Source organism: Neoarius graeffei, chromosome 20 (assembly GCF_027579695.1).
Source record: "Neoarius graeffei isolate fNeoGra1 chromosome 20, fNeoGra1.pri, whole genome shotgun sequence".
NCBI classification, from domain to species: domain Eukaryota; kingdom Metazoa; phylum Chordata; class Actinopteri; order Siluriformes; family Ariidae; genus Neoarius; species Neoarius graeffei.
The window spans coordinates 34,567,998-34,640,086 of record NC_083588.1 but is presented as its reverse complement, the minus strand read 5'-3'; the positions used below and the strand labels follow the sequence as shown (position 1 = coordinate 34,640,086).

The following is a 72,089-nucleotide window of genomic DNA, read 5'->3' as shown; positions in this document are numbered from 1 at the left end:
GATCACAAATGTATTACCTCTCCACACTGCAGTGTATGTCCTCCTTTTCCAGTCACCTTGGATAAAAATGTCTGCTAAATGTAATGTAATGTCAATGATTCATAGAGTCAGCACAAGTAACTACAGTACACCCATTCTTTTCCATTTTAAAATGTTTTAGAGCTTGTGCCCCAAGACAATCAAAGAATCTCAGAGGAGACAATGATTAGTTAGTTAACGTTAGTAAAGCATCCTAAATTTTCAGTGAGTTTAGTTTGAGTGAGTCAGTGTACATCTGAGGCTAAGGGTGTGAGAATGAGTGAAAGTATGACCATTTCCTTAAATTTTTTATTGGAAAATTAGTGAGAAATTAAAACAAAATTCTCAACAAAACTAGTACTGGTACTGTGTAACAAAAATCATTTTCTTTTCATTTCATTCATGTCATTTTTCACATAAAAATGCTTTTCATGTGCATTTTAAGACATGAAACTCAAAGTCCAAGCTAACAGATGATCTGTGTACTTTTAGAATCAATGGTTTTCCTTCTGAAGTTAGGCACTGTCCCAACATACAACATGACATGCCTTTAACACAATACAATGTGACTTGAGTATGTTTGTGTGTGTGAGAGAGACCAACTAACTGACAAAAAATTCCGGAAATATCTGTTCTCCACTACTGAGAGAGGGATGTTGCACCCAATGACCAAATCTGTTAGTACTGAATTTGTGATGGCTTTTTGTTGTGGGTGGGTAGCATTGTACTGTCTATCTTTTGCAGTAAGGAATCCAGAAATGGACGGCTGCTCTGTCTCACTTGGGATGATCTTGTTCTTCAGATATTCTGCAAATCTAAACAAGAAAAAAAAAATGTAAAATTAGTAGGCCTACTTGTTTTCTGTTTTTAATCATGTAGACATTAACATGTTTTTATCATTTTCAATATCAAAGTCTGAGTTCATTTAATCTGAACATATTTGTTTATACACAGTATAATGTTTAATACAAGCCAGCCAGGATGTTCCCTTAAGCAGTTTAGCTAGACCACAATGCATTCACTAAACACTCGCTAAAATACCGGTAGCCTCAGTAAACACAGAACGTTGTGACGATGTAGCCAGAATCAGAGTCCTCTAGGGCTCTGGCCAGAATGTGAGAATGAAGCCCTGGCAACATTCTAGAGAGCCGTATAATAAAGTAGAATAAACAGTTGTTGTGAATTTCAGAATGTTCAGCGGAATCCTCCAGATCCAAGTTGTGTGCTTTTGGCGAATTTGGTTTCTCGCCAGAGACTAATAAATGCACTGGTAAAGCCACGCTATGTAGAGGCATTGTGTGCCCTGTCGTTTGGGTAAGACTGTGGGATAATGCTTCGCGTTGGAGTAAGCTACACTCCAATCTATAGGGATGTACTGCGCTATAAAACGTCAGCTGAGCTTACATTTTACATAGCCCAAATGGCCCATTATTCACATTGCCTACATGACACCAGAGAGAGGAAGAGAATAGAATTGAATGTCTCTGATGACGCGTAATCCCAGCACTAATAACACACATCGCACAGCGTCCACGACTTGGTGCAGTACGTAGCAAACAGTTAAACGCCTGGTTTAACTTGCATTGCTAGTCATCTCGTCTCAGTGGTTTAAATGCCTTTCATGACAAGCACTGACTTTCCCATTGCAAAGAGCGAACTTCTGTTTTACATACTTAGTTTGCAGCCTGGGTAACTGTTTATTTGATTCACGTTTTATCCTTTGCTGTCTGGTTCTTATCATAAGTCTGTGTCGTTCTGACCAGAGCCTTTATAACAATCTTGTAAACATTCTCTGCTCTGACCAAATCACCACCTTCTGGCTATGCCTTCCCAATGTGTGTTAACTGGTAGCCTAGCCCACATAATCTAACACTAGACTGAACACAAAAGCAATCCAATAAAAAAATCTACTTCACTATTTTATATTCAGCAAAGCAAAACAAATCCTTGACAGCGTTAATATATTAACACATTCCACTTCTAGCCACCAACTAGCCTGTACAGATTCTTGCTAGCTGTAGCCTAGCTTTGTTACTGACTTGTCCTTATGCAGCCTCAGGTGACGAGCGAAGTTTGATGTGGTTGACTGGCTGTCCGAAATTGTGGCTCCACATGTTCTGCACGTAGCAATGCGTTTGCCATCTGTATTGGAGTATTCTTTAAATCCAAAGGAAATTACGCGGGGAATCATGTTTTTATCCGTCCGTTCATCATTCAGCGTCATCAATGTTCAGCATCCTCGCCCATCACCGTTTGGTTTTTCATTTGAACCAGTTGAAGTGCTTGAGTGACACCTAGTGCTAGTGGATTGAGCTGCCGTAGCCTAGGACAAGGAGCTACACCGCATTCAAATAATAACGAGTGTACTTGGATTCAAAATCGAGGGGGGGGAAAAAAGAATATTTATACCTGATACGCCAAGTCATTGCAAGCTAAAACTGTCAAGTCCAAGTCAAGTCTCGAGTCAACAGCATGCAAGTCCGAGTCGAGTTGCAAGTCATTCCTCATCTAGGGATTTCAAGTCTCAAGTCATCAAAATGGTGACTCGAGTCTGACTCCAGTCCAAGTCACATGACTCGAGTCCACATGTCTGGAACAGCCAGTGAACCGCAGCGTTCTTCCGCTGACGTCACAACATGGCCGCGAGCCACGGACCCAGTTTTCTTGCGCTGTGCAATTAAAAGTTGGATATTCGCGTAACAACAGCTTCTTTTCACGTAATTATAACAGAAATCTAACATGTTTGCCATGTTGTATAGTTTATTTAAGAAATTGCATAGAGTCATGTTCGTGTCATCAGCACTTTAAAATCAACATCTATACACAACGGCGCTACCTGGCAGCCTGCCATTAAACCTTTGCAAAATCTTTTGTCCTGTTGCTTTTTTGGTGTGTCTGGCTAAGTTTTGGCTGAGCTGAAGTCCCAGCTCTAATAGTAATGATTCGCCACTGATATATAGTAAAGAAGCCAAGGGATTATGGATGTGTATCTCATCTCATCTCCTCTAGCCGCTTTATCCTGTTCTACAGGGTCGCAGGCAAGCTGGAGCCTATCCCAGCTGACTACGGGCGAAAGGCAGGGTACACCCTGGACAAGTCGCCAGGTCATCACAGGGCTGACACATAGACACAGACAACCATTCACACTCACGGTCAATTTAGAGTCATCAGTTAACCTAACCTGCATGTCTTTGGACTGTGGGGGAAACCGAAGCACCTGGAGGAAACCCACGAGGACAACATGCAAACTCCACACAGAAAAGCCCTTGCCGGCCATGGGGCTCGAACCCGGACCTTCTTGCTGTGAGGCGACAGCGCTAATCACTACACCACCATGCCGCCCCGGGTGTGTATATATGAAAAAATATTGTCACTTAAAGCATTTCATTGCAGAAAAGGACAACTGGTCAAAATAAAAAAGATCGTTTTCAGACCTTGAATAATGCATAGAAATCAAGATCATATTCAATATTAAACAACACAATGCAAATGTTTGCAATTAGGATGAGTTCAGAAATCAATATTTGGTGGAATAGCCCTGACATTTAATCATAGCTTTCATGCATCTTGGCATGCTCTCCATCAGTCTTTCACGTTGTTCTTGGGTGACTTTATGCCACTTCTGGCAAAAAAAAAATCAATCAGCATAACTTTGTTTGATGGCTTATGACCATCCATATTCCTCTTGATCACATTTCAGAAATTTTCAATGGGGTTCATGTCTGGAGATTGGGCTGGTCATCACAGGGTCTTGATCTTGTGATCCTCCATCCACACCTTCATTGACCTGGCTGTGTGGTATGGAGAATTGTCCTGCTGGAAAACCCAATCCTCAGAGTGAGGGAACATTGTCAGAGCAGAAGGAAGCAAGTTTTCTTCCAGGATAACCTTGTACATGATTTGATTCATGTGTCCTTCACAAACAAAAATCTGCCCCATTCCAGCCTTGCTGAAGCACCCCCAAATCATCACTGATCCTCCACTAAATTTCACAGTGGGTGAGAGACCTTGTGGCTTGTAGGGCTCTCCAGGTTTTCATCTAACCATTAGATGACCAGGTGATGGGAAAAGCTGAAAATTAGACTCCTCAGAGATGATGATCTAACTCCAGTCCTCCACGGTCCCATCCTTGTGGTTTTTGGCAAACCTCAGCCTGGCTCTTCTTTGCTTCTCATTGACGAAGTGCTTTCTTCTAGCTTTGCATGACTTCAGCCCCGCCCGGAGGAGCCTGTTTCGAACCATCCTTGCCATGCACTTAACCCCAGCTGCCATTTGCCATTCTTTTTGTAGGTCACTTGATGTCATCCTGCAGTTGTTGGGTGACATTTGAAGAAGTTGATGATCATCCTGATCAGTGGAGAGTCGTTTTTGTTCTCTGCCAGTCTGTAACTTTGTTGTCCCCAGTGTCTGCTGCTTGACCTTGTTCTTATGAACTGCTGTCTTTGAAATTTTGAGGATGGAAGCAACCTGACACTCACTGTATCCCTCTGCCATTAAATTGAGAATTGAACACTTCTTTTTCTCACTCAAAACTTTTCTTTTTAATTATTTTGGCATGAATAGATATTTTTGCATTCCAATTAAATTTAAGGTATTACTAGCACTGTTTTTGCCATCCAAACTGGTCCTATTGCAAAAGGATAGTAATGACCACAGTAGTGGTTTTTTATACTTTTCCTCATTAAATAAGATTTGGTTCAGGTGATCACCTAATCAGTACTTCATTAAGTAAAATGTGGTGTGCTTGTGTTGGAATTCCAGCACAGACACTGGAATTAAATGACTACTAGACATAGAGCTGCTGATTTAAGAACAAACTGAAGTGGTTTCTTAACAGAGCCTATAAGTATTGGTAATGGGGTGAAGTAGGGCAATATACAGTACTAGCCCTTGCTCTGTTTTCAGTTTATTTTGCTGTAGCCATTGCTTCTGTTTTTCAAGACTGAAACCAAGGTGTCTATCTACATGTTAGGACTTCAGGAAAACTTTTCAATCTATGTTGTTTCGATGCCAAAATCAAAAGTTTTGATTGTCTGGTTAGAGAACTTCTATATGCTGATGATGTAAATCTTGTTGGTCACTCAGAGGAGGATATGCAATTTTTCATAAACAGGTTTTCCAATGCTTGCTCTGTTTTTGGACTTACAATAAGTTTGAAAAAGACCAAAGTTATGTTCACTCCAGCACTAGGCCAATCTTGTTCTGAACCAAACATATATGTGGGTGAGACCAGGCTCAGTGTTGCTGACACCTTTATCTATCTTGGCTCAATGATATTGAGAGATGGCTCCTTTGATGCAGAAATTCATCATTGAATAGAGAAAGCTACGTCGACTTTTGGCAAGCTTGAGAACAGGGTATGGGCTGACCGTGGAATCATATTGAAGGTCAAACTTAGTGTATATGAGTCATGTGTTCTTTCCTCTCTGAGTGGTTGTGGCAGTGGGGGCGTGGTCAAGCGTCAGTCTGTGACCGGAGGGCGGAGTCAGGGAAGGTAAGTGGCAGAATCACTACACCTGATGTGAATTAACCTGTTTGTGTGTCTTCCCACCAACCACGCCCTATATAAGGAGAGAGAGAGAGAGCAGAGGAAGTGAGCTCTCTCCCGCACCAGATGACTTGTGTGTGTGTGTATGTGTGTGGCTGGGAGAGTGAATGTTAGTACTGAAAAGTGCAAATAAAAAGAGTTTTTGGAACTCAGTTCTGGCCTGCCGTCCTTCTGTGCTCCACCTACCCGCTCTGACTTCTACAGTGGTGCAGTGGTTAGCTCTATCGCCTCACAGCAAGAAGGTTCCAGGTTCAAATATCATGGCCGATGGGGGCCTTTCTGTGTGGAGTTTGCATGTTCTCCCTGTGTCTGTGTGGGTTTCCTCTGGGTTCTCTGGTTTCCTCCCACAGTTCAAAGACATGCAGATTAGGTAAAAACACCCAGCCACTGGGGTTGCACAAGACAGTGCATACTTAGTGTTGGTCCCAAGCCTGGATAGATTGGGGACTGTGTCAGAAAGAGCATCCAGTGTAAAACCTATGCCAAATCAAATATGTGCAGATTGATATGATCCGCTGTGGTGACCCCTAACGGGAGCAGCTGGAAGAAGGTCTTTCCTCTCTCCTCTACTCATCCAAAAACCTGGACAACCTATCAGTCAGTGTGTTTACATGCACATAGAGAGAATCGAATTTCTGCCGTTGCTCGACTGAAATCGAAGTTCAAAATGACATGTATACACCTTAATTCGGCTGAAATTGAACCGAACTTGATTTCTTGGACTCGAGCTACACGACCTAGATTATGCGATTTCTGCCGAGCTACTTAGTGCATGTATACCCTATCGAGCTAGTAGTCGAGCTACTTACTGCCCCTTCCGGAAGTGACGAGTGACGAGACCACAAGCGGGAAACACAACAGCCTCGGTCGGCATGACAATAGTAGTAGCGAGCAGCAGAAGAGGTCAGGAGGAACAAACAAAGAAGAGAAAATGGTGAGCAGAAACGTGCACTTCTGGGGCAATGAGGAGACAGAGTTCATGCTCATTCAGCTTAAGGAGTTGAATATATTAAAATTCATGGACGGGAGAAAAACGCGCAATGGAGAACGCGGAGCTGATAACTTTGTTTACACTCTTGAATAGCTCTTCTTCATGACGACAACCGGAAGTGTACCAACACGATGGGGCGTGTAGCACCACCTGTGGCTCGGGTGCACAATGCACCTCACACAATAGCTCGATTTCATTGTGTGCATGTACGATTGGATTTCTCTGGCACCCTGCTGGGACCTTCAGCTCAATTACCGACAGCAGCTCAATTTGGATGTGCATGTAAACATAGTCATTGTCATATTCAGATGCATGAAAGTTTTCACCAGAATTGCCTCAAAATAATTATTGGAATCAATTTAGACTATTTTACATCTAATACTGTTGTTCTTGAGAAAGCTGTCATTTCAAGCATTGAAAAACGCATCATACTGAGCCAGCTGTGTTGGTCAGGCCAGGTTGTCAGGATGGAAGATTCTAGGTTACCCAAACAACTTCTCTATGGAGAACTCATCTTGAGCAAACGTTCACAGCATATACCCAAAAAGAGGTATAAAGATTAAATCAAATCCAACCTCAAAATGATCAAGGTTGATGAATCCATGTGGGAGGCATTAGCATGTGAAAGGGCTGTATGGCTGGACACCATCAAAAAAAGGGTGCAATTTGTTTGAGCATAAAAGAGTTGAACATGTTCAAGTCAAGTGAGCTATATGGAAGCAGGATCAACTCACTCTTCCAGATGACTTTACATACAGTTTTATTTGTGATGTGTGTAGTCGGGTGTTCTTATTGAAAGCTGGGCTTGCCAGTTACATTAGGTCCCCTGAGTGCAAACAAGATCAAGCTGCTTATAGTGGTCTCCTCCCCCAAAGACCTTTGGAGAACACATGCCCTGTATGTGGCAAGGTCTGTAAGGCATCTGGCAGCCTAAAAAGACATTTCAAGGTACATAAAGACTCTCCCACAGAATTTGCTTGCAATCTTGTTCAGAAATGTCATATTTGTGGAAAGTCCTGCAAGTCTGAACCTGAGTTTAAAAGTAATCTCTGTGCACACGGCCGCATGACAGAAAACGATAGCTAGATGTAATTTTCAAGAGATGGCTATCTTCTGCCAAGAAGCAGCAAACACACACGTCTCATCATCTGTAGCCACTTTATCCTGTTCAACAGGGTTGCAGGCAAGCTGGAGCCTATCCCAGCTGACTATGGGTGAAAGGCGGGGTACACCCTGAACAAGTCGCCAGGTCATCACAGGGCTGACACATAGACAACCATTCACACTCACGGTGAATTTAGAGTCACCAGTTAACCTAACCTGCATGTCTTTGGACTGTGGGGGAAACCGGAGCACCCGGAGGAAACCCACGTGGACAACATGCAAACTCCACACAGAAAGGCCCTCGCCGACCACGGGGCTCAAACCCGGACCTTCTTGCTGTGAGGCAACAGCGCTAACCACTACACCACCGTGCCGCCCCACACACACACGTCTAATTGAAAAAAATTTGAATACCATGAAAAAGTTAAATTTTTCATAATTTAATTAAAAAAAGTAAACTTTCACATATTCTGTATTCATTACATGCAAAGTGAAATATTTCAAGCCTTTTTTTTATTTTGATGATTATACCTTATAGCTCATGAAAATCAGAAATCCAGTATCTCAACTTATTAGGATATTTCCTAAGAGCAATCAAATTTTATATTTATAAACCACACAAAAAAAAAACCAACCTGTAACATGAACTGTCCCAACTCTTCCCATCTGGCCATTTTGGGAAATATAAACAAATAAATAAATAAATAAATAAATAAAGCCTTAAATGTTTTTCCCCCATAATTTAAGTTTAAGTTGGTGTCTCTCATCAGGTTTTGCAGAACCACACAACTGTGTGTCATCAGCATAACAGTGGAAACTAATACAATGTTTATGAATAATATCACCCAGAGGTAACATATATAAAGAAAAAAGCAGTGGACCCAAGACAGAACCTTGCGGAACACCAAACTTTACCTCAGTATGTCTAGAAAAATCACCATTTACATCAACATACCAATAGCCTGGGTGCGATTTGCTGGGGGGGATGGGGGGGATCATCCCCCCCCCCCTGTTTTTTATCTCTGCTGAAAAAAAATCCTCGGGGACAACCCCGTCAATAAAACAAACAAACCAAAAAAAAAAGTTGACATGACAGGCATGTTGTGACACAGTTTTCTATGGTCTACATTGCACTCACTTTCAAAATGACCCGAAGTGGTAGCTTTGATGTTCACGAACGTCCCCAGCAAATAGATACATTGTAGATAATAACAATATCTTTGCGTTCTATCGCAGGGATGCAAACAGCGCGCCTTTTGGCGGATGCCGCTTTTTTCACGGCCGATTTTTTTTTAGGGGGGGCGTTGGAGTGTCTGATTATAGTTTCAAAGTAAATTCTGTATTAAAATTACTAAATAAGCAAATCCGTTACAGTCCATGAAACAGGAAGTATAAGGATGAGAAAAAAAAACAGTTTAAATCGGAAAGCTGCGCACAATGTGAACTGCGCCATCAGATCAAACTGTTCATTTAGTATTCATGTATTTTAGTGATTTTCGAGTCACTGTCCATTTAATCCGGAGGGAGAGAAACATCACAGCAACGCGACAAGCAATGCGAACTTTGTTGTGTTAGTGTTCGTGTATTTAGTCAGAGAGATAGGAAGATGAATTTACTATCTCTGGTTTAGTGTTCGTTTTCATTTAGTGTTATTCATTTGATATCATCGGATGTTATTGAGCTGTTAGCCTATTGTTACCTTAATTTTGTGACGTTTCATGATTAAAAAAAAAAAAACATCCCCCCTTCTGGTTTTTTGACAAATCACACCCTGCCAATAGCTATCAGTTAAATAAGAGCTGAGCCAGGAGAGGGCCGTTCCCTTAACTCCCACAACATTTTCTAGTCTATCCAGAAGAATGGAATGATCAATAGTATCAAATGCTGTACGAAGGTCAAGCAACACAAGCAGCGAGACACAGCCCTGATCAGACACCAACAGTAGGTCATTTACTACTTTAACCAGAGCTGTCTCTGTGCTACGATGAGGTCTAAATCCTGATTGATACATTTCATGGATGTTATTCCTATGTAAATATGAGCATAACTGCTGTGCCACAGCTTTTTAAAGGATCTTGGAGATGAAGGGGAGGTTTGATATTGGACAGCTGACAGGGATCAAGGTCAGGTTTTTTAATCAGGGGTTTGATAACTGCTAGTTTAATTAATAATACTATATATGGTAACTCTGCCTTTCGCCCGTAGTCAGCTGGGATAGGCTCCAGCTTGCCTGCAACCCTGTAGAACAGGATAAAACGGCTAGAGATAATGAGATGAAATGAGATATACGGTAACTCTAGGCTACATACTTTAATTCCTAACAAATTCTGAATTCACCAGCGTACGTTACATTATAGAATGGAGGCAGACTGTGAAGTAGAAAATACAAGTTTTGATTGGATAAAAATATTGAACTGCACAGACCTTACTGCAGTGTCCAGCTTCATGGCTCCAAAGGAAGTAGGTTACTCTCAGGGCCAACATCTAACTTCTGATGTCATCTAAAACCTGATTGGTTGAAATTAATTGATGGGAATATAAACTGTCCCAAATCTCCTCGCTCTCCCCTACTGTACATGTGTTCCTAATAAAGTGTAATTTTGTACTGAATCCATTGGGCTTTTGGTTGTCTAAACTTTCAACCAATAGAACACATTAGGTTTAAGTTCACATTGAAATATATTGTGTTTAAATATATATATATATATATATATATATATATATATATATAAAACCAGTCAAAAGTTTGGAAACACCTGCAAATTCAATGTTTTTATTTTATTCTTTTTTTCCTACATTGTAGAACAATACTGAACTCATCAAAACTATGAAATAACATATGGAACATATGGAATTATATGGTAAACAAAAAAGTGTTTAAAAAAACAACGTTTCATCTTTTAGATTCTTCAAAGTCGTCACTATTTACCTTGATAACAGCTTTGCACACTACTGGCATTATCTGAACCAGCTTCATGAGGTAGTCACCTGGAATGCTTCTCAATTAACAGGTGTCTTGTCAAAAATGGAATTTCTTGCCTTCTTAATGCATTTGACACCATCAACCAGTAAAGAGTAAATAATAAAAATACAGTAAATAGCCCTGTTCGACAACTGTAGTAATCCATATTATGTCAAGAACCACTTAACTAAGTAAAGAGAAATAACAGTCCGTCATTACTTTAAGACACGACACGAAGTGTCTTTTAGTTAATTAAAATAAAGAAAAAACATTGAATTTGAAGGTGTTTCCAAACTTTTGACTGGTACTGTAATCTCGTCACCTGTTCTCGATAGAAACCTATTCTCAATAGGATTTGCATAATTGCGTTTCTCACGAGACCGCGCGCGTTTTTGACAGAGGAAAAGCCCTACAGAGTTTCGTCTGCTGTTGTGCTATCTTGTGCCAAAAGTAAAGAAAATGTTACGAATTAAGGTAAGAGATACGTTTAAATAACAATATGAATGCCTTACCTCACTATCTCAGCCTATGGTAACTTTTTCCCAGTCACAAATCAGTGAATAAACACACAAATAGCCATCGCTTTTCATTTGTATTGATAACAACAGGAAGTTGGCGGCACGGTGGTGTAGTGGTTAGCGCTGTCGCCTCACAGCAAGAAGGTCTGGGTTCGAGCCCCGTGGCCGGCGAGGGCCTTTCTGTATGGAGTTTGCATGTTCTCCCCGTGTCCGTGTGGGTTTCCTCCGGGTGCTCCGGTTTCCCCCACAGTCCAAAGACATGCAGGTTAGGTTAACTGGTGACTCTAAATTGACCGTAGGTGTGAATGTGAGCGTGAATGGTTGTCTGTGTCTATATGTCAGCCCTGTGATGACTTGGCGACTTGTCCAGGGTGTACCCCGCCTTTCGCCCGTAGTCAGCTGGGATAGGCTCCAGCTTGCCTGCAACCCTGTAGAACAGGATAAAGCGGCTAGAGATAATGAGATGAGATGAGACAACAGGAAGTTTACGTGTTGAGCTCAAAATAGCACGTGACGTAATGGGGATACCTGGCATAATTTTTTAACTACGGAAGCGCATATCTGCCATTGTTTTTATCATTTTTTATTGAAAGTGATCAATCATGTTGTTACAGCTTAAGCAGCCCAACAGGCTAGCCAAGCTGAGAGCCTGGAGCCCCGAATAGAAATGGCATGTCCCTAACCAGCTATCCTACTTCTATCATAATGGAAATCCAATAATGACATCATATATCGGGGTGTTTCCACTTCACGAGGGGAGCGTGTCTTATTGATTTGCGTCCGTGAAGCGTAAAATGTAAAACTTGTCACCCAAATCGTCGAAATTCGGTAGAAAACTTGCAAATTCACTCAATAATAATGGGAATTGGTAGGAAATACGGATATATTGAAACACATTGCCCATAAATTAACTGATATATCGACTGTCCTCATATGACTAATTTGTATATCATCAGAAGATCTTTGTAGGCTAGTATAGGACCAAAACTACTTCCGGTTTGAAGACGTTGATCAGTTTCCACTAATAAACAAAAACACTGAGGAGAAACGACAAAACACGGAGTATTAGTGTGTGGCAAAATAAGCCCTGTACTGTTTTTCTCAGCGGTGTTGAGGATGTCTGAAGCCCGGTGCTGTTAGGAACATTGCTGTGTGTAAAGAGCACGATTCAGGCGCGCGCGTCTGGGCCGCTGAATATAAAAGCGCCGGAACTCGTGCAGCTGCAGCTTAGTGGAGAGCGCGCGCGGCTGGAGCACGAGCGCAGCGGGAAGACCTACAGATCGGTTTGGCTCGCGCTGTTTGAGAGGAGTCTCTTCCCCGAAAATGCGGATCACATCAGAGAGAAAAACTCTCCGTTTATTTCTGAATACCATTTTCTCAGGAAGCTGGACTTTATATAACGGACTGAAGCAAAGTGGACACTGATTCTTTTCTTGCAGAACGAAGACGTTGATGTTGTTTTGGGGTTGTTGAGTTTCCAAGTCTTTCAGGTGCGATGAAGCTGTGCATGACCTGACAAATACCTCAAATGGTAGGTTATGTAAAACTAACTTAATCCATTACATCTGTCTGATCATAGGACTATAGGATAAGTTATGTTCATTCACTTATGCCAAATGAGAAAAGGCTTAACCGGTTAAAAGACTACACTTCACACATCTGTCTTACAGGAACAAATATTTATACTACATCAAAAAAAAAAAACTTTGGAGAAACCCAGTTACAGATTCACTCATTCTCACATAAGGTCTAGGCAATAAAATCCCCCAAATTACTCTAATTCTAATAGATTATTGGACTATTAATCATAACAGCCCATATGTATTCATGGTGTGGGATGTTAATGTTGGTTAACTACCTAAATATGCTCATAGCTGCTGGTAATAACAGATTTAACAAAACAGACTTCTGTTTGTTTGCAAAGACAGAGCAAGCATACGGATCTGTTCTTGTAACTGTAATTTCAGAGAGTCCAGAGTGTGATCTGCTACAAGACAGTGAGGTGTTGAAACTCCTTCTGCATTTTTGACCGATGGCACAATAGTATGTACGGGAAGTCAGAAGAGAGTCTGAAATAAAGCTGAAAACTCATATTTTCAAAAACAGGCTTGAAAATAACAAGTGGTAGACAAAAAACTGTGCACTTTTTTACAGCATTGTAAGTTAAGCGACAAAAATGTAACTTGAAATGTTTTAAGGGTCATTGGCAAAAAGGCCTATGTTTATGGAATATTTTCCTCAATAGAGCATAAGCTTTAATCTCCACCCACCCCACTTCCAGCAAATAATAAAAGCTATTTGTGTCTGACCCCTTGCTACCCACCCACCCACTATTAAAGTAGCTGTGAAGCTTTCCTTTAGGAAATTAATTTAGGGAGCCCCAAAGTTACCTTAAATGGCTATGTTTTAGTGAATTACACTCTTCCAACAAAGACAAGTACGTCTCACTTGCACTTAAAAATGTACCCTTTTATATCAGTCCTGTGAAAATATTTAAATTTCATGCTTTTATTGACCATTTTAAATAAGTTTTATTCAGATCATTTAATGTTTTGGGGTAAGGAGAAATATAATCACTAAGGAAAATAACTTTGCTTTTAGATATAGGTGATCATTTATGAACATAAAAAAAAGCAATCCAGCATTAAAATGATTTAGTGTTCTGTAGTTGTCTCCTACTTAGGAATACTCTTGCGCATAGAATATATAAATTCTGAACTAAATTACAGCATCATTTTTTGGTTAATTTTATATATTTGTGCACATGCATTTTTTTTTTCAAAGCAGATTCAGATACAGTTTTCACCAAAGAATGAATGTATGACAATATATAGTAATATTGGTATGTGTGTTAAAAAGTTATATAATCTAAATATCTAATTTACTGAAGCACTTAATTTCAGACTCTGCTGTTGGGATTGTGTGTTGATCTTCTGTCCTTTTTTCCTTTTGCTCCCTAGCTGTGTTTTTCCATGAGATTCATCTGTTCGCTGTTATTGTGGAGATGTTATCTCTGCATCATAACTTCTCGGGGCCCAGTACCATATCACCCCTCTCCAATCAGACCCAGACTCCTAGCACAACAGCTCCATCACCCAACCCTGCTGTCGCTGGCCTTTCCATGACCCTGGGTGTCCTGTCCAACATCGTAGCACTTTTCATATTGGCCAAGGCATATGCCCGACTGCGCAGACGCTCAAAGGCCACTTTCCTTCTCTTCGCCAGCTCACTGGTGGCCACAGACTTGGCTGGTCATATCATCAGTGGTGCTGTGGTGCTACACTTGTACTCAAACAATGTGCAGGTGAATTCTTCCACCCATGCTGATCCCACCTGCCAGTTCTTGGGTGGCAGCATGGTCTTCTTTGGCCTGTGCCCACTTTTTTTGGGCAGCGCCATGGCAGCTGAGCGCTGCCTGGGTGTCACGCAGCCACTTCTCCATGCTCGTCTTGTCTCAACGACTCGCACCAAAATGGCCTTGGTGATAATCTGGATGGTAGCACTTGCTGTGGCTTTGCTGCCTGCTGTTGGAATGGGAAAATACACCTATCAGTACCCAGGGACCTGGTGTTTTATGAGTGTATTAGGGAAAATTGTACACACTGATGTAGCTTTCGTGGTGTTATTCTTAGCACTTGGATTGGGCTCACTGACCATGTCCTTCTTGTGCAACACGATTAGTGGCATTACCCTGGTGCATGCACGCCTACGCAGAAAAAAATGCCGCCATAGGACAGCAAAATCGCTTGACATAGAAATGGTGACGCAGCTCCTAGGAATCATGATTACTTCCTGTATTTGCTGGAGCCCCCTGCTGGTAAGTCTGAGTAGCTCAGGAAGTGTATATAATCCATAATCACAGCAACCTACATTGTATTCAGTATTTGCATTTAAAAATTGTTTATACTTAAAACCAGAAAATGATTTTCATTCAGAGTGAATCTAAGAAGTGTATTTAGGCAGGACAACTAATATAAAATTGTACCACACAAAATGTTCTAATATTTTGACCTAGTTCTGTGTGTGGGTGGGGTTTTTTTGTTTTGTTTTTTTGGGCCCTGCCCGTTTACATAAGACCTGGCCTACAGTACTGTGCAAAAGTCTTAGGCACCCTATTTTTTTTCATACAAACTTTGTTATAGATTTCTATTTTATGACTTCTACATTATCAAGTCAGTACTACATTTGTTTTCCAACACAAAATTAAATGTTACAGAAAAAAAAGTTTGCATCTGAGCGGCATATTGCATAAGAATCCACTTTTCAGATTAAAAAAGAAAATATAATGAAGGCTGCTGGGTTTTGCTGCAAAATTAAGAAGCAAGTGTGACAAAGTGTCCAGAAGAACTGTGGCTGGTTCTGCAAGATGTTCAGTAAAACCTACAGTTCATTTCCTTATAAAACTGCACTCACTGTACCTGAGACTACTTTTTAAAAAAAAAAAAAAGCAAAGGGTCATCTCACACCAAATATTGACTTTGTTTCATTTATAATGGCTTACTGTTTTTTATAGTATTTTTTAATGTTGAAACATTTCATTTCATTATTTTTAAGCCATTTTTGGTCTACAGCATTTCTTTACATGTGCCTAAGACTTTTGAAGAGTACTGTATTACATCATTATCCATCATTACATCTTTAGAAGGACTTGTGATTTCTGTTTGCAATGCAGTTGTCTTTAGTCTCTTTGACTTAACTTTTATGCTGGCACTGAAGCTAGAACCAACTGTATTCTTGCTCTGCCATGGCCAGAGAAATATCCTCATAGAGAGCCTGAATTTCTACTGTATACCCATCTTAAAGGTTTTTTTTTAATGGTTTTATTACCTCCCTTAAAGACTAATACTATATTTCATTTTGACTCTATTGACTGCCCTCCATGATTCATGTGTACCATTTGAGCACCAAATAATGAATTTTGACAATAAATAAATGTCAATAATAATAATAATAAGAACTTCTAAATTAAAAGGATATTTGGATGTGAGCAGAAGTCATATGACCAGGTATCTTATGTTCCAGCTTTTGAACCTCCCTGGAATGTGGGCCATACCAGATACTACATATGAGATATAAAAAGAATAATAATTTTTAAAAAATCTGATCCAAGTAGTTTACACATACAACAATATTGGATATTTGTCAGAAGTTAGTGGAAGAAAATTGGAATTGGTTTGCAATGTACTGTAAATGCAGCCTTGGATACTTAAATTCTGAACTATATCAGAATGTCATGTCTGTGCTCGACACCATAAAAATAGATTCTAATAAATGGGCAGTGTGAAATAACAGGAGGTTCACTTGGCAGCCCACTTCTGAAACCAAGTAACCTGAAACTTGTGTTTTAAATATAACTAGTCGTCTTGATTTATATGAATCTTTATCTGGAAACGTGGTCACCCAATTTATCCAAGGGGCCTGGAGTGTGAAACTGGCAAGTGAAATAAACAGTTTAAAAACAAGTACACACAAGACTGATATCATTGTGATGATAAATATGTACTTCCAGGCAGCATTGTGGCACAGTGCAGATTGCCTATGCCAAGTTGTCCCTCGGTGTGAATGTGTGTGTGTGTGTGTGTGGTGCTCCTGATGGCCTGGCATCCCATCCAGAGTTAGTTCTCCTGCCTTGTGCTCAGTGTTAAAGGAAAAGGCAACTTTTGTACAAAACCAGGTGTGTAATAGGAGAAAAACATATACGTAATCAATTCCGTTAATTATTTCCATTATATATCAAACATGGAAAAATATTTTTAACTTTGAAATCATGAATTGACACAGAGGAGTCGAAGTTGGAGGAGTCAGCCATTTTGAGATTGTGGGCAACTATAAACCAATCAGAATCTTTCGTTAATGCGCCTCCCTCTGATCTGTGACGTCACTGGGCCCATGAAAACAGTGTTTACAAGCAGATCACTGTGATTAGGAGTCCCGGCGGGTGGCGTGTATTCGATTCGTTTATATCCCGACCTTGTCAGCTGTCAGATTTATGTTCATGGACCCGGTAAGCTGGTAAATAATTTTTTTTTTTTTCTTTACCAAATTCTAACAGAAAACGAGAGCGCCCGAAAGGGAAAACCGAGCCGAGCCACTTCACGCATGCGCAGTAGGCTTGGTAGGACAAATCCAAATGGGAGTCATTCAGGATTCAGCCATGTTTTTGCTCCGTGTTTTTACTCAACCAAAGTTATACAGTATTATGAGCTTTAAGTTGCATAAATAAAACCATTTGGTGAAACTTTGAAGAAGCGATTGTACTGGTTTTTTACCTTATTACCATGAAGCACTGAAGAGTTCTTTTCAGTGGTGGGCCGCATGACGTCACGCAGTAGATCAATATGGCAGAACGCATCTTCGCTGAGCTCAGCGCAAGCCCATATTATTAAAAGTTAAAAGATACTGTTATGCGGTCTGTTCTTTCTCTATAAATTCCATGATCGATTACTTTATATATTTATCTATCTATTTGTGGTGATTTTGTACAAAAGTTGCCTTTTCCTTTAATGGGATCGGCTCCTGTTCCTCTCTGACCCTGACTAAGATTAAATGATTACTGAAGCTGAACAAATGAATTAATATCTAGTTCCAGTTACTGACTGAGTACAACACATTCTGGTGGAATGCATGTCCTTCATCATGGAGTGTGTGCATAGAATCCTATGTAGGATGTGCCAGACCACGACATCTGGCTTGATTTATATGTTTATTGTATAAAATGCTTGGTTGTATTGCAATAATTGTACTGATGAATGGAATGTTTTATTCATAATCACCTACATATCAGAGGCTAAACTTGTAAATATTACTGATATTAAATTATTTGTAGGCTTTTGTCACCAAGTCTATTCAAACCGGAAAGTGGGAAGTTGCCTTGGGAGAGTCTTTACATATCTTGCTGCTCCAATACCACCAAATTGCTCATTTTGGTGTGGAGTGGGTCATCGGTCGGTTTCTCTCTCTCTAACACACCTTCCTGATCTAGGGTAAACAACAAGACTTTTTAAATGAATGAAAGTCTGTGCTAGAGCAGTGAAAACACTAGAATGTGCACTGAAGGGTTATTTCAGGACCAGGTTCAAGAAATACTGACTCATAAGGTCCCCCACCCCCAAATTGCCTTTTAAGACCTTGGTAGGTCTTTAAAATAATTATTGTTGCAGTCATTTCTAGGAACAAAATTGGTTAATTTGTTATGACTTTAGAGTAAATACATTTTTTATACTGTTTTAGACTCAAATTAATCCTTGTTTTTATTAAGGGCCAAATGACCTACTTACACTATATGGCCATAAGATATTTGGACACTCATACGTGAATTTTCCCCAAACTGTTGCCACAAAGTTAGCAGTGCACAATTGTATAGGATGTTTAATTTGAAAATTTAGTGGAAAGTCTTCTCGAAGGATTGAAGGTTATTATATTACCACTGAGGGAACTAAATCTGGAATGGGATGTTCAGTAGGCACATATGGGTGTAATGGTCAGGTGTCTATAAACATTTGGCCATGTAGTGTACTTGTTTTTCTTTTTTAAAATCATAATTGGAACAAAAAGGTTTTTTTTTTTTTCAACTTAATGGTATATACACTCACCATCCACTCTATTAGGAATGTGTACATTCATACAATTATCCAATCAGCCAGTCACACAGGGAAAACACTGAAGACTGGAAAAACACCAGATGCCACTGAACCTGGTGCCCACTGTATCTACAGATTCCATGCTCACCATGGCTGGTTATTTGAGTTACTCTAGCCTTCCTGTCAGCTCAAACCAATCAGACTATTCTCCTCTGTCAATAAAGCATTTCCACCAGTATATTCTGTGTACCATATTATGTACCAACTACCAGAATAGTTTACCATTCTGTATAAACTATAGAGACTGCTATATGTGAAAATCCCAGGAGAGCAGCAGTTTCTGAAATATTCATACCAGCCTGTCTGGAACCAAGCATCATCCCACGGTCACTAAGCTTACTTTGGGTGCTTGTTTTGTTTTGTTCACCACCACTTTGCTCAATGTGAACATTAACTTAAGCTCTTGACTACAAAGTTTATGTACAGACAGTTTTGAAACTGAAGCATTTAAAATGGCTGGTCTCTGCAAATCTGGAACAAAAAGGTTTTTGTAGTTGCTAACTCCTTCTGTTCATTATCACACTGGTATCTAGCTAGATATCTACCATCAGGATCCTTAAGTAGGGTTGGGAGATTTGTGTCAGTTTCTACACTAAACCTGTTATAATCACTAATACTTTAGTAGTATTGGGTATACTTAAAAACTTTCTACAATTGTGTTAAAGAGATTGGGTCAAAAATGCATCCATTGCTATTCTACTGTCAAATAACCTGAACATGGGCTTTATCATTAAACTTTATCTGGGCCAAACAAACTACAGATGAGTATCTGTCATTTGTCTTTGTGGCTTTCCAACACAACCTAATGAGCACTACTATGTTCTGTGTGTTGCAGATCTTCGTCTTGATGGCAGTCACAAATAATAAACACTGCCTGGAGGAAGGCTGTAAAATGTACTATAAGAACCTGATGGTGATGGGGGTACGTCTGGCTTCATATAATCAGATCCTGGACCCATGGGTTTACATCTTGCTGCGACGAGCAGTCCTCAGAAAGATCTATCAGCTCACCACTGGCCGCACTGATATGAGAGGGAGCACTTTCCGCCGCTGGGAGATCAGCTCCTTCCAGAGCTCTGAGAAAAACACCATCAAACGAATCTAACAGAGAGGCTGGGGGGAAAAGAGGTGTAGACAGCATCTGGATAATTTTCCTGTGCTCTGTAGTGTTTTGCAGTATATGTCCATCCATCCATCATCTGTAGCCGCTTATCCTGTCCTACAGGGTCGCAGGCAAGCTGGAGCCTATCCCAGCTAACTATGGGCGAGAGGCAGGGTACACCCTGGACAAGTCGCCAGGTCATTGCAGGGCTGACACACAGATACAGACAACCATTCACACCTATGGTCAATTTAGAGCCACCAATTAGTCTAACCTGCATGTCTTTGGATTGTGGGGGGAAACCGGAGCACCTGGAGGAAACTCACGCGAACACGGGGAGAGCATGCAAACTCCACACAGAAAGGCCCTCGTCGGCTGCTGGGCTCAAACCCAGGACCTTCTTGCTGTGAGGCGACAGTGCTAACCACTACACCACCCCTATTTTGCAGTGTATGTACTATGTGTTATTAATCAAGGAAGATGAAGAGTATAGAGAAGCTGAGGGCAGTGGTCGCCGAGTAGTTTTTTTTCTAAGGACTGGGTGATTTTCAGAGTTCACATCACAGAACTGCCAATAATTTAATTTTAATTTCATTTTGGGTTAAATCTAAATGGTAATCCAAGTTGTGCCAGCAGTTTGGTCTCATACTGGTTCCTCACCCTAATGACTTTTCAATCCCTTTATGAACAAGGCCAATATTGGTCTCAACAAATGTGAATAATTTTGATTTTATAGACCTGGATTCGTACGATTCCCTACATTATTGGCTAGTGTGGGGGGAAAAGAACATGTCGAGGGACACTGAATAGCTACTAACAGCATAATGGTGGAGGTTTGCAGAATACCTGCCTTAAAGATACTTAATGTAAAGTTAATATCATACAGTCTTAATAAAATTCATGACTGAATGATTGACACTTGACTGGAACTGGGGCATCTAAAGGATAAACCAGTCCAAACTCTTTCTTAATCCACAGATATTTGCATTTTTACCACATACTTCCATTCACGTGGAGATCAGAAAGCGGAACAGAACGTTCATGCTACATTGGAAGTTGCTTGTGTCTTATGAAGATCTAAATATTGTAAATATTCCATTTGTGACTCAAAGTAATGGCAGAGCTTTTACTTGAATTGTATTCATAGTGAGAGGTTCTTATATCTGTATTTATTGCCTGTTTTGTTTCCCTAATTATGTGACCTGAAATGTAACCTAAATTGTATAAAATCTATTGAATGTAATATATTGCATCATGTTCCTCTTTTTTTTTTTTTAATGCATCAGTATTGAATGTACTAATCACACATGCACAAGCATAAGATAATCTTTCCAGGCAGTAAAATGAATGGAAAATACTTTGATAGTGATAAGTTCTGCAGTTACCCAATGTGGTCTATATTCTGATTTTTTTTAAACCTCTCGTACAATGGCATGAATAAGTACGTAATATGTTATAGACAAATGTCAAATCTGAAACACTGTAAATTTAACCATTTATGTACATCTAAATTCCTTACCTCCTGAATATGAAAAAGGCCTATTAGAAGAATTCTAGGTACAGCTTTTTGAAAGTAGATACAACAGATACTCTGTTTTTGGCTCTAGGGGCTGAATCCACTAGACCCTGACGAGTATATATGTTATTTACCAGCTGGGAGGTCCGTATCGTGAAGTACTGTGACTGAGGTCTTGAAAGTACTGACCGAGGCCCTCTGGGCCGAGGTCAGTATTAAGGCCGAGGTCATAGTATTTCACCATACGGACCGACCTTAAGCTGGTAAATAATATATTAATTTTTTTCTTTACCAAATTCTAACAGAAAACGAGAGCACCCGAAAGGGAAAACCAAGCCAAGCCGCCATTTTGAATCCTCATTCACGGCTGTAATGCAAATTCCTTTCTCCTCAGTATACAAGTGCACTTCCATGGCAGGAAAAAAACTACATTTTGCTGCCTATGTAGTCCCATATTTATACAAAATTGAGTCATTCAGGATTCAGCCATATTTTTGCTTGGCGTTAGCAAGTTATAGGTTTTTAGCTTTCTCCTGAAATGTTTTCTTTTATTTTGTCTTCCTTAGGGTAGTAAAACTTGCTTTCGCTGTGAACACTGTCGTTATCGCCATCCATGCTGTAAAATTAATGCTATTTTGAATACTCATTCACGGCTGTAATACAAATGGCTTCCTCCTCGGTATACAAGTGCACTTCCATGGCAGGAAAAAAAAACTACATTTTGCCACCTATGTAGTCCCCTATTTATACAAATAGGAGTCATTCAGGATTCAGCTATGTTTTTGCTCGGCGTTAGCAAGTTACAGGTTTTTAGCTTTCTCCTGAAATTTTTTATTTTATTTCTTCTTCCTCAGGGTCGTAAAACTCGCTTTCGCTGTGAAGACTATCATTATCGCTATCCATGCTGTAAAATTAATGCTATTCTCCTGAGAAATGCTGGCAAAAATTTATAAGATTTTTGATAATCTTATAAAAAAAAAAGATAAATGTTGACAAAAATTGCTACCATGTTTGTTGGTGTGAATGAGCAAGTCGTCAGAGGTCCGTAACCGGGGTCCATAACGTAGGATACGGACCCGCTCACCAGCCAATCAGAGCGCAGGATTTGGACCACCAAAAAAAATAAAAAGCAGTTATGGAAGAGGAAAATGTTTTGCTCATTGAGGCACCTGTGACCAAACAATGTGAAACATATTAGATCGAATCAAGCTGTGTTTACTAACCTTGACGCTGGCTTAAACATTTTTAAGTACAATTTTAACAATATAAAATTCTGTCTGGTTATGAATAGTTCATGGAGATGCTTCATTATGCTGCACTGCCCCCTATTGTCTATTTGTAGCTTAAAATTAACTGGGGCCCATATTCAGAAATAACACACAATGGGACAAACATCCATCCATCATTCATAACCACTTATCCTGTGCAGGGTCATGGGCAAGCTGGAGCCTATCCCAGCTGACTATGGGCGAGAGGTGGGGTACACCCTGGACAAGTTGCCAGATCATCGCAGGGCTAATACATAGAGACAAACAACCATTCACACCTACGGTCAATTTAGAGCCACCAATTAGCCTAACCTAACCTGCATGCCTTTGGACTGTGGGGGAAACCCACACAGAGAACATGCAAACTCCACACAGAAAGGCCCCCGTCGGCTGCTGGGCTCGAACCCAGAACTGCTATGAGGCAGCAGTAGTAACCACTACATCACCGTGCCACCCAGAGGACAAACAAAAATTTGAAAATAGATACTATTGTTTTATATTATCTCTCATTGGAAAGTCAAAGCACAAGAGACATGGCACACAAGGCTGAGAATGTTTTTAATTTTATATACTTCTCCAGTCAGATTTTATCAGGCACCAGATTCTACAGCCTGCATCTTCACAAGGTCAGAAAAACATGACTACTGAATATAGAAACAAACTGTCTTAGAAGCTCATAAAAATGATAAATCGGTCTAGATATCCCAAGAGTTCATTTTTAATAAGATTGTAACCAGTAATAAGACTGCATGAAATGTAGGCTATAAAATGTCTCTGATGGATCTCTCAGTGATATCTAGCAGACACGTGTCATGATGTTTAAAAGCATCTTTCAGATCTCCTAAAGATGTTTACCAGACATTCATCATGGACGCATACTGATCTACATACTCCTGCCACCAACATTTTATTAAAGATGTCTTTGCTGGGTATACCATATAATGGCTTATAGCAAACAAAAAGTATGTAAAAATACTGTATTGTAAATATGGTTTAGAACAACATCCTATCTGGGGCCAAAACAGATTTCTGAGATCCTTCATACAGCTCTCCTCCATGTGACTTAATAGGATTCAGATGGATTGGCTTCTTCACTGTTGCAGCTGTGTCAGTTACAGTCAGAAGTTTATATACACGGACATAGATATCATGGCAGTAGTGGGCTTTCAATGATTTCTTTGAACTGTTATTTGTCTGTGTGGCAGAATGATCATACAACTTTCTTTTTTTTTAATTAAAACAAGAACTTGATGCACAAGTTTTAATTTATTTTGGGTTTTATGAAATCAACACGGCCAAAATTATAAATACAGCACATCTAACATTTGGTTTTCCTTCTTCTTGGAAGTCCTTCAAAGACCCCAAACAACCAGCAACTCCCCCCCAAAAAAAAAAAAAAATCCAGATTTTTAACAACCTGGACATTTCAGCTGAACCTTTCACTATTGATGAATTACTCAAGGTAATGAAACAAACTAAAAGCAACAAATCTCCGAGCCTAGATCACATTCATGCAGTAATATAGAAACACCCAATATTCTATGCGCTATTCCTGAACGTCTGCAACCTCACCTCTGCGACTTCACTCCTCCCTTCAAATGGCTAGAATCGGGCAAAGAAAGGAGACCTCATGAGCCCATCCTATTACAGAGTATATGTGTATATCCTCAGGTCCCTCAGCCTTCACATCTCTATCTGGAAAGAACATCAAGCGAACTGATGACTTCAAGTACTTGGGCTCCTTTATCATGGACTCTTATAAGGACTTCTGGATGCCCCAAGTGGAGTTAGCAATCCCCCAGCTCTGGCATTAAAGACCTCACAGCAGGGTGAGTGGGTGATGACTTGGCAGCATAATCATAGAGCCAAAGCTACTGCTGGGGCTCGACCACAGGAGCGCCACTCCAGTCCGCCTCACATGCTTGCTCTGCTCAGTGATGCACCCACTGAGAAACCTGAAAGAGCTTTGATTATAGATTAGATCATATGGCATGTGAAATTAGCTAGGCCTTTAGGGGCATCAGCAGCTTTAGTCAGGTGTATACCAGGAGCCAAAAATGACAGGTAATCTTAGGGTCCTAGGCAAGCACAGGTTCTCAAAGATAGTTATCCATGTAGGAGCTAATGATATACACCTTTCTCAGTCTGAGGCTACAAAAAGTAACTTTGGAGAGGTGTTTAAATTAGCGAAAGCGATGTCCGATGCTATAGTATGCTCTGGCCCTATCCCAATGTAGCGTGGCGCTGTCGCTTACAGCAGGTTATGGTCACTGAACTGCTGGCTGTCCAGATGGTGCTCTGAAAACAATGTGGACTTTCTAGATAATTGGACTAATTTTGAGGGCAACACTGACCTGTTAGAGGAAGGTGCTGATCTCATTTCTTGCAGCATAGCTCAGTGTCTCAGAACAGGCCTAGTTAACTTGGCCAAGGCCAGGGAGCAGATGAACAGATGATAACTACCAAAAGTGCCTGGTTAAGGTGTGTATAATTTTGACCCCGTGTTGATTTCAGAAAACCCAAAATAAATTAAAACTTCAAATTCTTTTTTTTTCTCCCATTAAAAGATATTGCCATGACATTCAAGTCCATGGTGAGTGTATGCAAACTTCTGACTGCAACTATATATTGCTGATATACAATTAATAGTAACTGAAAATATAACCATTAAATCGAACAGCAGATTCTAGCATAACACTGATGCCAAGACCCCAAACATAAAACCTAATATGACTTAACTGTTAACTTACTCCCCGAGTCAGTCATTGATGTGTGATGCTCAGTCCAAAGTGACATTCAGCTCTTTCCCACCTGGATATTGTCAGTGCTGGTACAGAGGCGGTTTTGCCACGGTGTCTTGAGAACCAACCTGCATTTTAAGAGGTTGTCTTTTTTTTTTTTTTAAACTTTGTGACATAAGGACATACACATTACAATAAAGTTGGTGCAAGGTGTTATAATCCACCCATCCCCTTTGCAAGTATATCCCTGCTAGGCATTTTTTCCCCTTCCTCTTGAAAAATTTATATTCTTTGTTATATTTATCTACTATTAAAAATGTAAATTACCATTTTTTTAAATAGCAATTTTGTAAAACTTTATTACAAAACAGTTTATATTACAAGGGGCCCCAGCTAAGCCACTCAGAAATAAATCTATGGGTTCATTGCACAAAGACTTGTATTACGTACTGCTCCTGTCCCCCCCTTCACTCGCAATGGCCATATTTTACACAGTTGATGTCTACAAGAGCTCTTCAAGTTGAATGACGACTTTCACCAAATATACTTGCAAAGCCCTTATAAGCAAGCTGAATTAAAAGCTTCAAACTGTATGCTCAACACCTACAAAAGGTTAGAATACATTCTACGGACAATAGTGTGAACAACTGACCATAACACCCATATACGGGCTATTGGACAGAAGTCCTTTCTTGTTCATGTTTAAGCTTTTGTCACCTCCCCATACCATTGTCATGTTCACTTTTCCTAATAAAGGAACAGCTATTAGTTGTAGGTCAAAAAGCACGACAAAGGAAATAGACTGATAATAGTTGGAACAGGTCAAGAGTATTATATTAAGAACACAAAAGCCAGACAAGTCCAGTGACTTCACAATTTCTTTCCTTCCAATATGATCACCACTTACAACATACAGTGACACACATTGTTCCTAAAAATAGAATTTCCCCCCAGAAAAAACAAACAGCAACTGTAAACTGAATCTACACTGCACATCTTTCACAACGTCAATAAAAGAATTACAATAACTGTCTACAATGACAGGGAAATTAACATTGATATTCAAAGACATTCTAAGGAGGGGGCTAAAACGGAAACTTAAAACTTTTTGTTTAAAAAAAAAAAAAAGGGGGAGGGGGGAAATGGGTGTGCTAGTTTTCAACGATCACCTAACCAGCTGAGAAATGTAATAGAAAAGCCGATTTAAACCGAGGTCTCAAACATGCATGATTGTGGTGGCTCTCTCCCCACAGGAAGTAGTCTGGGAATGCATTTATATTTAAAAAAAAAAAAAAAGCAAGCACATACCAAACAGAAGATAAAACGCCACCACAAACCTGGGGGGGGGGAATAGAACACAAGTACTTCCTTCCTAAGCTTATAGAACTACTAAGATATCTGTGAGAACAGCTGAGCAAGTACAAAATTTGTTTGGAAAAGGTGTACAACCAAAAACTGAGATGGTGGTGAAGAGCACGTGACTGGTAGGTTCAGTCTATCTGTACTGGTAGTTCATGCTGCCATCGCCACGACCATAGCCCACTCCGGGATTATGGTACTGTCCAGAGTTGGTACCATAGCTCTGATTGGATCCTTGTGCACTGTAGTTTGATGGGTTGCTATAACCTGAAGAGAGAAGGGGCAGTGGAGAAAGAGACACTACTTAGCTCTGGGGGAAGTGACAATATTTTTTTTAGAAGCATCATCTCAATGGGAGAATTATGAAACTAGGCATAAACGTATGCTTGAGGATCCTGAAGGTAGGTACGAATGCATTGGTGTACTGAGTGACTAAAGTAACTTATGACTGCTGTTGGTGAACAATACTTGTTTTTACCACAGAGGGAAAAAAATTAATAAAATGTAGACAATAACTTGTACGACTATTAGTAGTTTGACATTGGGGGGGGGATGAACATACCCTCATAGCCGTAGTCCTGAGACCCTGGGCCTCCTGTCACCTGGGAAGGGTAAGCTGTACTGTAGTTGCCGTAACCGCCACCTGTAGCTCCACCTGGAGTCTGGCCAAAGTTCTTCTTGCCCTGGCCGTAGCCCTGCCCATACTGGCCATAGGAGCTTTGCCCTGAGCCTGTGGGATTCTGGTAAGTTCCAGGAGATGGTCCTGTGCCTGGAGGTTTCGGTCCCTGGTGCATTGGCAGTTTTTTCCCAGGGGTCTTGCCCAGTGCACCTGGGGTGGAGTAACCACCATCATTCTGGTAATATGAGGAAAAGCCACCTGTTCCTGGAGGACCTCCAGCTGAGACTGCTCCACCTGCTCCAGGGACCATACCTGTAGAGCCTCCATTAGCTCCGCCATTATTGTAGTAATCTGAACAGAGATGAACAGTGGAAGTTAAAACAGTGGAATCATCCTAGTGACTTAAATACTTCAAGTATTTACTTCTAGTGCTACTGCTAGTACGTAATCGACTATTCTGTTTTTAGGATAAGAAACAAAAATTCACCCTCAAACAAACAATCAACAGAATACTAAACTTCTTGGGCGAACAAGTTTCAATCTGAACAATATAGGCTTTTATGTTAGAAAGGGAAATGCAGCCACAATACAGATAAGCATATACTGAGCAATACAGGTTACTTTGATTCCAATAGTGAAATAAAAGTTAAAAATAAACATCAAATTAAACTTGAGCTGGAAGCTGTGTTTAATATGCCATGATCACTCTGTTCTGTTTTAAACAGACCAACTAGTGTAGGCTCATTTGTAATTTCGTGTAATTTTTTTGGTAAAAGCAAAAACTCATTTGATTTTGAAAGATAAGTTTAAAAAAAAAAAAAAATTAGGGTGCCATTTTTTCTTCACATTCTAAGGGTCCTTAATCCAAGATGGCAGCCAAAATAGCTGCCGTTTAGCAATAATTCAATATCTTCGCTAGTACACATGATATAATTACAAAGTATCTAAACATAGGTTTTCTGACACAAGAAAACCAATGGAATCATCAAATTTAGGCTAAAGTTGTGATTTACATGCCTAATTTCAAGATGGCGTCCAAAATGGCTACCGTTTACACTAAATTTTACTTATTTCGACACCGTAGTCCATACAATGATATTGGAAATAAATGTTCAAAGACCTTATCTGTTTGATTAAAGTAATGTATTGGTCACGTGGTACACATTATATGAACAAGTCAATAAACAAATCTATATAGCTATAGTGAAACCACATTAGTTATTGTTCAGTCATTTTATGAACGAAAAAAATGCAAAAAAAGTCACATGGTATACAGATGTAGTTTTAGCAGTGGACATCAAACGTCTTCACACTCTTCATTTATCCCTGGTTGGCTTGTTTTGTTGTTGCAAGTGAAAACCCAACATCCACAGAATTCTGTACATGGGATATTGTTTTTGCGACAACTGCACCTTCCTTCACATCCACTTTTGCATCCGCACTTTATCAGGTGCAGTACTGCCTCAGGAGCTGGTGGATTCAAACATCGAACAGGAGAGAAGTGACTTGAACCTGCGTCAAATGTCCAACCAAACGCAGCAGGTGCTGGGAGGCGTGGGTGATTTATCAGCTTTCCTCCAAATCATGGCTGTGTAGTGTGCACGCCAAATATGCAAGTCCAGTGAACCAGAAGTTGGTGGAAGGTTTTCTCCTTCAGCTGCACGATTTGAGTAGAGGAACCAGCGAACCTCTTTTACTGTTGTGTGGATTTTTGATCGATACAGCACGCAAACAAAACGTTCCAGCTGAGAGCATGCATCAGAGGGCAGATCGTTGTCATTTCCTAGCATTGCTAGTGCATCCAGGATCTCATCGTCACAAGACATGAATGCCTTGAAGCACCAGTCTTTGGTTCTGCCAGCAAATCTACCAGACATGTCGGAGCCTATCAGAGCATGAAGACCCAACAGTGCAGAAGCGCGCTTTTGTCCTAAGTTGTTGTATATGTTACAGACAGAAATGTTCCTCTTCAGCCTGCCCTTTCCAGTGAGGAAGACTGTAGAAACTGGCAAGTGTGGATACATGTGGACCAGTAGCAACAAGACATCCATGTCTGGAGAACTGACCACAAGTCCTCCTTTTTGCTCGTTCAACGTGTGTTTTATTTGTGAGATCCTTGTAACATGTCTTGTGGTAGGAAACACTTTTCTGTAGCAGTTCATCGGCAGACGAACCACTTATGCGATCCTTTAATGCAGAGAACTCTGTTTCCCCGTATGAACATCGAACATCAGTTGATGCAATTAGTTTCTCTACTGAAAGCAAAGAAGGGTGAAGCACAGTTTGTATAATCTGTTTGTTTGCTCCTCAGCTGACAAATGAAGCAAAGTTCAAAGTCCACAGTTTTTGACTTCTTGTTAGATGAAGACTCTGCCACGTTGGTTAATATATGGACTCTAAGCTACGTTATGGTTGCTGTGGGTAATTGTTTCCTGCAAATACAAAGAAAATACATCTTTGTATACACATACACCAAATGTTTAAACCTTAAGCTAATGCAGAAAAACTGCATCCAGCGACTGCATTCAAACATCAATTATGGGGCTGCCGTGTTTAATTCAAGATGGCAGTCTGTCTGAAACAAAATAAAAAGATTAGTAATCACAGGGAAGTTGTTATCCATGTGGAAATCTCTATTTAGAGTTAAAGTAATAGATGCTGAAAAAAAAAAAATATTGGAACCAGATTTATATCAATCGTAATGTCTAATTTATGCCGTTTTTGTATCATGGCAGCCATCTTGGATTTCAGGGCATTAGAGCGCAAAAAAAAAAGGCACCCTATTTTTTCTTATGTTTATATCATATTCTAACAATCAGGCGAGTTTTTGCTTTTACCAAAATAAATAAATAAATAAATAAACGAATTTTTATTTCATGACAAATGAGCTTACACTAAACAATAATAAAAAAAACAACTGACAAAATAGCCCTGACTTTGTGAGTACCAATTAAGTATTCTAGACTAAAACCATGGAGGTTAGCAATGCTCATTGTTCGAGAACAAAAAAATTTTAAATTATTAAAACCCCCCCCAGCTCATTTCAGAAATCCAGACTCACATTCAGTACAACCAAATGATCCAAAAGTGTTCCAACATCTCAATTATTAAATATATAAGCATAGCTTAGTGATTTTTTTTTTATTAAAAAAATTAGGAAAAACAAACAGTTAACAGTTCAGCATGGTACATTTAAAAAAAAAAAAAGCCCTCTTAATACAGCATAATACTGAAATACAAATTCACATTTGGAAGTGACAGTTCTTGGGACACTTTTACAAAAATCAGTGATTTCAGTGTTGCACCAATCTTAACCGAGACAGAAGCCTTTCCATATCATCCAGTTGCTAAGTGATGGGTGATGACTCAAAATTGTAATATCCAAGTGCCTCTTTTTTCCTGCGTTTCTGCAGGGGAGAGCAGCAGCAGCTCAGTCCCAGTGGAATCCATTGTTGGTTACAGATTTTTTGGGTGTAGAAGAACCAAGTGCATGCCATGGAATGACATTCAAGATGCCTTGTACCAAGATTTTTCTTCACACACACCTCATCCCCCCAACCCCCCTGTGGCTTCTGGTTATGATAAAAATGACATGGTAGACACAGCAATCTGAGGTGTGAGACAGAGCTGAGAAATACAGATGCTTCTTATGCTGGCATAAAAACCGGCAACATCAACAGTTTTAATCATACTTCAGATAGATCATGTTTCAGATTTCGCCACTTGTCACACCAGGTCTTTTGTTAAAAAAAATTGTCACTGATGTTGTACACTTAAAAACATTAAAAAGAATTTGCATTCAAATGGTTTAACAAGGCAGAGAAATGTAATAACATTTAACCTTAAAGTGAACACACTTTACATTCACTCTTTCAGTCCAGACACATTAGACAACCTCAATACACAGTAGCCTAAACTACAGAACACTGTTACAAACATACTGCTGGAATGATTTGCTTAAATATCATAAATGTAAAGGGGAAAAATATATCAAATAAGCATAATATATAGCAGAAGAAATGAAATCCAAGACTCAATTAAAAAAAAAAATTGCACATTGCAAGATGGCAATATAGGTCATGTGGCTCACAAATACATTAAAAGTAACAAACAGGAGAGAAACAAAAAAAAAGGGGTCGGTCAATAAATCTATGGTGAAACAGAGAAGTACTCACTGTAGCCAGAGTTAGAACTGTTCCCATATCCATAACTTCCATAGCCACCTGAAAGGCACATTTAAAAAAAAAAAAAAAAAACCTCAAATGATCTCACTCCAGTGACTTCTTATGCAACTTTATGTAACTTCTGTAAGAAATGTTTACTACATCAAGACATTGCTCATTATGCATCATCTAGCACCGATCTAATACCAATCCCATAGGCATTACCACTGAAATCTACTGAAACATTTTTTCAGATGAAAATAAACTTTCAAATTATATAGCATCTTGTTCATCCATATTCATAAACCTTAAAGCCCAGAAGTGATGAACCCTATTTGAACCATATCTAATAAATGTTAGGCTTTTTTTTTTTACCTTGATTATATCCTCCGCCATTATTAAACCCTCTCCCGCGGCCTCTACCCCGTCCTCGTCCTCTGCCTCTGGGATTGGCTGCTGGATCAGCAGGTGGTCCACTCGTCATTCCAAAACCAGGAGTGTGCTAAAAGCAGCAAAAACACAAGGATGAGTGCACCAGAGAGAGAGAGATAGGGGGAGGACCCATACAACCCATTACTTCCACATAAGATGCTCAGGAAAGTCAGACAATCACTAAAACAAGTCCATGAACACGTACTTCCCAAAGAAGCTTTAAGAGAATAGACACAATAGGCTAAAACCTGCTTGCTTGGAAAAGAAGCATTTCTGCATTTAACACATTAAGAGGTCAGTGAAGCCCAGTGCACATTTTTACAAAGTCCACATTCTTTCTAAACTGCACCCAATTAGTGCCAATAATGGTTTCTTCAAGTAGCAATTATGAAACCGAATAGACTTCCCTTTATTATAACAAACACTGACCGAATCAACCTTGGAGCAGGATACTTTTAGACAGAGTAAAACAATCTTCATCCAGAAAATGTATTTGGCTACAATAACCATAAAAATGTCTAAGCAAACATCACAGTTGGTATTGGAGGACCTATCTGAAGCCTTTTATTTGCAATGTAACTCAAAACTGTCAAAATCCCAAGGCAAATCAAGACCACTGAACTTCACAATGGACTCCAGCCAAACCAGGCGTAGAGAGGCCCCCTTCCCCCCCTCATTACAGCCTTGCAAGAGTTCACTACTAACAACAGAAATGAAGAGGAAAGAGATGAGGTTACATTACCATTGATTTCTTCTTCTTGGATGCCTCAGAGCTGGAGCCATCTGGGAATAGTTTCTCCAGAGCACATAGAGCTGCAAAAGCCTTTGCCACCTTCTTATTGGAGCCGGTACCCTGGAACTTCTGCCCATCTATCTCTACCTGTAAAATAAACAAGAAAGGAATTTAAGCACATACACCACACTATGCCAAAGCAGTTAAATCCCCTTGCAACCTGACAAAAACAACCATTCAACTACAATAAAACATATCTGAAGAAAGAACAGCTTCAACAACAGAAAGGAGGAACTTTATTCAATTATAACTAGACCCAGTAAGCCCTGATCTCCAACATTACCCAAAAGTGTCCTTGCTTAAGAAAAAAAGAAAGCAAATTAAAGTTCTCCATATTAGTTTATGTTCAAATGGAACATAACCTCACCTCCATGATAAAGCATTTGTCATGGCTGCCACCCGTCTCAGAGATGAGCTCATATTTGAGGCCTCTACGTTTCTCATTAAGCTCCATCACTGGGTTTTTGCCGTGTTTTGTCAAAATGGGGCCCTGATGCCGTGCGCCCTGAAAGAGGAAGTAGTAAATAGAGTCTTTTGATTAATAAATAACAGATTTGCAAAACAAAGAGCCAAAGTGTGTGCATGATTACAGTATTATACTGTAGCTCTGATGAACTTAAAAAAAAATTCAAGCATCTTTATTTAGCTCAATATTTCCTTACAGTTTAAAGTCAAGCCATTGTACTTTCCCAACAATCATTACCTCAGTGCTCACAGCAGCCTCAGAGTTTGTGGTTGCATTGAATGAAGCCTCTTTTTCAGTTGACGGGACTGAAGTCTTCACCTCTGTCTCTGTAATGGGTGGCACCACCTCTGCTTTTGCAGGTTCAGCAACCTTTTGCTCTACCCCTGTGGGAAGGCCCATGTCTTGCAAAACCTACCAGAAAAATATCTGTGCATTAATAAATGTTTATGTGGAACAATAACCCACCACTTCTACAGTATGTCAGTTTGAAGCAAGTTGACATTTCACAGTATTCCACTGCATATGCTGAACCCATAAATTCATCTTAAAGTTGATTTCTACTTGCTGTTTAACTGTGTCCATGTACACAAGATGGCCATCATGTATCCTGCAATCATTTGGCACAATTGCTTGTGTGCGCGTCTTCAGAAATTAACGTGGCGTGTCCACACGGTGGATCACCAATGTAAATAGTGCAGGCAGTACAGCACCACGCAACAGTGTCCCCAACTGCATAAACAAACTCATGTCTCAAATCGCATACTGTTCTAAACAATCAAGTGCTAGTGGTTTTCTTATTACCCAAAAAAAAAAAAAGGGGAGGGGGGGCATGAATTTTAAAAACCTCTTTAAATCTGCCAAAAGGTCTGATTTGAGCACCCATTTCTACAACCCCTGGCAAAAAGTATGGAATCACCAGTCTTGAATGAGCACTCATTCACACGTTTTATTCTGTAGAACAAACTCAGATCACAAACATGATACAATAATAAAGTCATTCCAAAGTGCACCTTCTTGGCCTTCAGAAACACTAAAAGAAATGAAGAAAAAGCATTGTGGAAGTCAGTAAACGTTACTTTTATAGACCAAGGACAGGAAAAAAAAATTATATATATATATATATATATATATATATATATATATATATATATATATATATATATATATATATATATATATATATATATATATATATATATATATATATATATATATATGGAATCATGAAAAACAGACAAACAAAAGAACATTCAAAACACATCACTAGTACTTAGTTGCACCACCTCTGGCTTTTATAATGGCTTGCAGTCTCTTAGGCATGGACTTGAGTGACAAACAGTATTCTTCATCAATCTGGTGCCAACTCTCTTTGACTGCAGTTGCCAGATCAGCTTTGCAGGCCGGAGCCTTGTCGTGGACCATTTTTTTCAATTTCCACCACAAGTTTTCTATTGGGTTGAGATCTGGACTATTTGCAGGCCATGACATTGACTGGATGTGTCTTTCACCAAGGAATGCTTTCACAGTTTTTGCTCTATGGCACGATGCATTGTCATCTTGGAAAATTATTTCATCATCCCCAAACATCTTTTCAATTGAAGGGATAAGAAAACTGTCCAAAATGTCAATGTAAACCTGTGCATTTATTGAAGAAGTAACCACAGCCATCTCCCCAGTGCCTTTGCCTGACATGCAGCCCCATATCATCAAGGATTGTGGAAATTTGGATGTTTTCTTCAGGCAGTCCTCTTCATAAATCTCACTGGAACGGCACCAAACAAAAGTTCCAGCATCATCACCTTGTCCAATGCAGATTCGTGATTCAACACTGAAGATAACTTTCATCCAGTCATCCACAGTCCATGATTGCTTCTCCTTAGCCCATTGTAGTCTTGTTCTTTTCTGTTTAGGTGTCAATAATGATTTTCTTTTAGCTTTCCTATATGAAAATCCCATTTCCTTTAGGCGATTTCTCACGGTTCGGTCACATACTTGTACATTGACTCCAGCTTCCTCCCATTTATGCTTGATTTGTTTTGTTGTACTTTTTCGGTTTTCAAAACATATGGCCTTAAGTTTTTTGTCTTGACGCTTTGATGTCTTCCTTGGTCTACCAGTACGCTTGGCTTTAAAAACCTTCCCATGCTGTTTGTACTTGGTCCATATCTTAGATACAGCTGACTGTGAGCAGCCCACATCTTTGGCAACCATGCGTGAAGAGTTACCTTCTTTAAGAAGTTTGACAATCCTCTCTTTTGTTTCAAGAGACATCTCTCTTGTTGGAGCCATGATTCTTGCCAATCCACTTGGTCCAGCAGCCCTCCAAGGTGTGATAACTGCGCTCTTTCTAACTGCAGACTAACGAGCAGATCTAATCTGAGGCAGGTGTCAATTTAGGGAAAGGAAATTGACTGGGTGAGTCCTTATTTTCTACCTGAAAATTGAGTGATTCCATATTTTTTTCCTCAGAATTGAGTGATTCCATATTTTTTTCCTCAGAATTGAGTGATTCCATATTTTTTTCCCTGTGCTTGGTCTATAAAAGTAACATTTGCTGACTATCACAATGTATTTTCTTCGTTTATTTTAGTGTTTCTGAAGGCCAAGAAGTTGCACTTTGGAATGACTATTATTGTATCATGTTCGTGATCTCAGTTTGTTCTACAGAATAAAACGTCTGAAAGTGCTCATCCAAGACTGGTGATTCCATACTTTTTGCCAGGGGTTGTAGATTAGTGATTTTTTTTTTTTAACTGTACAGTGAGGGTTTTCGGTTTGAGAAGCAGATCATGACAATTACATTGACTGCAGAAAGTTTAAAAAAAAAAAAAAAAAAAAACCAGCTTGTCAATCTGTAGCCTTGCTGTGCAACTTTTTGCCTCCAATATGCCACCTAGTGGACATCCCTTTTAATCCTCCAGACGTTCCTAAGGTAGACAAGTGAGGATGTAAACAAGGTCGCTTGTGCACCCACATGTATGCATATTACTATGCATGTGGGTGCACAAGCGACCTTGTTTACATCCTCGCTTGTAAAGTATATTTGCACCTTTATACCAATGTTTTTGAATTCTCGATTCTGAAATGTTCAGAAGGTGTTAGTTTGCAGCACAGCACTGACCGTTTCAACTGCAAGTCAACTCTCAGATTTATATTAATGCACTCGTTTGAATCATTGTTTCCTGCACAAGTGGATTAAAATGTGTAATTGTTGATATGGCCAATGTTTTTGTTTCCAGTACCAGCACTTTGTAACAGTCAGTGGTAAAGCTGTTCCTTTAACTCATTCCTTACGGAATACTTCAATTTTTTTCAGTCACGTTTTGACGGAATACTTTTTGTGAAAATCACGAATTTAATAGGTACATTCAGTTAAATGTCTATCTCCATAAATTATTTTAGAGGTAGAAAAGTATACATTTACCGAGTCCTTGAAACCTATCCTTTCTAAATATGGAATTATTTTTGTATAATTCTGAAGTAGGTAGGTTTCACAAGCATCAGTCATAATATTATAATACTATAATATTATAGCAGTCTATCCCTGCTATAATAAACCTTCAGTGTGACTTCTGGGGTTTCCCGCCAATTATAATATCCAAATGTGGTCTATGTGCAGTCTTCTACGGCTCTGATTGGTCAAATTCACGTGTACTGCTTTATTATGGGAGTTTCCGAGGGAATTCCGTATGACATCACCAAAGCCAATAGTACCAGCTTTCCATAGGGAATGGGAAGATTCACCAAGCCGCTGTCAGCGGCTTGCCGTAGGGAATGAGTTAAGTTTTGAAAGTCTTCAGAGGAGAGGGGAATTGCTATATATTTAACAACTTCAATATGGGGAAAAGAAAAGAATATATATATCAAGAGAGAATCATTTTGTGAATGTTGCACAACACAAAAGTATCATACTTATAAAAGTTAGTGTGTTCTTTAATAAATAAAAATAAGCCTTCGCGTTGGTAAATAGCTGTAACAAAAGAGGAATAAATATATTTCATGACATGCTTCTGGAAAATAATACATTTTGGGGTTGGGTCAGACTGTATCATCGTTCTTCTGTAAAGAAAGAATTTGTTTGTTGAATTGTGAGTTTTAACTCACCTGATTCTCTAGAACATGCTCACAAAGAGAGGCGGAACACTCACCTTAACTGCTACATGGAGTTTGGCAGTGCGTTTAGAGGGACCAGATGCTTCAAAGGTCTTGCCGTCAACTTCCACGGCCATGGTGAAGACTGGCACATGAACAGGCCCAGTCTGAGAAATGAGCTTATACTGGAGCCCAGGCTTTAGCTGGTTCAGCCGCATCAGAGCATTCATGGCCTGAGGGGGCTCCGACTTTTCATCTGGTGCTGCAAAATGGTGGCAAACATGCGTTTCAGATCCATGTATGGCAAACCAACAGCCGCAAGAATGACTATCATTGCACCAGTACAATTAAATTACATTTCTTCTGAAGCTTCTTTTTCTTCTTGTTCGGGCTCTTGTCGTCACTGCCCTCCTCCTCTTCAATAGGCCGTTTCATGGGAGGAGCATAGGTTGTGCTTGGAGGAATCTGAACTATAAGGACCAGAAAATGTAATGTAAATCTGTACGGGGGGGGGGGGCACATTTCACACTGAGTTATTGATTTCTGAGCACCACTCAGCAAACCTGTGTAGTCGATGGGGGTTTCACTCTTCGGTTTCCTGGGCATTTTAGAAGGAAGTGGGTCCATTCCTAGTACTTTGTGAAGCTGCCCAAAAGCAGAAAGCCTCAGAGCATGCTGTAAAGAACGAAACATGGGGAAGACAAAATTTCTTAACTCATAAAATGCATAAGCGCACACAGTCCAAACATAAACCACATATTGTTAAAATTACCTGAGCACTCTGGGTGATATCCTCTCGTTGCTGGATGTCCATGTGACCAATGGCATCAGTTGGCTCTTTCTCACAGGGATCAGAGATGCCAGAACCATCTAGCAAGTTAACCAACATACAGTTAAAATGTACAAGAAATGTGGTCCATTATTCTGTAGGAAAAAGTGCTCAGTTAGTTACCTGCCATTAGGATTCCAGAAGCCAAACACTCCAGAACTCTTCTAAGAGCTTCTCCTGCTCCCATTGGCCGGTTCCCTGTGCCAATTGATTTCTCACACAAAAGCTCAAGAGGCTTTAAAGAGATGTTGAAAGTCAGAGTCAGGATTTAGTGTGGCATTTCAAAATTTTCCCCAAATGCTTATAACCAGAGCTATTTGAGATTCAGAACATGTAGGGATGAGAATGGGACATTTAAAAAAAAAAAAAAAAAAAAAAAACTCTGAAACGTCTGCCAAGGGCAAAAAATTGAGCATAACCTAACCTGGCCGGTCTAGGGGGCATTTGCCCATTTCACAATCCCCCTTTCCCACATAATATATATATGAATGTTTTCAAATTCAATGATGGTTTAAAATGTTTATAAACTTTAAGATAACAAATCCCTACAGATATAATTATATATCGTGAGTGATAATGGAGGTAACCGTAACGATATATTAGATTCTTCCTGACTGACAATTTAAGTAAAACGTACCTTTGTGCTTTTTTGTTTTGATGTGCTCCTGGATGTTTCTAGCTCCTCTGTTTCTATAATTGATCATATCTGAGCACAGAATACACAGAGCCTTTCCCGGCACGTCCACTTTTCGGATATGTTCTGTCAGGCACGTCGTCACAGTTTGTGTCCCTATCTGCACGGTAACGCTACTATCGAGCCATGCCCATCGGAAAGTTCTTTATCCTGTTCGATTTATCGATTTCCCTGGCACGATCCTCATTTTTGTGGTCCAAAACTTTTGCCATATTGGCGAAGTAACTTTGAAAACTAACCAAAATAACTAGAACTTAAGAAGGTGATCAAAACCGTGTACGTATAGCTTGTTTCTCCGTGAATTGTAGAAGTGAGATCAGGCTTTCGTCTAAACCAGGGACCGGGGCGCTGCGCCCTCTTACTCTCGGCATGCGCCCCCTTACCGAAATGCCGATTGAACCCCAAGTCACACTTAGGCCATGCACTTATATGCTACCGCACAACATGCAATCTCTCTCAAAACGATCTTTTCTCCGTGAAAACATCCCAGCAACACCACGTGACAATGTGTCTGATCATCAAATACGTTATAGTTACTCCAAAAATATTCCAATCATAGTAGATACACCGCCAGACGGTGCAAAAACAATCCGAATTGGCGTTTTCCAGACTGAGGCGCCATGTTGTTTAGATGTTTAATTGTCACGGCTGCTCTTGCGAGATTTGACATGGGTTACATACAAGGTCAGCTGACTTGTAGAGCGAGATTTCTCAAGACTGAATGACCTTTCACCCACCGGCGCGGGAGCTTTTGACAGAAGTAGTTCGCAAGTTGTTTTTGTTGACACTTGGGCATTTAAAGATGTCATCCCGTGGCACGAAACGGAAGAAAGCCAAAGACTATCCGGGGCAGAAGATTACTTCTTTTTCAATGTTGACAGACAATTTGTTACAATTTCCCTCTCAGATAGCCTCATAATGTCCCATTGTAGCCTCAATTTTTCAAAGGCTTCGCACGGCGGGGGGGGGGACTGGCACCTCCCCCCCCCGCTTCGCTCCCTCGCCATGGTGAGCGCCCTCATACTAAATTTTTCTAGAAAAAACCCTGGAGATGAAACTAGCGCCAAAACGTTGCCGGAAATCGTCGCGAGTTGTCGTTAGCATAAATATTGAAGAAAGCAATGACGATTTCTGTTATCACAGCTGCAACTAATTTTGCGATAAGCGTTGCCGAAAGATGCTGGCGGTCGGTCGGTCCTGCCTGCTTGTGCCACCACAAGCCTCGCCTCTCGCCGACCCCCCCCCCGAAATTCTCAACGGATTTACACGTTTCACAAAAATGACATTTTCAGCGGGAAAAACTCGGAATTCCGCAGATCCGCAGAAAATTCTCATCCCTGAACATGCCACCCCAAAACAGCATCAACTTTGCTTGTAGGCTCAAAATACAACCCCCATTCCAAAAAAGTTGGGACACTATGTAAAACAAAAAGCAGTGATTTGCAAATCCTTTTCCAACTACATTCAAGACAAGATATTTAAAAATACTCAAACCGATAAACTACAGTTTTTCATAAATAGGCTAGTGTACACTCATTCTGAATCTGAGGCCCGCAGCACGTTCCAAAAAAGTTGGGACAGAAACAACAAACGACTGGGAAAGTTGTGGAATGCTCAGAAAACCGCACACCTCTTTGGAACATTTTACAGGTAAACAGGTGAATTAGTAATTGGAACGCCCCAGCTGTTCACAAGCAAGGACGGGGCAATGTTCAGCACTTTGAAAAACTGCATGGGCAAATAGAGCAACAGTTTAAGAACAACATTTCAAAGTACAATTGCCAGAAATTTAGGGATTTCACCAGACAATCTAGAATATCAAAAGATCCAGAGAAATCTCTGCATGTAAAGGGCAAAGCCAAAAACCAACAATGAACACCCATGATCTTCAATCCCTCAAACGGCACTACATTAAAAACTGACATGACTGTATAAAGGATACATTACTACACAGGTTCAAGAATACTTTGGAAAACCGTTGTCAGTACACACAGCTCGACACTGCATCAACCATGCCAAGTGAAAGCCGAATATCAGCATCCAGAAACGGTACCAAGTTCTCTAGGCCTGAGCTCACCTGAGATGGACTGAGACAAAGTGGAAAAGTGTACAGTGGTCTGACGAGTCCACACTTTGATTCATTTTTGAAAATCATGGACACCATAATGGACACAGATAATGGATGGACGGACAGACATCATGTCCTACAGTCTAAAGAAGAAAATGACCATCCAAACTGTTACCAGCACAAAGATCAAAAGCCAGCATCTGTGATATGGAGGTGCGTTAGTACCAACGGCATAGGTAACTTGCACATCTGTGAAGGCACCATTAAAGCTTATAGGCAACGGTTTTAATTTTATGCACATTTGAAACTTTATATTTGAAAAAGCCCTCTGTAATTTTCTTCTGGTCCCAAGAAGTACTGTTAATAAGTAATAATTAAAATAAGTTAGCGAGGATCTTGGCGAATCTCTGTTTGGCTATTTTCGTGACCACTTGGTGCATGATGCCATTTAAGACAAACCAACCGCTTGAGTTGAGTCCACTTCCATTGACTTGCATTGCCGTTCGGCTTAAGTGCAGACGTGCATTCAGGAATTTCCAAAGAAAAACCATGCCTTCTTGGTGTGCAGTGAACTGTAACAACGCGACCGGTTTAGGAAGAAGTTTTTACCTTTTTCCAAGAGAGAAGAGGCAGAGAGAGCGGATTGGCTTTTTCCAGAAGAGGAGAAGAGGCAGAGCAAGAGGATTGGCTTATTCCAAAAAAGGAGAAGAGGCGGAGAGCAAGTGGGTTGGCTTTTTCCGAAAGAGGAGACGAGGCGGAGAGAGTAGATTGTGTGCATGAAGCCAGAGGGTTGCTTTTTTTCCCGGGAGAGGAGACAAGGCAGAGAGAGTGGATTGTGCGTGTGAAGCCAGAGCGTTGGCTTTTTCCGGAAGAGGAGAAGAGGCGGAGAGAGACTGTGGATTGTGCGCATGAAACAAAATCAAGCAGTCAAAGAAGAAATGGAGCAGCAACGCTCAAGCAAAAAAGGAGAAGATTGGAGGTAAACATTTTTACTTTTGCTTGCAACTGACAAGTCAAGAATCCTGAGGGATCCTGTACAATCATTGTGGAAATGAGACAAAGGGATATTTCCTCGCTTAGAGGAGGCTATAAAAATAGTACAATGCCACGGATGGCAGGCTAATGTGGCCTACCGGCGCACTGTCAAGTAATCATCACCTATATCCACTAGGGAGGGCCGTTTAATTATTCTTCAAAAGGGCTCTTATTTAGTATTACGACAAAAGTAGGAATTTATCATAATTACCAGGATAAATCATTTGGGCGCGAGTCTTGTTGAGGTCCAGGGTCACTGCAATCAGAGTCGGCCGAGTCGCTGTCAGATTCCGAGGCCGCACGGTCAAACCAGTGAGCCACATTCACCGATTGCTTCGCAGCAGCCATAGGTTCATACATATATGGTTTCACCTCTCGATATTTAATTTGGAGAGTTCCTACTTCAAAATCGCTATCAGACATTTTACACAACCTCTCATGACCAAAGTCCGTACACGTGTGCTCGGTTCGCAAGTAAACACAGAACTGCTCCCAGTCTGTTTGGCTTAAATGATGTCACGACGACTGTCCCCTGGCGGTGAAAGTGTGCACAAGTGAGATGTAAACAGACCTTCAGAAATTGGGCAAAGCAGTATATTTTAACCATTTTATTCAATTTTAGGGTACAAATTAGACACCAGGAAGATTGAATTCGCTTTTTGGGTCATTCCTCTAGACAATAAAGTTGATATTCTACGTTTCACCTCCAATCATTGCCTAAGACCTTTAATGTTGAAAGCTACATACAGGTTTTGGAGCAATACATCCTGCTATTCAAAGGACATCTTTTTCAGGGACATTCCTGCTTATTCCAGCAAGACAATGCCAAGCCACATTCTGCATGCGTTACAACAGTGTAGCTTTGTAGTAAAAGAGTGCAGGGGCTTACCTGCCTCCCTTTGAAAATGTGTGGTGCATTGTGAAGCGCAAAATGACAATGGAGACCCTGGACTGTTGAACAACTGAGGAGATATATATATCAAGCAGGAATGGGAAAGAATCTCATGCTTACTGAGTTGTTTATTTAAAATAAATAAATAAATTTAAAAAATGTGGGGGGGGGGGGGGGGGGGGGGGGGATGCAATGCAACATAGTGTCCCAACTTGAGCATTTTGGTCAGTTTGAACATTTAATGACTTGTCTTTGTATTGTATTCAATTAAAGATGGATCAAAACGGATTACAAAGCATTGCATTTTTATGTTTTACACCTCCCAACTTATTGGAATCGGGGTAAATCAAGATTCCCATCCCTTTTAAAGAAACTGCTATACAGGGAACTTTACACAACAGCATTCACACATCCGCCACTATCCACAGCACTAAACTGAAAAAGCTATACAATGTAGATAGTGACGTGTAGCTATGTTTTGTACAATGTAGGCAAGGTCAGAGGAGGAGGAAAAAGTGCTTAAAAAAAATTAAGCCTCACATACCCCAACAATAAATAAATAAATAAATAAATAAATAAATAAAATTTATACTTAAGATTTTTTTAAATTGATTTCATGGAAATTTTGTCCATTATCCAGCCATTGGTTGTTTCTAGCTCCTGCATGTAGAGCATACTGGCATAAAGACTCACCCATCCTTTAAGAGGGGCCCAAGTGGGAACACGAGTGCAGAGATCCCTCAGGATCCGGATGACAATCACACATGAGCGCAACCCATTGGCCCTGGCCTAGACACACAAGCAGGGGAATGGAGATTATATTACATATATACACACGCACACACACTAAAACTAGATCACAACACACAAAACCTCAAAGAGACATGGCATTATTGTGTGGTGAAGTAACATTTGTTAAGTACAAAATTATTAGGTGACTAAAACAAGCAACATTTATGGAAAATTATATTAAAATAGCAGATTAGGCCACTGAGCTCAAATAGCAGGTGACAAATACGCGATTTTGAAAATTAGTGTGAGAGTTAGAATTCATTTTTCAACATGTACAACAGGAAAAAGTATTCCGACAAATGTTTTAAGAGCATTAGCTACACCAAATTTAGACTAAGGTGCAATATTTCCTTTTTTAGGTACAGGAAGGGATACAGCATAAGCAAAGGGTGGAGACATTTGAGTTACTGTATGTACTGAAAAACAGGTTACAGAACTGCAGGATTATAGAGCTAGACACTAAATGGTATCCAACATCTAAGAAAGCCATTTATGCTAGCATTAAAGTGACAATCAGAAATGGCACTTGACAAATAACTTGTGTCCTACAGATTGTTTGTAATAAAAGAAATGGAAGCAGGGTGAGAAATTTAAATTAACAGAAATGTTGCACCCACTAAACCGCAAATTTAAAATTGCCAACAAAAATTAGACTTCTCTAAAAGAAAAATACAAACCATTTGATGTAAAACTAAATAAGCTGCAATTTTGGGAATGCTCAAACATGACAGGTAGGATGTGGCATTATACACCAATTATCTGAACACTGACAACATCAGTTAAAGTGATTAGGCGTTGACATGAAAGCTTCAAAGTTTTTTTTTTTTAAAATCCATCTAGCAACGAATGGGAGGTGTATTTAAAAAAAAAAAATCCACACCAAAACAATGTGTTCACAGCATGAAAGAACAAACAAAAAAAACTCGACTAATAGATAGAATACAAATAAAGACAAGATGCAAACCTGGAACCACTTGGCGTGGCGAAGAGACGCCAAGGCAGCCAGGCATTTCTGCCTGTCCAGTACATCCGGGGGATCGTTGACTGATAGCGTTTCTATTGGCGGGTGGGATAAGAAGACAAGGTACAGTTTGACCAAGGGGTTTTTTTTCTGTCTCACGGCCAGGGGGAGGAGGCAGCGAGGGGAGATGGGGAGGGGAACCTCCCCCACAGGAAACAACTAAAACAAAAGCCCTCCCTATGCTGGGGAACAAAATAAATGAAAATAGGTGCCTACTACATGGAGATTATGGGCTGCTTGTATTTCCCCAATCTAGGTGGCTACTTCCACCCCATGACTCCCAGTGAGTAATAGAAGAATGCAGGGGTGTACACGGGAGTAAGTATGTGGTTCGAGGGTTTTGTGGTGTTTGATTGAAAGCAATGTAATGCCTCAGTGAAGTTAGAGATGGCTGAGTGCATTTGTGTACCATGGGGGGGCAGAACCCCTCCCCCTCCATCCCCCCCTTTTTTTTTTTGAGGTTGCTGCCTTGCCCCTTCCGAGACAGAGAGCGTCCAGTTGGTCAAAGGTCCAGCGTCCCTAAAATTGACAAACTAGAAGGCTTGACAGAGAGAATCAGATTTTCAACCACAGTCAGAAGTAGTGAGATGCACAAAAAACAAGTCCACACTGCAGCAAAACTGATGGCTTCTCAGGCCTTAAAGCAGGCTAAAAGTGGGATCATAGATAGGGCTAGGCTTTACGTTTAAGTTAGATTACCCGTTTCTTTCTACCACAGGGATTTTAAGCCCAGTTTTATTATTGACATCCAGGGAATATTCTGAAATTTCTCAGCTAAACTACCGTCTGCGATGTGGAGTTGGATGGCCCTAGCGTTATCTATAACCCCTTTCCCTTCTTTATTGAAAGAATGGCACCATCAACAGATCACTACTGGTTCTAGCAACCAGAGTTTTCGGTAATCCTTGCTGCTCATTTTTGCTGCAATGCAAACTGTTCCATTTCTTTCTCAGTATATATACACATGCAAACAACTAGGTTTGTGATTTCTTTCTTAATTCTCAGTAAGCCTTCATTGAACCTTTGTTTCACCTGAAAGGAAGTGGAGCATGTCCCCCCCCCCCCCCCCCCCCCCCCCTTTTTTTACTTTTTGCTCTACTTTAAATAATTTACTGTGTATTGGGCCATCAAAAATTTACATTACATGGAACTATGAGGCTCCAAGTAGAAATAAACAAGCCTTCATTACATGTCGTGCCACACAACATCCCCTAGCTCCATTGAAGGCCCAATAAACAATATCTAATTAGTGTCTCTCTCTCTCTCTCTCTCTCTAATCTATTTGTATTTCCTGGCTTGGTGAGGACTGTATTGTTTTGTGATTGCTTGCATTTCATATCTCTGAAAAGGGGTAAACGTACCTCCAGCAGCCAGCTTCTCAGCCTCCTCTCTGACAACAGGTGACGTCAGGTGAATGGTGAGATTAAGAGCGGGCTGCTTGGCGTTTTTGATCATGATGCAGGCATCACGGATAAACTGCAGCACCTCATACTTCTCCTCAGTGACGAGCTGAAAGGAGACAAGTGTAAAATTTATGTACTAGAGAGAACACAATGCAGTGTTAACTTATGATGAATTTATAATATGCCCTACCCTGAGCTGCACAACAAGATTCTCAGCCACTTTCCTTAGCAGTGTGGTTGTGGGTTTGTCTTTGCAGAGAAGCACAAGCTCTAAATCCAGATCCCCCTTCAGAAGTAGGCCCTTGGCCACCAGGCCCACCCTCATCACGCCACGCAGGGAGCGTGTGGTCTGCTCTGCTGATTTGGGCTCACTGCAACGCAAAGCAGCAGAAATCATATTTAAGGGTAATTTTAAAAAACACAACCAGATGGCATGCAAGACTTTGCACAATACTGCAATAAGGCATGAGTACATAATAGTTAGGGAATAGAACACAAAATACATGTTATACATACAAAGAAATACAGGAGGCGCACTGAAGCCTTAGAAAGCTTATTTAAAAGCACTAATTGGATACAGATAGTAGCACTGCATTACACCTCTAACATATAAAGAAATCTGAGTGTAAAACTGACAAGCATGCTCGAGCCAGTTGCTATGCAAATGTGTCACATTTATAGATCAAGAAGAAACTGTTAAATGCAATTAGAATTCATATGTAATTTTATTTTTTCGGTTTGTTTGCAGTTGCACTATAATAATAAATAATAATCAGGATAAGCAATGTGATCGTCCAGAAATAGCTCCCTTCCTCACCTCTCTTTATCTCCACCTCCTTCAGACTGAATGGGATTCGGTTTTGCAGATGCCCTCTCCTGCTCATCCAGCCAATCAGACACGGCCTTGAGGGCACGCTCAGTGTGGGAGACCATATTCTGCACAGCCTCGAGCTCCTCTTGCGTGGGATAGATAGCGGCATGCTTGTTCATGACATGACGATCGTCGTTCACAAAGACACGCATGGAGCGATGACGGACAGGAGGAGGCTGGAAAAGGAGATAATTAACAGATAAACAACTGCAATTCATCAGCCAGTTTTAAATAAATAAAGATCCCAGCAGAACTGACTACCATACCATAGCTGAAACTATGAGATCCTTCAATTTGGAAATGACAGTGTTGATCTCAGTGCAGGCAACTGGAAGACTTGCTCTCGTCTGCGGGGGGGAAAAAATAAATAAAAAGATTAATCCTGTGTTAACATGCTACAATTTTTTAACCAAAACATTATATCCAAGCCATGTGTACTTCTGTTCAATAATGAAAGCTAAAACAAATACAGAGAAGCTGAAACTCTAAACAAAGAGAAACCCAAGTTCAGCTAGAGAACCACAAATTGAATGAAAATAATATGTTTCATTTATCCTCCTCTTTCTCACTGTCTTCAGTCATCCGGTCATCACCCCAAGTGCCTCCTCACAAACAAGCAGCTTCAGTACAGTTTTGGGAAGAAGGATGAGAGCAGGATAAGGAGAGCTACTGGATCACCGAGTGACTCAGCCTGCATGGCACGCTGCAGCGCATCTCTCTAGCAACGCCACTGCTTTCGTCACCTCTTACACAGAGACAGCCCAGCAATACAGGGTAAAAATAGCCTGCAATTCTGCTGAGGGTCTGGTAAGGAATGCAGCTTCATCTGTTTACCACCAAGTATATAACCACCAAAAAAAAAAAAAAAAAACACCGCAAAAACAAACACGTGGAAATCTGAGGGAAGCAAATGATGCCCCCCAAAAAAGTTTTGTTTGGTTGTAAAATTTAAACACCGCAAACCCATTTGCATGGGCAAAATTGAAGTTGCATGAATTGCAAAACATGCGCAGCATGACTCGCATGCATATGCCTCACTTCAAATGCTGCTGGAGTGGACTGAAATACTGGCCTCATTTCAGCCCTGCAGACCCCTTGCACTGACGTCATATTTATGTTAGCAACCGTCGCTACCCTATACCTGGGGGACAAGAGAACTTTGTTTACATACTGTTCACCTCCTGAAGCCAAGCAAAGATGTCCGGCATCTGTCGCTGTTGTCCGAAGAGAACCATAGCTAAAAAAGCTCTACTACCAGATTACTTGGATAATCTTAGTCAGAAAGAAACGAAGGCTAGATATACACAGAAATGAGTGTTTATTAGTGGTTCCGATCCATACAAAATTCCTCAAAATGATTGGAATGACGGTGCAGACTTGTGGTTTAGCATTAGCTACATGCTGGAATATACTTTCTTTTTCCCCCGGCGAGTCCCAACATGGAAGAAGAGGTTTAAAAAAAGTTACAAAAGCAAGAAAACCTTTGTGTAAAGAATTTTCCGACATCAGCTTTTGGGAACAGAATGCTGCAAAAGCATTTACTCTCAAAAGGACTCCAACCTGAACTGTGGGCTAGATAGCATTCCCGGCCCCCCCATGTCTCAACAACCCCAAGAACATCTAGTTACACAGCTATCTGCACTCCATCATTTATATATTGTAACTTATTACTGTTAAAAACAATATGTGCTGCGGTTTTTTGTTTTGTAAAATAAAATATCTTGCTCTAGACTTTCAAACAATCTAAGATTTAATTTTATCTAATAGTGGATGGTGCAATAATTACAAACACAAAGAATCAGCACATTCCAGTTGTAGCTATAGTCATACAAGCAGATTCTACCGTAACTGGATCCATTAACCACTTGCCCACAAAATAAGTTTTTCTTGTCCTTTTTTCAGTGAGGTAATATTTTCAAGATTGAAAATATGGTATTTGGTCTTCTAAAACAGCACGTCATTTAAAAATACACTGAGTATATCAATAAAAGATTTTTAAAGAATAAAGTTCTATTTCTTTGACATATCTGACAGACATAACTCCCATTTTTAAAATCACTTTCATTATCCCTGTTGCTATGGTCAGTGAATTTCTGTCAGATGACCTGACGATAGACTCAGCCATTATGGATCTTTGGTAGTTATCGTGTGGAAGCAGGCTTTATCATTTTTGGGTGTCAGAGTTGAAATAGATTAACAGCGAAAAAACTATTTCGTTCACAAGAGAAGCCCACAGTTATTTTTAAAAAATGCTATCGTCAGTCTGTCAGTCTAATGCACCTGACGATAGCAAAATTCAAGCCCTCACCACGCACATGTTGACTGACGCAAAGAGGAAATTCTACTGCGCGTGATTTTTGTGACAGCAGACATTTACTTCCGGGCAAGACTTGGAGTTCTGACAGCTAGATTTCATCAAATAAATCAAGGTAAGATTTTCATTCAGCTATCCTGACGATAGAAATTTTTGCGATAGAAACATTGAGAATATATTTGTGCATTCATATTTAAATTTTTCTGGAGGAAAACTATCGTAAGTTGAGATAAATCAGAGCCACCTGCGACCCTTTCAGCCGACAGGCCATTTCAATGTGTTATTTCCCCGCGAAAGTGACAATCATGTCTATCGTCACTGTTCTGACAGACTATGAGATTGCTATCGTTAGTATATGACCGACAGGTGTGTGCTATCACACTTTACAAGGTCTGTCATTTTTGTGACGATAGCACACACCTGTCGGTCATATACTAACGATAGCAATCTCATAGTCCGTCAGAACAGTGACGATAGACACGACTGGCACTTTCGCGGGGAAATAACACATTGAAATGGCCTGTCGGCTGAAAGGGTCGCAAGTAGGGTTGCCAACCGATTTGCCCGGAACGTCCCGAATTTTAGGTGAATTTAATTTGTCCCACGAGGAACAGCTCCCGTCCCGTATTCCAATCGCAGTCGCAGTTTTTGATGAAATATGGATGAAATATTTTGTCCAATAGTAGCAGACTGGTGACTGATGACACATTGAACCCTTCAACTAAACCGTCCGTTTGTGGGTGATACACACTGGTGCGGATCGGCTTAATCCCTAATAACCTATGCAGTTCGTTCAGTGTCCGTGACATAAATGAGGTGCCTTGATCAGTCAGAATCTCTTTTGATAATCAGTAGAGTTACCCACATTAAATATCCAAAACGAGAAAAGAATTTCAAAGGAAGAAGGAATGGTTGGAAATTTAATTTAGCCACATTTTGTATGAATGAATTCTGTTATGTATAATAATATAGCCTTGTATAAGGCCTGTATTTTTATGCTACAAACAATTTTTGTTTTGCCTTTCTCCTGTATAAACAGTAATTGAGTTTTAAAATTTTTCCTTGTATAAACCATTTCATTTTCCTGGGAAATAAGAGGTGTCAGTAATTAGCAAACAATAAAGGTTACGGTCAGTGAATTATGGAATCAACGGTCCCCTCACAGTCTAAATAGATCATAATGGAAAGGTTTATGAAAGGAAAAATTTTAAAACTCAATAATTACTGTTTATACTGGCCCTTTTTTTCAAATTGTTCTTAAAAATCATATAGAATTTTTTTTTCCACATCTTAGGGGGATTTTTTTCCCTAGGGCTTTATTTCCATGGGGTTATTTTCCTAGGGGTTTATGTCCATCGGGGGTTTTTCCTAGGGGTTTATTACCTATGATCCATCATCATAGGCCTTACTACCATCAATATCGCGCCTTCACAGTCATGGATAAAGCATTAGGCCTACCAGAGTACACTGCATTAAATACTGTACATTTAATGCAGTGTTATAGCCATACCAAATAATGTCAACTTATGTCATTATTTTGTTTTGCAACTAAGTTGACTTAAAGTTAAGTAGAAAATATGACAAAAAAGGTGAACTTGAAATGTTTTATACTTTCCTGTGTTACTGTATAGTTTTGTTATTCCTAAAAATTCATGTTTCAAACTTTTAGATTACCCGTCAATTGTTAAGGAACTGATGGAATTAGTGATATTGATGTATGTAATTACATGTAATAATAATAATGTTAAATTTATATAGCACCTTTCAAGAAACCCAAGGACGCTTTACAATTATAGACAAAGAAAAAAAAATAAAAAATGTATACAATGTACTGTTAATAATACATTCTCAATAAGTATTAACTGCATAAGCGTCATTGATTATAAAGATTTTTTTAATTACATGTTCTGATTGAAAAGAATACATGTATAATGTAATTTCATGTAATTTCCACAATACTGGTATTTTACAATTATTGCTATTTCAATTTTGAAAATAAATTTTATTTTTTATTTCAATATTTTATATTATTTGGTTATAGTGAGGTATTTAATATTACTAAATTTGTCAGATTAATAATGTAAGAAACAGTTTTGTTGCTATTGTCATCTAGAGTGTCTGTCAGAATATGATGGTAGACGTTAGTTTGTCTGTCAGATTTTGATGATAGAAGCCGATGTGTTTCTATTGTCATTTAGCATGTCTGTCAGAAATGACAATAGAAATGGTGGTTTTCAAAGAGATAAACTTTTTTTTTTAAATTGTAGAACATATTTGCTTCATATGATATCATACTCTGGCAGACATTCTATATGACTTTCCTCCATGAAAAAGATTCAAAATTGTGGGAGAGTGTCTGTCAGATAAAGACTGATTTTGTCTGTCAGAATGATGGTAGAAACACGGGTTAATTAAAACGGCTTTTATTAATTAGTTACCAGGACTACTGTCCTAAAATTTACTATGAATGTCCAAGACCCCAAGTGCTACTAGAAAAACTTAATAGAATGATCAAAATAATCAATTCAGCAATTTAAGGAGATGGGAGTTAACTGGCCTCTGTTATGGTAGTTACTGTAGGCAGATTCTATAAATCACCCTTATAATAATTTCAATAAACAGTTATTGATCAGTTCCCTCTTCATTTATTCTCTATTCAGAAGGCACAACTGAGTCACACAGGTTGATCAGTGTGTGACGGACAGTAACAATTTTATCCAAAAAAGTTTTTCCTGCCTTAATCGATTTATTTCCATTTCACATGCATGCAGCTGCTGTAAAGTTCAGTGTGTGTGTGTGGAACTCTCTCGAACTGTAGGGTCATTACTACACTGACTCCATGTTGACATTTTGCACAGGTTCCTCCGATAACAGGAGCAAAGTTTCAGTGCTCTCTGCTCTTAATCTTTTGTTTTTTCAGGCTATATTGTGCATGTCGCTCCTTCTTGTTGTTGTTGTTTTTTTACTGAGTTACGCCCAAGTTGTTTGAAACCAATCTGGGTTTTGAGTGTCAAATAAGGAAGCTGCTTCACCTGTAAGAAAATCAAACATTTTCACGAAGAAGCAAACTCGAACGCGAGCAGAAAAAAAATAAAACGAGCTTCTTAAGCAAACATTTCCACTCACTCCTGACTATGTTTTTTAAAATACATTTTAAATACAATCGCAAATTTCTCTGAAGTTTTCAGGCTTAGCTCCTCTCGTCATATTCTCTTTAACCACTCGTTTCTTCATTGTTCTTGAAGCATTTGCCTCTATTAACATTTTTCTTGATAGCAGGGAGATGGCAATACCTTTTATCTATTTGAACAACCAAAAACAGCACAAAAACAAACCATTATGAAGACAGTTTAAGCCTTGCTTACACAAAAGACGGTGTCTTTGATCCCCAGGTGTAATTATCATGTGAGGAGTGACATCATGCACAAGGGGTCTATTGAGGTATTTCACCTGACGTCACAGGGTCACGTGACGCCCCGGTGTCCACCATTTTGGACGGCAAGCTAGCTAATGTCAACAACATAGTAGCTGGTATGTTACTGTAGCAATATTTACGTTCAGTCATTTGGATGACTGTTAAAACCTTTCAGTCTCAAGTTTTTCCTTTACTGGATTTACTAGTTTACTGAGCTAGCGCGCGATGGCTCCCGGCTCGGCCGGAGAGCGCGCGATGGCTCCCGGCTCGGCCGGAGAGCGCGCGATGGCTCCCGGCTCGGCCGGAGAGCGCGCGATGGCTCCCGGCTCGGCCGGAGAGCGCGCGATGGCTCCCGGCTCGGCCGGAGAGCGCGCGATGGCTCCCGGCTCGGCCGGAGAGCGCGCGATGGCTCCCGGCTCGGCCGGAGAGCGCGCGATGGCTCCCGGCTCGGCCGGAGAGCGCGCGATGGCTCCCGGCTCGGCCGGAGAGCGCGCGATGGCTCCCGGCTCGGCCGGAGAGCGCGCGATGGCTCCCGGCTCGGCCGGAGAGCGCGCGATGGCTCCCGGCTCGGCCGGAGAGCGCGCGATGGCTCCCGGCTCGGCCGGAGAGCGCGCGATGGCTCCCGGCTCGGCCGGAGAGCGCGCGATGGCTCCCGGCTCGGCCGGAGAGCGCGCGATGGCTCCCGGCTCGGCCGGAGAGCGCGCGATGGCTCCCGGCTCGGCCGGAGAGCGCGCGATGGCTCCCGGCTCGGCCGGAGAGCGCGCGATGGCTCCCGGCTCGGCCGGAGAGCGCGCGATGGCTCCCGGCTCGGCCGGAGAGCGCGCGATGGCTCCCGGCTCGGCCGGAGAGCGCGCGATGGCTCCCGGCTCGGCCGGAGAGCGCGCGATGGCTCCCGGCTCGGCCGGAGAGCGCGCGATGGCTCCCGGCTCGGCCGGAGAGCGCGCGATGGCTCCCGGCTCGGCCGGAGAGCGCGCGATGGCTCCCGGCTCGGCCGGAGAGCGCGCGATGGCTCCCGGCTCGGCCGGAGAGCGCGCGATGGCTCCCGGCTCGGCCGGAGAGCACGCGATGGCTCAGTAAACTAGTAAATCCAGTAAAGGAAAAACTTGAGACTGAAAGGTTTTAACAGTCATCCAAATGACTGAACGTAAACATTGCTACAGTAACATACCAGCTACTATGTTGTTGACATTAGCTAGTGCTAACAGCTAGTTGCTAATACACTGCTACAACTACACCGACCCTAATAATACAGTTCTTGGTCATTGCCTGGTAACAGCAAATTTATAACGGGCCATGTCTCAACAGACTAAGAAGTTATTTCAATGACATTTAATAACATTTTGTTTATCCTGAGGCCCGAAAGTAAATGAAAATGTGAACAAACCTTAGCTGTAATCAGATGAAGACCACCGGCTCCAGGGACGACCCGCTGATGTAGGCATGTTACCCAGCCTGACACAAAATATTTGTAGGCATCCAAACTCGTATACGCTTTCAGATCAATACCTGTGTATGGCTATGGGTTTTTAACGACGTAGGTATACAGATCATGTGGGCCGAAGTCAGGTAAAGACGAGGGCTTCGTGTACTTCCGTACGTCAGTGAACAATCCTGGTGGAAGCACGTAAACGTCGTTCTCTAAGCCTGCTAATCTCAATTTTTGCAAATACCTCTCCCTCTGCTCGCCCTGTAAATGCCCTACGTCACTGGATAGTGAAGGTGTTTTCTGCATCTCGCTCCTTTTTCTTTTATGTTTTTCGTTTGTCGCCTTCCTCGCATTCAAACTGATTCGAGCCGTGCCGTCCAACATGGCAGCGTCACATGACTTGGTCACGTGAGTGAAATACCTCAATAAAGGGTATACACATGACTTCACTGTATGCAGAAGTCACTGCAGTTACACCCAATGACCAGGAAAGACTACTGGCAGCATTAGTGTTTAGCTCAAATAAAACAAAAACACAACTAAAATGAGAAAGTGCTACTGTGCAATTGACAATACATAGATAGCTCAGATTTTGTCAATCTATATTAAAAAATTATATACCATGTTCAAAACAGTAAATATATAAAATTTATTGATTTACCCTGGGGGCGGCATGGTGGTGTAGTGGTTAGCGCTGTCGCCTCACAGCAAGAAGGTCCTGGGTTCGAGCCCCGGGGCCGGCGAGGGCCTTTCTGTGTGGAGTTTGCATGTTCTCCCCGTGTCCGCGTGGGTTTCCTCCGGGTGCTCCGGTTTCCCCCAAAGACATGCAGGTTAGGTTAACTGGTGACTCTAAATTGACCGTAGGTGTGAATGTGAGTGTGAATGGTTGTCTGTGTCTATGTGTCAGCCCTGTGATGAGCTGGCAACTTGTCCAGGGTGTACCCCGCCTTTCGCCCGTAGTCAGCTGGGATAGGCTCCAGCTTGCCTGCGACCCTGTAGAAGGATAAAGCGGCTAGAGATAATGAATGAATGAATGATTTACCCTGAGGCAGTAGCCACAAAAATGAAGTGTAATCCAAAAATGAACAACTTCAAAATCACAGACATAAAATATACCAAGTGTCTGTACTTTATATTATTCTACTCTTACAGTTTTCGAAACTGAAACCTCCAAACTGAGGTTGACAGACACATGCTGTCGCCATGAACGAAACTCTTATTTCCCGGAAAAGGCCCAGCGCTAGAGCTCAGTGGTCTCAATACTCTTTTCAACAACTTCCCGTAACAACTCGGAAGTGCATCACATCCACATCACACATGGGACCACTGGCCAAAGAAAGCGAGGAAAGGGGGACAACCTGGAATATATTTTAAAATAGGAATGCACTTTCCCTCAGTAATAAGCATAAACATGTCTGAAAGTGATTTCTTTAGTCTCGTCTATTTATTTCGAATGGTGAACCGAATTGTATACACTCACCAGTCATTTTAATAAGAACACCTGTATGAGCATGCGCAGTGCAGTATTGTTACATTCATTCTTACAACATGACGACATAGTGGCTACAGCCTCCATGAGTCAGTAGCCACCAAAAAAAAAAAACTCCTGCAAGCTACAGAAGGGAGAATCAAGTGGATTGCTGCAATTTACTTCTGTAAATTGGAATACACATGGAATCCAGTCACCGAAAAGTGGATTTGCAGTTAACAAATACGTGTTGTATTTTTGGGTAAAAATCATACCTCATGTTATATACTGGACTGACTACATCAATTAAATATTTAGCTTCCTTCATTTATATTCTGAGCAACTAAAGTTGTCAGAATTTATTAAAAATCACCCGTGATAAGCCTTGTGTTCTACAAATAAAAGGGAGAAATGGTTAAAATAGTGCAACCTGTTCAAGACAAACCCAGTTTTCCTTCTAAGGGGTATTCCACAAGGCAAGTTTAAACAGTTAGCCAGATAACTTGAACGGTTTTGACAAAGTATATTGAAAATGTATTTATTAGCAGCATGCTTACGTGTGGCTGAATCAGTGCTGACAGGAAAGTGACATCAACGCATACCCTCTACTGACGCCAAAAAGTAGAAGAGCATTCGGGCAACCATTTGTAGAAATCTGGTTGCCCGAACTCAGAACATGGTTGCCCAAATATTATATACTTTTTTCCTTTGAATATGCCATAAACACATATGCTTACAACACAATGTTCACTCACATGCTCTACTAATGCCTCTTACGTAAAAGCTTATTTTGTTGATTTTCTTATCCTTCTTTGTGTTCCCTTGGTTTCTGGGTTCAATTATATCGTGTCTAACCACTTTTTGTGTAAACCACCATGAATGTGCATTGTGGTGTTCTTTTGTGTGCTCATAATTCGATAATTCCACAATTACAATTTGCTCTCTGGTGATGGTACCATTAAGTTTTCATTTCTACGCCATTTGAACAAAAGAATTGGTTTCAAATTTGCACATTCATGCCTGTCCCAAGTCATTAAAAGTGAGGGCACAAAAAGTCTGATGAAAATAGTACCAACTGAAAGGGAGGGAAGGCATGATAATATATGATATCAATGCACAAAAGATCAAAACAGACATCATCTGGACCTGTTGGAATTTTCATTAAGTGATTTATGAATTATGTCTGGAAATTTTATACCTTTATTCAGATCATGTTTCAACCACAAAAAAAGTCATCATACATATCATGAAATGCAGTTTTTCTGATCAAATGGCATGTTTTGTTGTAACTGTTTTCAACCACAAAAAAAAAAAAAAATCATACATCTTATTTTATTTCTTATTCTATTTTTAGTATTTTATTTTAGTTGGTTTTATTTTATTTCTTTATTGTTATTGTACCTGGTATGTGTAACTGACTGCCAGTGTTTCTTTAAGGAATGCTTCCTAAACGTGGAACAGCCTTTCACTAGGGATGAGCCGCTATCAGCCAGGGCAGGGTACTTCAGGCATATGGAGCAAATCAATTTCCCTTGGTCAGCAGTGTCATTATTATTATTCCTATCAGCATGATCAGTATCAGTTGAATGGCTGGTACTAGCTCTGGGCTCATCTGATTCAACATCCAAATTGGGATCATCTTTGGAGAGTTTGCTGGGTGGCCCAGGTTCATTCACAGGTTTGACCAACTTCAATCCAGGAAACTCTGAATACCAGCTGGGAATAACAGTTCTTTGCCTTTTCACCTCATACAGTTTCTTTGAATCCACTGATGAGCTTGATTGAGTTTTTCTTCTCTTCCTTGTCTTTGTTTATTTTAAAACCAAATTTCTCCAAACCAGACATAATGCCAAAGTTTGTGACTTTAATGTTTATTTTATTTTTTTTATTTATTATTCAACCTTCTCAGACGCTGTCTGTATCAACAAGCATTAACACTAGCGCCCCATGCGAGTAATGCGGTAATTAGTCATGTAGTGAAGGACATACCAACAGAACACTGAATATGCACTACGCGATAATTACTAGCAATGGGAAACTGCATTGCGAGCCCGTGATGTGCAAATGTGAATTCCGCTAGCTGTTGAACATCCCGTAATAACATGGACGCAGTCTTTCCGAGTCAATCACAAATTGTGATGGAATTTCATCATATGAATGAATAAACATTTTTCACGCAAGTTGACATATTTGGGTAGTTGCCTGATCGGGCAAGCATTTGTGAGAGTCTGGTTGTCCGAATCTATTGAATGGTTGCCCTGGGCAATCGGGCTACTGTTAATGTCGAGCCCTGTGAGCTAACAATGCTTATGTTTAAACAGTCTGTTCAACGCACGTGTTTCAGCAAAAAAAAAAAAAAAAAAAAAAAAATACAAAATCAAAAAAGGTCAACACCTCAGCTAATCTCTAATCCAAGAATACCCCTTTTCCATCAAATCAGTTCCAGGGCTGGTTCGGGGCCAGTGCTGGTTCACAGCTCGTTCAACTTGCGAACCAGCTGAGAACCAGTTTGCTTTTCTATAGCTCAGGGTGCTAAGGGGAGCCACGTCATTACATCACTGTATACGTCAGTTACGTCGCTGCGTTTGCATAAACCTTGGCGCGAACACTGAAGCAACAACAACACGGAGAAGAAGCAGCAGCAGCAACAACAACGGATGACTGCTGCTTTACTGCATCCATGATATCTCGTCGCTTATTTAAAAACGGCGCCCTCTCACGGTCTTGCTATTGTTGTTGGTCTTAACAACTCCGCCCTGACGTAAGCAGTTCTTTCCTCTGGCCCAGCAAAGAGCTAGTGCTACCCTGGAACCGATTTTTCTGGCCCAGAGCCAGTTCTTTGTCAGTGGAAACAGAAAACCCAGTTCCAAACTAAGCACTGGCCCCGAACCAGCCCTGGAACTGCTTTGGTGGAAAAGGGGCAAGACAGAGTGTTTTGGTAAACTGGGATGTATGGATGCTGTCAGTCCCCACTCGCTTGCTCACTCAAGTTTGTTGACGGTGTAGCGGCTGGCTGCTTTATGTCCCGGGGCACTCTCATGCCTGTGTTACCTTCTGGCTCTCTCCTTTTAGTTATGCTGTCATAGTTAGTTGCCGGAGTCCCTGCTTGTACTCAGTGCAATATGTATACTGTTCCTACTTATTCAGGTGACATTGGGCATACCTAACAACCTGTGTTTTCTCTCTTTTCTCTCCTCCCCCCCCTCCGGACTCTTGCAGTTGACTTGCTGATTTTGGGACTGCAGTTGTCGTGAACGGTTTTGCGCTCGGGTTTCTGTCAATGGGGGGTTTATAGCATCAACGAAGCTGACTTTGTTAGGACTGTTATAGACCCTTTTCACATGACGTCACGACAAACGCGGCCGCCATTTTGGACATGTACTACCAGTAGTTTACCACAGCCAACATTGAGGAACGGCAGCAAAGAAAGTTTTTACTTTCAGCAAGACTTCCATCATGCCACTATATTGTTGTGCACCTGGATGTAGTAACCATCAACAAACAAGGCAAGGTTTATCATTTTATCGGATCCCGACGGAGAAGATGGATAGCGGCCATAAACAGGAAAGATTGGCAGCCCTCGGCATACCAGCGCTTGTGTAGTGACCACTTTGTTGGAGGTAAGACGAATAAAATTAGCCAGAAAAGGCATTACATTGCTGTTAACATTCTGTGGCGGCGAGTGTGTAACCAAATAGGTTAAAATAACCCATTGTAACCTCTTTGCTCTTCTGTAGTAGCTATTGTTGACTAGCTAATGTCAACAACACAGTAGCTAGTATGTTACTGTAGCAATGTTTACGTTCAGTCATTTGGATGACTGTTAAAACCTTTCAGTCTCAAGTTTTTCCTTTACTGTATTTACTAGTTTACTGTAATTATGATCCGGCAGCTATTTACACCGAATCCAGTGTAAATAGCTGCCGGAGCCAACGTCTGAGGTTCCGGAGCGCGCTCCGGAACCTCGGACGTTGGCTCCGGCAGCTATTTACCTGTACAGGGCTTAATTTGAGGGAGAGCAAGCCGGAGCGCGCTCCGGAACCTCGGACGTTGGCTCCGGCAGCTATTTACACTGGATCCGGTGTAAATAGCTGCCGGATCATAATTACAGTAAACTAGTAAATACAGTAAAGGGAAAAACTTGAGACTGAAAGGTTTTAACAGTCATTCAAATGACTGAACGTAAACATTGCTACAGTAACATACTAGCTACTATGTTGTTGACATTAGCTAGTGCTAACAGCTAGCTGCTAGTGCACTGCTACAACACAGACACCGACCGTAATAGGTCATTGCCTGGTAACAGCAAATTTATAACGGGCCATGTCTCAACAGACTAAGAAGGTATTTCAATGACATTTAATAACATTTTGTTTATCCTGAGGACCGAAAGTAAATGAAAATGTGAACAAACCTTAGCTGTAATAAGATGGCGACCACCGGCTCCAGGGACGACCCGCTGATGTAGGCATGTTACCCAGCCTGACACAAAATATTTGTAGGCATCCAAACTCTTATACGCTTTCAGATCAATACCTGTGTATGGCGATGGGTTTTTAACGACATAGGTATACAGATCATGTGGGCCGAAGTCAGGTAAAGATGAGGGCTTCGTGTACTTCCATACGTCAGTGAACAATCCTGGTGGAAGCAGGTAAACGTCGTTCTCTAAGCCTGCTAACCTCAATTTTTGCAAATACCTCTCCCTCTGCTCGCCCTGTAAATGCCCTACATCGCTGGATAGTGAAGGTGTTTTCTGCATCTCGCTCCTTTTTCTTTTATGTTTTTCATTTGTCGCCTTCCTCGCATTCAAACTGATTCGAGCCGAAGTCCACTACATGTCCAAAATGGCGGTCGCGTTTACGAAGGTCACGTGACTGAAAAGGGTCTATAGTCATGTTGCCTGTCGTTGCCCAGATGGGGATGGGTTCCCTTTTGAGTCTGGTTCCTCTCGAGGTTTCTTCCTCGTGTCGTCTGGGGTTTTTCCTTGTCACCATCGCCACAGGCGTGCTCGTTGGGGATAGATTAGGGATAAAATTAGCTCATATTTTAAGTCGTTCAAATCCTGTAAAGCTGCTTTGCGACAATGGTTGTGGTTAAAAGCGCTATACAAATAAACTTGACATTTGTTAACATCAAATTGGATGTGGATAGCAAAAATTAAACCTCATATTGAGGACTATCTTTGAAAGACACAGTCACCCCTGCTATATTCCTATGACCAGAATAATCTTACATAGAAATTATCTGCTGGTTGGGGGGGAAGCAACCTTCGGTCAGTTTCCTGTTCATCTAATTATCCTTCACTTTGTCTTAAACTATGATTGCATTTATATTGTGGACCTTGATGCACTTCTGATATCCTGACAGATCTTTTTTTGTCCCATCTGTTGACATACACAACACCTGCCCCTTGACTCCCTTGCACAAATCATCCCCTCCCAATAGACCGTTTGCACATGACATCACATGTCCCATAACCCTCTCTGATTTAGCTGTGTCCACCATCGTTGTGAAATAACACACGCGTAGCAACAAGTACCATAATATGAAATGCCACAAATTTGTGGTTATCAGCTGCTCAAACAATTCTGCTGAGGCTGGAGTCAGATTGTTTATTCACCCACTGTTAAAATGTGAGAAAGACCCCAAATGGGAAGATCTAACCCATAGAGGACAGAGACAGTGGCTTGCAAATCTGAACAGATCGGGCATAAAAGAGACCAACTACAAATATGTACAAGTATGTACAGATCATTTTGTAAAGGGCAAGTTTATATTTCTACCGTTTACGTGAACCATAAAGATGCAACATACTGTGAGTGATATACAAGTAAGCACTACTCCAATTTATATTGCAGTTACAAAGCCCCAGTAAACTGTAGGTAGTAGAGCTTGGTAAAATGTTGCCTTAGAAGACGTCAATAATTGGGTTGGGTTTTTTTTTTTGTTTGTTTGTGTAACATTTGCTCACATCAGGAACCTTACTCTAAGGATCCTTAGAGTAAACTTCCACTAAACTTTTGTATGCTTTCATCTGTTTCCCAGTGATAAAGCTAGAAGTTAACACCAGGTAATTCACGCTTGGCCGCATCTGTACATTGTCTTCATACTCTGCAACATTGCTGTACGGATCCACCCCTGAACATTCATTCATTCATTCATTCATTCATTCATTTCCCCTGTACCTGACCTGGTCACTATTACTCAATTCGTGATATATTTGCAAAAAATTACAGTTCACCAATGTACTCTCCTTAGTCGCCATCCCGCAAAGATGGCAGACACAACAAAATCAGAGAGCATCATGGGAGATTTGTGACGCAAGTGCAAACGGTCTATACGCACTCGACTGAAAACAGCAGCTTTTCTCAGAAACATCAATGTAGTCGTGGATTCCGTTGTTTCCACTGAGATTATTATCTTTAGCCTCTTTGTATTTTGCCTTTAATTTGGAGCCAGGACCAACTGTATGCTTTCTCTACCATGGGACAAAAAAAAAAAAAAACATACAGATTTTTAAAAACTTGTGTCCCCCATCAGACCGATATACCAAGGGCGCAGATGGCACTGGGGGGGGATGTGCCCCCCCCCCCAGATTTATAGTGACCCCCATCTGTCCCCCCCACCCACTGTCCCTACGTAAGGCGCCAAACATAGGTAGAAAAAGTGAGGATTAATGTTCCGTTAGTTAGACTAACTTACATTGCAGCACAAAGTTGAAATGGCAGCACCAGTAGCCTTGTCTGTGATCAATCCACATTACACCGATTCAAGAAGGGGAAAGGCTGGAGCAGATCCTTGCAGAATTGGGAAAGCAAGGTGTTCAATTTTCCACGTAATTCTCGGTTAATAACACTGCACAGCTGATCCATTTAATAGCAACGGTGTTTCTGCTACGACTAATGGTGCATTCAGTTGTACTCGTAAGTTGGAAGTTTGAAGTCGGAAAAGCATTGAAATCTAGCATCTACCAGCATAAATGTTGGGGTTTTTGTTTCATTTCATTAACTGTCCATTTTTTTTTCGAATTCCATGTTCCATGATGTCCCAGTTTTTAAACTGGGAAGCAGCGGAGAGATGTTTTTGGGACCTGTTGAGTCTGCTTCTAGACGGTAAATTTGTTTGGCTGCAGAGGGAATTTTTTTTTTCTATCAATTTTGTTTATTGGAAAAAATACTTTTTGTGTGAATCTGTTGTTCAAGTGTTTATACTTCTGTTTTCATACACATTTTATGTTTCTAATCATTCACACTTGTGCCTTCATGTAAATCATTTCAATTTTATTTTGTTATTAAATTTTGGACATTCCCTTTTTGTTAGAAGTTACAGTTAAAGTTTCTGTGATGAGATTCTTCATCCTGCTGAGATCAGCAAATGTTTAAATAAAACATGCAGAAGACACGAAGTTTTGGAGCGTGATTAACATACCAGACAAATAACAATTTGATCATGTATGGCTAGTGTTGACCAGGTAGGCCTTTGTCTACCAATGTTCATTCAGTTAGAAAACTCACAATTCTAATGTATATTGAAGCTTCAGTACATACATACACAAAAATAATATATATAAAAATAATATCTTACATATAAAATAATATATTATATGAGTGATTCCACGCTTATGGGTACTGAAATGGGGACATGAACTTATTCACCTAAAACCATTTCTTTTTTTACCATCAGGTCACAAAACATGTAATCTTTAATGAATGATATGTTAAAAGATAACTTTAATTTTCTGAGATGTAATAAAAACATATTTATATGCCAAAGTCAAGCCTATGAGTTCCAAAATGATGTCTGTTACATTACTTCTGTTACAATTGTCCATCTCGCGTCTGTTACAAATTAATTACAATCTAGCTATATACCATGTTAATCTTATTGAAAGAATGTGTATGTTTATTCTACTACACGTTTATTAATTATATTTGCTAAAACATCACCTTCCTATGTTTCAAAAAGTAATTCTACATTGTTAAAATTGAGAATATATATGTCCACAACGCTTCTGTTACGTTCTGACTTTGGCATATAAATATGTTTTTATTACATCTCAGAAAATTAAAGTTATCTTTTAACATATCATTCATTAAAGATTACATGTTTTGTGACCTGATGGTAAAAAAAGAAATGGTTTTAGGTGAATTTTTAAAAATAAAGTTCATGTGCCCATTTCAGTACCCATAAGCGTGGAATCACTCATTTTATTTTATTTATATATATAAAAAAAGGGCTGTAACAATATGCGTATCGAAATCGAGATACGCAGAGCCACGATCCGTATCGCGATACAAGAAGGCAGAATCGCGGTACACCCTTTCAAACTTCTCCTCAGCCCAAAAACAGAGGCGCTTCCAAACTTCAATTTATGAATACTTTACTTTTTATTTAAATTACATTTTAAACTTACTTAAATTACTTTTTTTTATATCTATTAGTAAGTCGTTTTTTCGCCGACCTGCGACAATCTTCTGCGAGTCACGCAACGTCCACACTCGCCACTGGCAGAGCATTCATTTCTTTTAAGCGGTCGCCATTCTGGTTGCGACGCGGGGAGCGAATCTGTCAACAAGCAGCTCATTGGCTGGCTAGGTGTGCCACAAGCCAATCACAATCACTTGACCGGAAAGGCATGCAGTGTTGCCAGATTGGGCAGGTTTAGGTGCTTTTTGGCTGGTTTTGAACATATTTTGGGGTGGAAAACGTTAGCAATATCTGGCAACACTGAAGGCATGTCTGCTTGGGCGGAAGCCTTCTGCGGCAGTTACATTTTGACACGCGAGCAATGTTTCACCATAAAAATTCCGTAATTTCCATCTGTTTTCCGCGATCACAGAAAATCATTGGCCCTATGAGAGTGAGACAGTGAGAGAGCCACCCCCCCAAAAAAAAATCTTAACGGATTTACACGACTTGGAAAAATGACTTTTTCAGAACCGAAAAAACAGAGCTTCCGGCTCAACAGTATTATTTTGAGAAATAAAACAATCTTTGGATATACATTTGTTCATTTTTGCATACATATTACTCATTCTCTGCAGTGGTCTGAATTATATGTTATTAAATAGTTAATGTAAGTAAGTAAATGTTAATAAGTCAAATTTACTACTTTAAAAAAAACATTTTAAAAAATCGTGGGCGTATCGAATCGTGGGTCAAAAATCGCGATACGAATCGAATCGTGAGTTGGGTGTATCGTTACAGCCCTAATATATATATTATATATACATACATATATATATATATATATATATATATATATATATATATATATATACACACACACACACACACACACATATATATATATATATATATACACACACACACATACATACATACACACACAATGGAATCATTTGCTGACAGCTCAGTCCCCCCCAGTTCAAAAATCCTATCTGCGCCCCTGCAATATACTAATACACTATTTAATCTGGACTCCTTTGACTGATATCTATGATGCACGTGTGGTGTTTGAGCAATTTTGGCCTAGCGGCAAAAAAATTAAAAAAAAAAATTCCCCACAATATTAACGATAACTTCAGAATAGGAAATCTGGATGAGAGATTGAAGACTGGGGTTAAATGGCCTGATATATAACCTGAGGTTCATATCCAAATGGGGGAGGGGAAGGATCAGACACGAGCTGGAAAAACATGGTTTGATGCAGTTATGAGCTCAGGTCACAACACGGACACAACAGTGACCTGAATCGGATTTGAGGGATGTGAAATAACACACGAAACACAGTCTGATTTCAGTAGAGAGGCACTGCTTTACCACCCTGCACCAGATCGCAGTCTCTACTGAAGCGAGCCTTAATGTTCATCCGGCGGCCCGGGCGGCCATTTTCACACAGCTAATCTGCACAGAGAGGGAAAGCTGAAGAACACTTTCACACTACAACGCTCCGAATACATTCATTATTCCAGTACAATCCCGAGTGCTGATGAGGAATCTGATACACACTCAGTGTTTACACTGTAATACATTTATTCAACTGAGGATAAAAAAAAAAAAGTGTTGCTAAGCGAACGTTTCCGGCGGAGCTGCTAAACCGCCGGGCACAGGAATCCCACACCCAACAAAACAATGAGAAACAAACTGATGTAGAATAAAAATGTGATTAAGTTATTAAAAAACTACTTTGCGTCAACATAAAACTCATTTTTTTTAGCGTATGGACAGCCTGAATAGTCAGAAGGTGCTAAACGGCTCAGGTAGCTCGGCTACAAGGCTAACCAACTCCACACGAGCTGAACAAAGACACGCCAACAGCTAGCTAGGTAGCGCGTGCTAATTAGCTAGCGTTAGCTACCAACGGTTTTGTTAAGAAGGAAAAAGAAGAACGCAATTATAAAACGGACCTATTTTAGACTTGCGTCGTTTACATTAATTTATAAAGAAAGATCATAAACCCAAAACTAACTCACCGGTACAGCAGGGTGTGTATCTGTGTCCAATCGAACGCACTCAGTGTACCGCAGCAACACCGCAGATGAACCGCTCCAAACCGGAACACACGATTTGCCGAGACACAGTCACGTGATCACGGCTTAGCCAATCATTAGCGCTTCTCCACTCAGCAGCAGATGGAGCTTGGTGGAACGCAGAATGGTGTGATACCCTGATGCCCTTGTAACGAAAAGAGTTTCCGCTGTGAAAAGTTAAAGAACTCACATACGCGAAATGATGTAATCTCGCGATGTTCTCTATGGTGTGATGCATCCTAAATTTATTCAACCGGGGCTCGATATATACGGCTTCCAGTAAAAGTTCTGAATCCACCGAATTCTTCTTCTTCTACTTTCATGTGCCACTTTCATGTCCTCTCTCACCACATCCATGTATCTCCTCTTTGGCCTTCCTCGTTTTCGTGTGCCTGGCAGCTCCATCCTCAACATTCTCCTTCCAACATGCTCTGCATGTCTTCCCAGGATGTGCCCATACCATCTCAGTCTCATCTCTCTTAGCTTAATTCCCAAGCTCTCCACATGTGCTGTCCCTCTGATGTACTCGTTCCTTATCCTGTCCAACCTCCCATCGCAAACCTTAACATCCTCAACTCCGCCACCTCCAACTTTGCCTCCTGTCTCTTCGTTAAGGGTACGGTCTCCAATCCATACATCACAGCTGGTCTCACTACTGTCTTATACATCTTACCTTTCACGTTTGCTGGGACTTTCCTATCACAAATGACTCCCAAAATCCTTCTCCAACTGCTCCACCCTGCCTGCACTCTCTTTCTCACCTCACTATCGCAGCCCCCATTTTCCTGCACAGTTGATCCCCAGGTACTTGAATTCACCAACTTTCTTTATGTCTACTCCTTGCATCTTCACCATTCTCATTGATGCACATGTATTCTGTTTTACTACTGCTCACCTTCATTCCTCTTCCTTCCAATGCATACCTCCATCTCTCCAAACCCAACTCAACTTCCTTTCACCACATATCACAATATTATCCGCAAACATCATGTTCCATGGTGACTCTTGCCTCACTTCGTCCGTCATCACTATGGCAAACAAGAAAGGACTCAAAAAGTAGATCCTTGATAAAGTCCCACCTTCACCTTGAACCATTCAGTCGTTCCAACTGCACACCTCACTGCCGTTTCACTGTTCTCATACATGTCTTGCACCACTCTAATATACTTCTCATTCACTCCACACTTTCTCATACAATACCATAACTCATCTCTCGGCACTCTATCGTATGCCTTCTCCAGGTCTACAAACACACAATGTAGCTTTCTCTGGCCTTCCCTGTACTTCTCCATTAACATTCTTAAAGCAAAAATTGCATCTGATGTGCTCTTCCTTGGCATAAACCCGTACTGCTGTTCACAGATTGCGACCTCTCTTCTCAGTCTTGCCTCCAATACCCTTTCCCATAACTTCATGGTGTGGCTCATCAATTTTATCCCTCTGTAATTACTGCAGCTCTGTACATCTCCCTTATTCTTGTATATTGGGACTAGCACACTCTCCATTCATTTGGCATTTTCTCATTCTTTAGGATCTTATTAAACAGTCTCGTTAGGAACTCCACAGCCGTCTCACCCAAACATCTCCAAGCCTCAATCGGGATACCATCTGGTCCGACTGCTTTCCCAGTCTTCATTCTTTTCATGGCTGCCCTCACCTCATCCTTACTAACCAAGAATGTAAAAATCATGTTCTTCATTAAACTCTCTTGTACTGTAATAAAAGCGCTAGTCTCTCTTATTTCACTAGGGGCAAAATAGAGCAATAAATTCAGGCCCATAAAGAAACTCAACTACTGACAAACCATGTAACCCTGTCTCTCTCATTTACGGGTGTCACAGCACAACTTTTACACTTTTATTTTACTTAACACACTTGAATATTCCTTACTATTTTGTGTAAAGTCATGACATATAATCTAGTCCATAATCCATAAATCCATTTTGTTGGATGATGAAGTTTGGAGACATCAGGCCTTAATCTCTCACAAAATGTTATGATATTATTTGTACAAAAAAAAAAATCTTATGGGTTATCGAAACAAGTTCCTGAAAATGAAAATGGGACCCTCAAAGGACTAAGCTATTTATCAGTCAATTCCTCGGAAATCAACCAAGTGCCCCTCTTTGTGTTTGTCTGTAAAAACCCATGTATTTGTCTGTATCAAGTCTGTAACACACACAGAGGATTTTGGAAGAAGCATTCAGGGAGACCATGAGGGTTCCAGGAGCACCCCCTGAAACACAGGGGGCTGTAACATCGACAATAAAGTTTTCTTCTCAAAGGAAATAGTGCAAAGGGGGCATACGGCCCTGTGGGGCCCCACTACATTGAAAATGCATGGAATTTATCAGCAGCATGTCAGACATTATTGCAGATTTACTCAGGAGCCAATCAGATTGTGTGATAACTGAAACCATTAAAATGAAATACAAACTGAAAGTTGGACTCTTCTGCTGGGAGCTATTGCTCCACACCTATGGGGAATAGGCTCTACCATATAGATAGATAGATACAGTGGTGCTTGAAAGTTTGTGAACCCTTTAGAATTTTCTACACTGTAAAAAAGAATAGTTGAGAATACTTGAAATTTCAAGGCAACAGTCTGCATTAATAATTTTATGTTTTGCCAACGATGTGCCCATGATAATCCAAACTATGATAACACTGTTATCTTTATTAAGAATTCTTAATTAAGTCAATTTTCAATTCCTCATTCTGCCAACATAGATTTCTCTTTTTGCTGAACAGTGGCATTCACAGTAGTACAAAAAGGCAATTGAGGTTATCACAATTTTTTGGGGGGGCTTTTTCCACCTTTATTTGGATAGGACAGTGTAGAGACAGGAAATGAGCAGGAGAGAGAGATCAGGAAATGACCTCAGGTCAGATTCAAACCCAGGCCCCCGGATTTATGGTACGGCGCCTTATCCACCTGAGCCATGACAACATGGACTTCAACTGAAGAGAGAACCACATTGCCCAGCCCTTGCATTTGGGAGCGGAAACCCCGTGTCTTGGTCATTAAGAGCATGCGCTGAATAAACACCTGTGACAATTATGTATTTTCAATTCAGATTATTCACTATTGTATATTTACACATCACTGAGGTGCACCCTATCAGTTTGATGTGGATTTTTCTTGATGTGGATAATTCTAAAAAATAGAATTACGCTTTGTTCAAGTAATTCCATATTCACAATTGAATGGACAAGAAAATATGAATAATTATTAACGAACAGAAAAATCCACATCAAACTGATAGGGTGCACCTCAATGATGTGTAAATATGCAATAGTGAATAATCTGAATTGAAAATACATAATTGCCACAGGTGTTTATTCAGCGCATGCTCTTAATGACCAAGACACGGGGTTTTCTCTCCCAAATGCAAGGGCTGGGCAATGTGGTTCTCTCTCTGGTTGAAGATCATGTTGTTGTGGCTCAGGTGGATAAGGCGCCATACCATAAATCCGGGGACCCGGGTTCGATTCCGACCTGAGATCATTTCCTGATCTCTGTCTGTCTCTCCCACTCATTTCCTGTCTCTACACTGTCCTATCCAAATAAAGGTAAAAAAGCCCCCCCCCCAAAAAAAAAAAAAAAAAAAATCGTGAGAACCTCAATTGCCTTTTTGTACTACTGTGAATGCCACTGTTCAGCAAAAAGAGAAATCTATGTTGGCAGAATGAGGAATTGAAAATTGACTTAATTAAGAATTCTTAATAAAGATAACAGTGTTATCATAGTTTGGATTATCATGGGCATACATCGTTGGCAAAACATAAAATTCTTAATGCAGACTGTTGCCTTGAAATTTCAAGTATTCTCGACTATTCTTTTTTTACAGTGTATATTTCTGCATAAATATGACCTAAAACATCATCAGACTTTCACACAAGTCCTAAAAGTAGATAAAGAGAACCCAGTTCAACAAATGAGACAAAAATATTATACTTGGTCATGTATTTATTGAGGAAAATGAGTGGCAAAAGTATGTGAACTGCTAGGATTAGCAGTTAATTTGAAGGTGAAATTAGAGTCAGGTGTTTTCAATCAATAGGATGACAATCAGGTGTGAGTGGGCACCCTGTTTTATTGAAAGAACAGGGATCTATCAAAGTCTGATCTTCACAACACACATTTGTGGAAGTGTATCATGGCATGAACAAAGGAGATTTCTGAAGACCTCAGAAAAAGCGTTGTTGATGCTCATCAGGCTGGAAAAGGTTACAAAACCATCTCTAAAGAGTTTGGACTCCACCAATCCACAGTCAGACAGACTGTGTACAAATGGAGGAAATTCAAGACCATTGTTACCCTCCCCAGGAGTGGTCGACCAACAAAGATCACTCTAAGGCTACATCCACACGACAACGGCAACGAAAATTTTTTTTAAAATATCGCGTCCACATGGGTAACGGATCAGTAAAATTTCAGGTACATATGGCAACGCAACGCTTGCTGAAAACGATGCAATACACATGCCACACCTCTACGTGCACTGTAAGACGGTCCCATCAGAGACACCAGAACAATAGAAGAAGTAGATGCATGCGCATAAACCCCTTCTTCTGTAGCATTAGCCACATAAAGTTTTGATTATTAATCAGTAGCGTAAAACGAAAGACGCGGAAAGAGGAATGAATGGGGGTAGATGGAAGCCGGTACGCCAACATTCTGATATCCTCCAGAATTCTTTAATGGTCCGGAATAAATTGAATGCTACATGTTGATGGATTACTTTGTTCTTCTACGCCCTTTTTGAGGAATGTATTGTCAGGCTTAAACCAACATCTTAAGAGGTGAGATTGCTCCTTTTTTTTTCCTATTTTTGCTGGCAGTATTGTTTTTGTTTTTGGAAAGCGCACGGGCGGTGTGCGGTTTGGTACTGCTTCCGCAGTGTTTGGACTAAAGACTCTGCCCTAAGGGCTATTCTCTCACTCTCTCTCTCTCTCTCTCTCTCTCTCACTTTGCACCATTACACAATAAATATTCACAGTGAAAATATTTTGTAAGCGCGTTTCATGAACCAAGTTATGGGATTTGTTGACAACTCGCATCGAGTTCGTTACACTTCTACCTGGTGTGAAGCACTGACAGTCATGTGGTTGTGACGTCATCGTAAACAAATCCATTCTACTCATCCAGACGACTTCGCAACAGCGCTGTTGCCAGATTTTTTCACTCTGGAACCCGTTCTCAAAAGATTTCGTTTTGGGGCACCCAAAACGCCGGTGCCGTGTGGACGCCAGGCCGAAACGATAAACAATTTTATCAGATTCACCTGAATCCGTTGCCGTGTGGACAGGGCCTAAGAGCAAGGCGTGCAATCGTCGGCGAGGTCACAAAGGACCCCAGGGTAAGTTCTAAGCAACTGAAGGCCTCTCTCACATTGGCTAATGTTAATGTTCATGAGTCCACCATCAGGAGAACACTGAACAATGATGGTGTGTATGGCAGAGCTGCAAGGAGAAAGCCACTGCTTTCCAAAAAGAACATTGCTGCTCGTCTGCAGTTTGCTAAAGATCATGTGGACAAGCCAGAAGGCTATTGTAAAATGTTTTGTGGATAGATGAGACCAAAATAGAACTTTTTGGTTTAAATGAGAAGCGTTATGTTTGGAGAAAGGAAAGCACTGCATTCCAGCATAAGAACCTTATCCCATCTGTGAAACATGGTGGTGGTAGTATCGTGGTTTGGGCCTGTTTTGCTGCATCTGGGCCAGGACGACTTGCCTTCATTGATGGAACAATGAATTCTGAATTATACCAGCAAATTCTAAAGGAAAATGTCAGGACATCTGTCCATGAACTGAATCTCAAGAGAAGGGTGGGTCATGCAGCAAGACAACGACCCTAAGCACACAAGTCATTCTATCAAAGAATGGTTAAAGAAGAATAAAGTTAATGTTTTGGAATGGCCAAGTCAAAGTCCTGACCTTAATCCAATGTTGTGGAAGGACCTGTAGCGAGCAGTTCATGTGAGGAAACCCACCAACATCCCAGAGTTGAAGCTGTTCTCTACAGAGG

General features: G+C 40.6%; 2 protein-coding genes across 2 annotated transcripts; one reads left to right on the top strand and one right to left on the bottom strand.

Moving 5' to 3' along the window:
* The first annotated feature begins 12,379 nt into the window (after window positions 1–12,379).
* ptger1b (prostaglandin E receptor 1b (subtype EP1)) lies at window positions 12,380–21,126 on the top strand. Its single transcript, XM_060902589.1, has 3 exons — window positions 12,380–12,672; window positions 14,102–14,958; window positions 19,617–21,126. The coding sequence occupies exons 2-3, from the start codon at window positions 14,146–14,148 to the stop codon at window positions 19,884–19,886; spliced, it is 1,083 nt and encodes a 360-aa protein (XP_060758572.1). The 5' UTR covers window positions 12,380–12,672; window positions 14,102–14,145; the 3' UTR covers window positions 19,887–21,126.
* A 5,088-nt stretch (window positions 21,127–26,214) lies between these two features.
* On the bottom strand, window positions 26,215–66,109 carry ilf3b (interleukin enhancer binding factor 3b). Its single transcript, XM_060901569.1, has 19 exons — window positions 66,000–66,109; window positions 47,204–47,284; window positions 46,884–47,113; window positions 46,257–46,437; window positions 46,025–46,172; window positions 44,607–44,698; window positions 43,544–43,639; window positions 38,285–38,396; window positions 38,105–38,202; window positions 37,896–38,007; window positions 37,689–37,802; window positions 37,389–37,594; window positions 33,478–33,651; window positions 33,142–33,279; window positions 32,724–32,861; window positions 31,925–32,051; window positions 31,562–31,609; window positions 27,330–27,737; window positions 26,215–27,034 (listed from the first exon to the last, which is right to left on the bottom strand). The coding sequence occupies exons 2-19, from the start codon at window positions 47,204–47,206 to the stop codon at window positions 26,904–26,906; spliced, it is 2,556 nt and encodes an 851-aa protein (XP_060757552.1). The 5' UTR covers window positions 47,207–47,284; window positions 66,000–66,109; the 3' UTR covers window positions 26,215–26,903.
* Between the last annotated feature and the right edge of the window lie 5,980 nt (window positions 66,110–72,089).

Excerpts from the sequence above, each read along its gene's own strand:
- ptger1b (XM_060902589.1), top strand. The coding sequence starts at position 14,146 with ATGTTATCTCTGCATCATAACTTCTCGGGGCCCAGTACCATATCACCC. Across the intron at positions 14,959-19,616 it reads TTTGCTGGAGCCCCCTGCTG|ATCTTCGTCTTGATGGCAGT; the intron begins GTAAGTCTGAGT and ends TGTGTGTTGCAG.
- ilf3b (XM_060901569.1), bottom strand. Across the intron at positions 38,397-43,543 it reads GGGCCCCTCTTAAAGGATGG|CCTCTTGAGCTTTTGTGTGA; the intron begins GTGAGTCTTTAT and ends ATCTCTTTAAAG. Across the intron at positions 33,280-33,477 it reads AGGCTGCTGTGAGCACTGAG|GGCGCACGGCATCAGGGCCC; the intron begins GTAATGATTGTT and ends TTCCTCTTTCAG.